The sequence below is a fragment of the Aegilops tauschii genome, chromosome 7 (assembly GCF_002575655.3).
Source record: "Aegilops tauschii subsp. strangulata cultivar AL8/78 chromosome 7, Aet v6.0, whole genome shotgun sequence".
NCBI classification, from domain to species: domain Eukaryota; kingdom Viridiplantae; phylum Streptophyta; class Magnoliopsida; order Poales; family Poaceae; genus Aegilops; species Aegilops tauschii.
This window is the reverse complement of record NC_053041.3, coordinates 598,517,067-598,580,838: the sequence shown is the minus strand read 5'-3', so window position 1 is coordinate 598,580,838 and position 63,772 is coordinate 598,517,067. Positions and strand designations below refer to the sequence as shown.

At 45.9% G+C, this 63,772-nt stretch overlaps 1 protein-coding gene and 1 pseudogene across 2 annotated transcripts; one reads left to right on the top strand and one right to left on the bottom strand.

Annotated features, from left to right (window-relative positions):
• Positions 1–6,281: 6,281 nt before the first annotated feature.
• LOC109765103 (V-type proton ATPase catalytic subunit A) lies at positions 6,282–13,045 on the bottom strand. 2 transcript variants are annotated; one of them, XR_012189814.1, is made up of 19 exons: positions 12,758–13,036; positions 12,126–12,252; positions 11,982–12,037; positions 11,838–11,894; positions 11,639–11,750; positions 11,496–11,533; positions 11,270–11,371; positions 11,133–11,189; positions 10,981–11,052; positions 10,718–10,819; positions 10,408–10,603; positions 9,702–9,808; positions 9,024–9,218; positions 8,837–8,923; positions 8,648–8,752; positions 8,227–8,324; positions 7,292–8,140; positions 6,873–7,138; positions 6,282–6,764 (listed from the first exon to the last, which is right to left on the bottom strand). XR_012189814.1 is itself a non-coding variant. In XM_020323886.4 (19 exons), exons 1-19 carry the CDS (start codon positions 12,992–12,994, stop codon positions 6,650–6,652), a joined length of 2,031 nt encoding a protein of 676 aa, XP_020179475.1. In that variant the 5' UTR covers positions 12,995–13,045; the 3' UTR covers positions 6,282–6,649. The 2 variants fall into 2 exon arrangements, 1 of the variants encoding a protein (XP_020179475.1); XM_020323886.4 differs by having other exon boundaries at positions 6,873–6,961; positions 8,062–8,140; positions 12,758–13,045.
• Positions 13,046–55,603: 42,558 nt separating this feature from the next.
• LOC109753204 (aspartyl protease family protein At5g10770-like) lies at positions 55,604–57,411 on the top strand (annotated as a pseudogene).
• The last annotated feature ends 6,361 nt before the right edge of the window (positions 57,412–63,772 follow it).

Below are 63,772 nucleotides of genomic sequence, written 5' to 3'. Positions count from 1 at the left end.
TTAAAGACAGCTATTTAAAACTTCAGGAAAGCAGAGGATCAAACATAACCCGGAAGCATATAAAGGAGCAGTTTAAATGGAGTTAAGCACTACACACGTGCACGATGGCACGACAAAATTAAGTGTTCATCCTACTCTATTACATGACTCCCCGAGTCCGAAAGGTGAGGCATCGTCTTTTAAGACATCATATGAGCCGCCTGCGAGATCAAGGGCGTTGTTGGCCTGAGGTTTCCGGGTCATCCCTCTCCGCTCCTCCGGATGTGTCCATGACCTGGAAGGTTGATGATTTCCAGTCAATGCCACTCAAGGCTTCAAATTGAGCCTCATCATCAATTAACCCGGCCGGGTCAACTTCAGGGGCGAAGGTATGCTTACGAGTCGGAGGAATCAGGCTGACTGCTTCAGAGCGTGGTGTTGGGATCCTCTGATTCTCCACGTCATAGCCCGGTTGATACTTGGTAAGGTCTGTATCATTACAATCAAGGTGGCCACCGGGCGCACGCTCTTCACACAGGCGGCGAAGTCTTTCTGGTCAAAGGGGGTGCCGTCTTCCTTCAAGCTGGGGTATCCAAGAGCGATGTCGGCCGGGTCTAGCTCCGGTAGAAACGCCTTGGCCCAGCTCAGAGCGGCTATAGCTCCGGCTCTTGCAGAAGCCCGTCTCAACTCTTGGAAGCGTTGAGGAAGTACGGCAAGCCGCCTGAGTACATCTGCCAGGTGAGTGGGAACCTCATTTGACAGAGCCACAACGGCTAAGGCACGTTGTGACCCGGTGTAAAGTTGCTCTACCAAGGTATAAACCGCCTTCAGCTTGGTCAGCACGTTCTGATTGAGATTGGAACTTCTGGGACCTGCATGACAAAGTCAGGTGAGCTGATGGCAATGGTGAGACTTATGGGAAATGAATGATGTAAACTAGTTAGAAACTTACAGAGTAACTTACCGAAGATTGCGGAGACCATCTGAGATACATGGCGTTTTAAGCCGGAAAGTTCGGCGGTTCTTTCAGTAAGAGCGGTCTCCGCTTGTTTGGCCCGGCTGAGCAAGGCAGTTTTTTCATCCGCCCAGGCTTTTCTTTCTGCTTCAAACTTTTTCTTCAGTTTCTCTTGTGCAGAGACACTGAATTCAAATTTGGAATTGGCCTTTTGGGTCTCACTTTCCTGAGTCTTCAGGCGGTTCTTTAGTTCAGAGATTTCCGATTTAAATTTCTTACAGGCGGCCTGTACAAATTCCGGGTTACAGTTAGGGTGATTATAATGCAACATTAAGTCCCAAGCACTTTGCAAGCAAAGACACTTGGCACTTGGGGGCTAATGTATGCTGAAAAGCTCTATTTACAGTGTCGGTTCATGAAGATAAGTCCCAAGCACTTTGCAGGCAAAGGTACTTGGCACTTGGGGGCTAATGTGTAAAGTTGCTCAACTACTTGATTAAAGTAAGGAAAGAACCGGGTCAACTATGCTGGCTAATGTGTAAAGTTGCTCAGCTACTTGATTAAAGTAAGGAAAGAACCGGGTTAACTATGCTGTTTAAGCCGGCCCTTGAGTATTACCAGGTAAGCCGGTTTTCTTGCAGTAATTATTAAGCCGGTATTAAGTCTACAACATATTTTATCATAAGTCATAGACTTGGGGGCTGGCATGGTAATGATAACTATGGAGTAAGCAAGAGAGTCATACCTCAGATTTTTGCTGGATTTGCTTCACCATATCAATTTCCAGGTCCCGGCTGTTGTGCACTTGATTAACATAGCCGGAGACAATATCTCCAATGCTCTGATTAGCATAGTCAGTGATGTCCAGCCTGGCCCTGCGGCGTTCCAGCAGTTCTTCCTTGGCAGAGCATCTAGCTAACACGGTGGGTCTTCCCGGTTCGACAAACTCTGTCCGGGTGATTACAACGTCCGGATCATCTGGATGAGCCGGGCTGGGGATCTCCGGGTTATCAGAGCCTTCCATCACTTGTTCATCAGATGGAGCAGTGGTGGTTTCAGGAGCTGGTGCAGACGGCGGCTCATGAGTAGAAGCCTCAGGTTCAATGAGGACCGGCTCTTCGGCCGGCTTATTTTTCTTCGCCCTCTTGCTGGGCTTTACTTGTACACTGAAAGTCAAAGAGTTAGTGCAAAAACATGAGTAAGATATGCACAAATTAAGCTGATCATCATTACCCGGGTGCAGTCTTGAAGGCCGGCAAGCTAGACTGCATTGAGTCGCCGGAGGAAGGTGAAGTTCCCTGGTAGTTTGAATCAGAAGAATTGAGTGGTTGACGAGTGACGCCCGCCAAAGGATGAAAAGGATATAAGTCGGAGATAACCTAAGTCCGGCGCTTCCTTGTTGCTTCGGGTAAGCCAGAGGAGAGGTCTGCGTCTTTGCTAGTCCGGGTCTACCTTCAGCTCTCATAAATCTGTCGCTTCAAAAGAAATTGAGGATCTTGATAAGCTAAAGGATGTGAAAATCTTACTTTCCGGGTTACTCTTCGAATTTTCCGTCTCGGCAAAGGCTCGGAGTCGGATGAAATTATAGTTACCTCTTTATTCACTTCGTGACTTGTTCCAGTATCCTCCTGCTGATAATCCGTGTCAATAAGATGGTTCAAAAAGGAGCCTAAAGAGTCAAGAACTACCTCTGACTCGGAGGTTTCTTCCAGACGAAGCAGGTCCGAGGCGCTAGGTTTACTCCCCTTCTTACGGGGAGCGGCTTTCCTGGCGGCTTTTTTAACTTTCCTGGCTTTCTTGGCAGCTTCGTGGTCATACTTGACCTTCCAGAATTTATCATTAGCCTGTAAAATACAACAAAGGTTAGTACGTTAGGACAAAATCGTTAAAATGGAAGGAGAAGCATTCAAGTCAATGGTTTACCGCTGGAGCCGGGTTAGTCTTGCAGAAAGGGCTTAAGCCCACTCTCCCGCAATCTGCCAGGCTCTCGTTCAGAAGCGACTTGGTTGTGTCATCAATGACGTCCTCAGGTAAGTCGTCTGGGCTGTGTCGTAGAGGATCATCTTTCTGGCCTGTGTAATCACACATCAAGCCGGGGCGGCGGCTTAAGGGAATCACCCGCCAGGCAACCCAGACCCGGACCAGATCAATACCATTCAAGCCGTTCCCCAAAAGAGCTTTGATTTTGTTGATGGTGGGTGTAAGTGGTTGACGTTCAGCTTGAGATAATTTGTCTGGCAAAGGGTGATTTGATTCCAGACGCAGGGCGCGAAAGCCGGGCAGAGGGTTCTCGTCAGCCGGAGAAGTGTCCTGGCAGTAGAACCATGTCTGGTTCCAATCTTTCGGGTGGCTTGGCGGCTCAGCATAAGGAAAGAGACAATCTCTCCGTCGTTGGATTGAAATTCCGCCAAGTTCCAAGCTAGGCCCGTTGGCACATTCATTCTGGCGGTTCAGGTAAAATAACTCCCTAAAGAGCAGCAAGCTGGGTTCTTCTCCGAGGTACACCTCACAGAACACTTGGAAGTTGCAGATGTTTGACATGGAATTGGGTCCGATGTCTTGAGGTCGCAGGTCAAAGAAGTGCAGGACATCTCTGAAGAACTTTGAGCCGGGAGGAGCAAAGCCCCGGTTCATGTGATCAGTAAAAATGACAACTTCCCCATCCCTGGGTTGAGGCCTTTCTTCTGACGGGTCAGGGGCACGATAGGACATGACCTCTTTCTTTGGCAGATAACCCGATTTCACGAAGTCAGCTAAGATGCTGTCGGTGACGTTGGATCTAACCCAGTTGCAGGTGATGGGTGCTTTGGGAGCCTTAGGAGGCATTATGAAAGATGGAAGCCTATGACAAAATAAAGTTTCCGGTTCAAATTTAAGCCGGAGGAAAATTTCAGTTCAGTATTCAAGATGGCGGCTTATGAAAGGGCCTAATGATATATGGTTAATTGTGTCAGGTTATTTAAGCCGCCGTGGATATCATGAGCAATTAAGTTGTTTATCTCTATTATGAATGATCCAGAAATTTCGCAAAGCATGGCTTCTTTTAAGCCGGCGATATGACCCGCCATGGTTAACAGAAGCAGTTTTTGACTAAGTGTTGCACAAACAAGTTTCACAGATTACAAGGATTATTTTGGATCAAACGATCGTCCAGAAAGGAAAAATTTCTAGACCTAAAAACTGATACGGAGAAGTTCATAAGCTCTAAATGAGGTCTTTTTGCGAGCAAAGGGGTCTGCTAATATTGAAAATGGGCGTGAAACGACTGCCGCCGGAGTTGTGCTTTACTCTTGGATCAAAGGGAGCCGTTGTGGAAGAACTGCGAAGGAATCGCGAGGAACCACGAAGAACACCGAAGAACTTGCGAACCCTAATGTGGATCTAGTATACGGGATGGCGAGGACTTACTGGTGCTGACGAGCAGCGGAGATGCGTCGCGGTTTTCTGGTCAAGACAGGTCGATGCAGCGGCCTTGGTTGGTGCAGGCGGGATGCGCGGCGGCGGCGGCGGAGCTCGGGCTCTGGGGTGTCGAGAGGAGGAAGACGATGGAAAGGGAGAGTGACGAAGACCTGAGGGCCGGGCCTATTTATAAGGGACGACTGATGAGTGGGCGCGAGAAACGAGGAGGCTGAAGACATGATTATCCAGCTGCAGAGGCGCCTCGATTTTCGGGATAGTTATTAAGATAAGGATCCGTTGAGATACGTTGGACGGAACGTGCATTAATGGCGGATGACGTCACGGCGGGTTACCAAGAATCCAGAAGATGACGTCATGGCGGGTTATAACCTTCGCGCAAACAGAAGCCGGAGATTTTCTCTTAAGGTATTGAAGATTGACATGAACCGGTTCAAATCAATCTGGGGCCTAATGTTGGGGATATAACTACTGGTGTCACCCGCCCAGGAGGGGCCGGGTTACATTGAGACGATCATCGCATGAAGCCCAGAGTCAAGCTCGAGGATGGCGGGTCAGTAATGGGCTCAAGGCCCAGAGGCGGCTCAAAGGCCCGTAGTGGTAAACCGCCGTAAGGCGTGACTTGTAGTGTAAGGCAAGAATAGTTAAGAGTCCGAGCCGGACGCTGTTTATAAGCCGGCCGAGACTCTGAGAACCGCTGGGCGTTAACCTCTCTATATAAAGGGACGACCCGGCGGCGGTTCAGGACAAGTAAGATCAGATCGATAGCCAGGTAGAGCGGTTTTAGCTCCTGGTCATCGAAACCCTAAGCAATACCACCTCAACTGGAAGTAGGCTTTTACCTTCAACGTAAGGGGCCGAATCAGTATAATCTTCGTGTCTTTTGTCCCGTTTAACCCATTTAAGCTTCCTAGCGGCGATGGCTCCACGACTAAGTCCTTGCTCGAGGACATCTGCCGTGACAATTCCACGGCAGAAGGAGTATTTGTTCGGGTTAACGCGTAGTTCGCGATATCAAAAGCCAGGTCAAACAAAAAAAGAACCACAAAATTATACACGTACTTCCTCCTCCGTCCCAAAATAAGTGCCAAATTTTTGGACGGAGGGAGTATTTCACAAAATTACCACAATTTAAAAGCTCCCGGCCTATGAATTCGGATAAAAAATTCCATGAGCAAAGGAAGAGTAAATTCCGGTGGTCCATGTGCAATATTTTTCCATTGCATGGCTGCCGGCAGGCTGACAGGAAGGATCCCATGTGCAAATCCCACGCACATTCTCATGTGGACCAGCTGCCAATGCGAGCCGTCCACGTAGAGTAGACCCCGGAAACAGAAACAAAAACAAAAACAGTGCTGGGTTCCTTCTTTCTAGGCTCACGCACGGCATCCATGATGGATGGGTGTGCACATGCAAGCAGAACATCCTCAGCGGAAAACCGACGAAAGTGGCTTCCGGCTGCTCCACTAGCGGGCAAGCGTCCAAGCAAGCAGGGGTGTGGCTAGAGACAAAGCCCGGTCAGGCTGGCCTGGTCGGTGGGTGGATCCTTCACCAATCACCATTCTTGCTGCTCCAAATCCATCCATCTCGGCTTTTTCCCAACAATGACACCATGCTTCCAAAATGGTCTCCCCCAGACGGGAGAAAAGACAGAGTAATAATCACCACCGTGCCGTTTCTACCACGCACCGTTTTTTTTGTTGACACAACAGATATAGATAGAGATTATTGATATACCATACCTTTGTAGATAAATGCTGTCTTTTTCCTACCTTCCCAACTTCTACTCACTACTAGGTATCAAAATACAAACGGTATAGAGATAGTATTTTTTTTTACGACACCACATGTCAAACATAATCCTTTTTGAAGATAAGGTTACTAATCGACAAAGCATAAAATAGGACTGCCGCAACCCAGAGCGGGAGAATAATGGCAAATACAGTAATAATAGATATAAATATAGACATTATTGATGTTCAAGTAGATGGACATCGTGCTTATTCCTCTATGAACATGTCCACCGGTGCTCAATCTTCTTATACAACAAATAATGGTACACATGGTGAAAAAATAATGGCGTGCATCCTGGCGCTGGAGACCAAACAATGTAAAAATCCTGGGGGAAAAACAAGTCTGCCTGTCTGTCGCAAAAAAAGAGGGAGGGGATCCTGAAACGTAATTCGCATCTACACAAACTCCGGTGAAGCAAAAGCAAATTGCTCGCAAGTCGTTCACAGCATTTGGTGCTCCTTATTGTTTACACGGTGGCCATACACAATGTTTCTTCTCTCCTTTTTACCTAGCCTCGTCTTCTAGGTTGCGGAACCCGGTGGTGAGGTCGTCGTACAACTTCTGGAATTTCGCGATTAGGACGTCTTCGCCTTCGGCGGGGTCTTCAAACTTTTGGGATCTGTTGGGTACAAAAACAAAGTGTCAATATTTTGTATTCTAACTAAATATTTTATTAAATAGATAGACACCAATAAGTATCAATTTGAATATAGACTGGAATACTTACACAAGGCGGTAAAATAGATCGCCCATGCGACTCTTTACGACAGCGTAGGTTATCTTATGTCCATCAGCATTGGCTGCTCGCTCCACAGCCTGCAAAACAAGCATACATATATTAAGGTTAAGAAGCAAATTCACATGTTTGCATATTTCCGTCATGATGATGGAACTACCTCCACCACTTCTACTAATACATGAAACTTGGTTCGAGTAAATGAAAATAGTTAACATACTAGATGGGTCTATATATCAGCTGTACTCCCTCCGTTCCTAAATATAAGTCTTTTTAGACATTTCAAATGGACTACAACATACGGATGCATGTACACATATTTTAGACTGTAGATTCACTCATTTTGCTCTGTATGTAGTCACTTATTGGAATCTCTAGAAAGACTTAATATTTGGGAACAGAGGGAGTACAATATAAGATGCATTCTTTTTCCATAAACATCCAAGTTTTTTTTTGGCTCGCTACCTTATTTCTCTTTTGTGCACTATATACCTTTATTGAATGAGTTTAGTTTTAAGTTCCAGCTCATTGCTAGGCTAGCCAATGCTAATATTATACTTGAGTAATTTACGATTAAACCTCATGCTTGTGTGATTACAAAAAAATATTTGAGTCCAAAGTTGCCTAACCATGGCCTTAGCATAAACGGTTCACTTAAGCCCAGGTCTGCTCATCAAGTTGTCATTGCTGTCACAGCGGCACAGCGCTGACACAGTGTTTAGCATGATGAGGGCACATCGAAGCTCAAATCGGTGAGGCGGGGAAGAAAAGTCAAACAGACTAGGGTTAGGTGAATGACTGAATGCTTTGTCGTTATTTAAACGGTAGTTAAACTGAAATCCCCTTTGACCTGGGCTTTTGTGCAACTGGCGTCTGCTGCTACACAATTGGGGTTAAATACAACTAGCAGTTTCCTTTTTAGGCATATATACTTGATATGACTGAAGTACTGAAATTAGATACTTCCATAAGAGTTAAGGACAGAATAAAACATTTCTGCAATAATCCCCTAGATTACAATTTAGCAAAATCAAACTTTAACCAAAGGGCAACCTTCCCAATGGAACAAAAGAAACATGTTGTTCAAAGATACATACTTCCAAGTTCAAACACCTATGCTGTTTGTGCAATCTAAGCTTTAGCATTTAGGCAGTAAAAAGGTCACAGAAAGTGTGATTACCTGATTCGCTAATGTATTGAAATGAATAATGTTGCGCATCATCCAGACAGATTTGTAGAATGGACAATACTTGTCATATCTGTTTGAACAAATATTCATGATCAGAGTTCAAATGGTTATGCAGTTAGAAGATATCCATAAAAATCAGAGTAGGGTATCACTCACGGGGTAAAAGCATTCTGTGCCAAATAATCTTCCCTCAGAAGCTTGGCTGTCTCCAACGTAATCTTGTCAGATTCTCCCAGTGCATCTTTACCAACAAGCTGACAAATTGGAAAATATTAGTCCCGTGATGATGTGCATGTGTCAGCAATTGAATTCCGCAAACCACAAAAGCACCAATCTATTCTCTCCATATATGGAACTCTTCAGAATATAAAATAACATTAAAGTACAGATTGAAGAGCAATTCATTGCCTACTAAAAGCATGATTAAGTGTAATATTTTTTTAAATAAATCAGGAAACAAAAGCACCAATGAGTTTCAACTGTTACTCATATGATAAATTCACAATAACAAAGTATGTCAACATATTTGGGAATGAATCCTCAGCAACAAAACGAGACACGAGGTAAACATGAATACCTGGACAATTTCGTTTAGATCATCCTCTCTCTGCAACACTTCACGAGCTTTTGTTCTCATGTCAATAAAGCCAGGGTCGAACTTTTCATAGTATCCTTCCAAAGCCTACAGTGCAGACGATGGTTCGTCAGTACAACAGAGAGCACTAACATTAATTACATTGAAATTCTGGGCAAGTTAGGGAATAACCGTGGAGTATTTTGAGTAAGAAATGAGCCAATTAACAGATGGGAAATGCTTTCTTTGAGCCAGCTTCTTATCCAGTCCCCAGAAGACCTGCAATTCAGAGCAGAAAATTAATACCCGATAGTAACAAAGCAATGGAAATTATGTAGGTACGACTACCTAAAGGTTCACAACCGAATAGTTTCCTTACCTGCACAATACTGAGGGTTGCAGAGGTAACAGGATCTGAAAAATCTCCTCCAGGAGGAGAGACGGCGCCAACAATTGTGACACTGCCTGTCCGGTCTGGACTGCCAAGACATTGCACCTTCCCAGCACGTTCATAGAAGGATGCCAACCGTGAAGCCAAATACGCAGGGTAACCACTATCCGCAGGCATTTCAGCCTATAGCATATTGAGCAACACCATTAGTTTAAAGATCACATTAATATGCCAGTAAACTGTAATCAACACATGTATGCAAGAGTAGCTTTTAACTCAATAATACGTTAGTAGTAGTTAAGTATGTCTTAGCAGTAAGTATTTCATGTATGATGAGTATTTCATGTATGATGTGATTTTACTTCTGTAGCAAAGAAATTGTTCTACCATTTGCAATAATGTTCTTTAAAATGACAAATACTGTCCACTACCACCGGATTATTTAATGTCAACAAGCTTAGTTAAGGGGGAAATAATAAAGAGTTCTAATCATAATCCTGGTTCAAGATAAAGGAGAAAAATTAAACCTTAAATCATGAATAGTAGTCAGGAACTTTAGAAATCAATAAGAACAAATTCAGGTTTTGCACCAGAGCATATATACAGCGGTGAACATAAGTCACAAAAATGGCAATAAATCTAGAAGCACGGAAGGAAGCATCATACCAAACGTCCTGAAATTTCACGCAATGCTTCGGCCCACCTGGACGTGGAATCAGCCATCATACTAACATTGTAGCCCATGTCACGGAAGTATTCAGCAATGGTAATTCCTGGAATAGAGGGAAAAACACATGATTATCTTGTTCATAGAGAAAAAATCAGCTGAAAAGCATGAAAATGATGGCTCTTTAGCAAATTAGCAGCAAACTGTACATGCTGGATCACTTAGGCCAATTCACTACAAGATGTAGATGTAGGCTACCAAGTTCCCATAATAAACCAAACTATATGTCTAAAACGAAGTAGTCAATAAATCACAGCAATCAATGCTTAAATAAGATGCATATATCCAAAATGTTCTACTAAAACTGATAACGCCTTAGAGATGTGCCCGCCTGTCTCTACCTATGGATGCTGCTTGTACACTTTTTATATGGTGTGTTTTCAAATTTGTACCATGAAGCCCCAGAAACACTAAAACTAGCCAGTATCTACAATCGTACATACAGTTAGATACAAACGGGGAAACCAAAAGCTTGCAATAATTCCACGCTATGATAAAATTTATAGAAGTACTCATTTTAGTATTGCAAAAGCAACATGATGCTGTTGAAAAAAGGATCTATGTAAGATAGAACGGCATGCCTGCAAGGCTGTAACAGTAGAATACTAGGATGCAAATAGAAAAACATCAACAATTGTATGTTACCTGTATAAATGGAGGCTTCACGAGCGGCGACGGGCATGTTGGAGGTGTTAGCCACAAGCGTTGTTCTTTTCATGACTGACTCTTCACGTCCATCAGGCAACGTCATTGTCAATTGGGGGAAGTCCATGAGGACCTCAGCCATCTCATTTCCTCTTTCTCCACAGCCCACATACACCACAGTGTCGGAATTGGAATACTGTACAAGGTAATTTGAGTCAGAAGAAATTAAAACATTGAGACATTTAAAGGCCAACATCCTGAGCTGAACTAAAATATCAGTTATGCAACAAGAGGTGAATAGCCACAAGACCTTTGAGAGCGCCTGACTAATGACAGTTTTTCCACAACCGAAAGCTCCAGGAATAGCACATGTTCCTCCAAGAACCGAGGGAAACAGTGCGTCAAGTACACGCTGAAACCAATTCACAATAGATGTGAGATGCATCAAGATTTGACGGAGTAGCACAGGAAACATCACTTCCAATATTTGGCGCATTTGACAAATAAATATTGACACGAATACAAATAAATTTTTATCGGGAGGACATTGTTTTGAGTAGCTAGTTCATATACCTGTCCTGTTAGAAGAGGCGTGTCAGCAGCAAGTTTTGACGCAACAGGCCGTGGTGTCCGCACAGGCCATGTCTGCAGAGCAGAAATATGATGATCGTTAAGAGATGTGAAATCATGACATATCCAAATTTTATGAAGGGAAAATGCTTTACGTGGAGCATAGTGAACTCCTTTTTGATGCCCTGAAACTCCAACTCCAGCACTGTGTCCTGCAAAAAGAGCAACAGGTCGTCAAATGAAGTTAAGTAGAAGAAATGAAGTAGCAGGTCTTAAAGTAACATTTACTAACCTGCAGACTGTACTGACCCGCAGGGGCAATGTAACTTATCTTTCCCATAGCACCAGGAGGGAGCGCAATATGGTGCTTCATCAATGTGTTCTCAAATACGGTCTGCGAGGCAGCAATGGATGCATATAGAAGTTAACAAGATGAATCCACGGATTGTACAACAAGAGGCAGGAATGCTAGATAGTAAGTTGTAAAAAAGGGGAAATTAGAGATCCTGCAAACTCACAGCATATAGATCTCCATTTGTGATATTATCTCCAACACCTGAAACAAAAGTCCAAATTATTGATCTTCATGTACTGGACAAAACTTAGTAGAGGCATGCTAACATCGGCCTTATCTTTTGTAGCATGTTATCACGTAAATTACCTAGCTTATTTGGCTGGAACTCCCACTGCTGATCTTTATCAAGAGCAGGGACTGAAACACCACGTGGAATGTAGACATCTCCGGACTTAATAGCAATAGTTTTCAGAGGGCGCTGCAATGAGACGATTATTTAGTCATACCATCAGAACGGAAGCTCACGGTAAGCATAATCAATGTGTGCTTGCTTCATTTATCTTACCTGGATTCCATCAAAGATGTTTCCAAGAATACCAGGTCCCAACTCACATGAAAGAGGCTGCATTAACCCAGCCATGGCGTGTTAAAATAGAGTAAAACAAAAGTTGGCTTTTGAAGTGCACATCAAAATCAGTTCGTGTTTCACCTTTTTCGTTCTCAACACGGGATCGTTGACCGTTAGCCCAGCTGTTTCCTCGTAAACTGCATACAGTAGAGACAGATGAAATTTTAGTTATGGACGTCTTTGGGGAGAAAATTCAATGTGAGGCAAAACCGCGCTGTGTTTTACCTTGGATTGTAGCTGAATCGCCCTCGAGACGGATGATTTCCCCGATGAGGCTGTCGTGGCCGACACGGACGAGCTCGTACATGGCGGCACCGCCCATGCCATCGGCCACGACCACGGGTCCAGAGACCTGAAAGAGCACAGCACAATGGTGAGACAATGCAACACGATCCAGTAAACAGTAAGAAGACAACCCCTTCACGTCACCCCAGATCACACTATCGATCGACACACCGACTAAAGCCCGAGGAAGAGCACTCGGTTGGAAGCACATCGGAGCACAATCTCGCGATCTAGACCGGCCCGACCACACTAGTTCCGTGCCAGCTAAGGATCCAATGGCGCCCCATTGACCCGGCAGCGCGACCAAGCATCACACGATCCAGACACCATCGGAGGCCCAAACTAGGCCGCCCAATTCGACAAATCTCCCCGCCAATCATCACACGGCCAGCGCGGAGACCAAATCCTCCGCCGCTGTCGAGGCGAGCGGGGCGCGCGCTCGGGAGATCCGGCGGCAGAGACGCCCGGATTTCCAAAACCGGCGCGAGCGCGTCCGCGGATCGGAGGAGATCCCGCGATCCAGCCGGGGGAGGAGCCGAGCGGAGGGGAGAAGGGGAAAAGAGGGCGCGGACCTTGCGGACGTAGCCGTACTCGCTCTCGCGCTCGCCCTCCTCGAAGGTGGTCATGCGGTCGCCGTGCGCCATGGCGGCCGGCGTGCGGGGGTCGTCGGCCGGGGCGGCGTCAGATGGGATCGCGCGGCGGTGGGGGGAGAAGGGGGAGGCGGTGTCGATCTGGGCTGGAGACGCTTCCTGGAGCCCCGAGGAGGTGGTGATGAAGGGGGACACGAACGATTTCCAGCCACGACTCATATTTTCATCCCCTCTTGATGAAGAGGCGAGGCGCGGCGCGGCGTGGGTCCCACCCCCCCTCCCCCCGCGTAGTAGTAGTAATTGTTTATTACCCGATCTTAAGACACGGCCCGGGGCACGCGTCCGCCGCCCATTGGCCCGGGCGCCCCAGCGGGGGTGGCATCAGATTTGGTCTCCAGCGGTAGAAATATTCGGATCTGCTACTTTCAGATCGAGATACAAATCTCCGATCTGGGTTTGGAATTTCGTTTGCCTTTGTTTCGAAAAATTCATGCCAAACTCTGTAAAAAAAAAGTTGAATTCATGCCAAACCTCCTTCCGGTTGCGCACTAATTTGGCTTGAATTATGTTTGTTTTGGTCGTTCTATATATGGAAGACAGGCCCCACATTGACCGCGCCTCTTCTCAACTCACAACCTAGGATGTTGCGAAATGTAGCCCGGGGTTAAACCCGTGAATCCCGTTGTTCGCGTCGAAGCGAATCGACACTTGCGTAGACGAAAGCACTAGAACTAGAAGTACTCTCTTGGTAACCCATGCATGTTGAATTATGAACCCAAGTATCGAGAGCACGAGCAGCATTGTCGTCAGAGGAGGGCATCAACATCAAATATCGTGAGCGACGACTATCAGTAGCAGCGTGGTGTCATGGAATACCCTGGCGCCCCGACCCTTCCACACGCGCAGAGCAGCGCAACCACGTCGATGGCAGGCATGCATGTCAATGAAGAGCTAAGACCAGGGAGAAGAACTTTTGAAACCACACGTAGGAGAATAAGAGCTGCCCGATGTTCTCCTCCTTGCCGTAGAAGAAACACGATGAGTCGAGGGCGCCGTTGACGTGGTCTAGAAACGTGCCACACAAAGTAGCCGCCGACGGATCCTTGAGGGAGAACTTGCGTCGGCAGGGGACGAGATTCCAAACCCGTGAATTGAAGTCAAATTATAATACAACCTGTTGCCATGAGTTATGTATGAGGATTCGAAATCACGACAACATCGTAGGAAACAGTAGCACGCGTGTTTTCAAATTCATGCCACTTTTCCATTTCAAATTATGCCCAGTTCCAACTTGCTCTTCGTGCTCGACTCGAGAAAAGGGGAAAAAAAGCTTGCTAGCCAGAGCCACTCCACACCCTAAATAGAAGAGAGCAAAATACTTGGCATGGATGCGAACATCTTGGTAGACAGACCCACTCCACACCCTAAATAGACTAGCCTACTCTCTCACCGAAAGGTCGTATCTTGCTCTCCGTGATTCTACATCAACTACTCGGGGGATTGATTGGTGGCGGTCTCCGTGAAAAAAAGATGGATTGATGGCGAGTGCAGCAGCGCCCTCCGGGCCGCTGCGTGAGACACGTGCCCCCTGGACGGGAGAGCCTCCACGGCAGGGAACGTTTTTTTTTTTTTTCCTTTTTGGCAAACAAGAGTGGAGCAACTTGCGTGCGTGACCAGCGGCGCGTGCTGCGTGCATACAGATCGGGATCAGCATCATCATCGGGGGGTGGTCGTGGTCGTGCCCGGTGAGTGGCTGGCAGTGCCCGCCTGGGTCGGGCTCGCTCGCCAGGATAAGAACGTGAACGGAATGGGCCCCCCCTACGACGCGATGGCACGAAGGAAAATGCTGCTATAGCTGGCAGGCCGGTTCCGGGGCTCGGCCGACGACCCGACGACGTCGTGCCGAGCGGTACCCTCGCGCGCGCATGCGTGCACCGCTTTGCTCCTACGAGTGTTTTTTTAATCTATTCATCTTTAATTATAACAGTACAACCAACACTAAAAGTAATAAAAATTGCATCCAAATCCGTAGACCACGTCGCGACGACTACAAATACTGAAGCGAACCGAAGACGCGCCACCGTCATCGCCCTTCCCTCACAGGTGGTGGGCAAAATTTGTTGTAATAGACAGTCGGAAAGTCGTTGTGCTAAGACCCCATAGGACAAGCGCACCAGAACAACACCCGCCGCCGATGAAGAGTAACGTAGATCGGAAGAATCCAATCAAAAGACACATGAACGTAGACGAACTACGACCAGATCCGAGCAAATCCACCAAGGACATACCCGCCCGAGACACACCTCCACATGCCCCACCAGCGATGCTAGACACACCACCGGGATGGGGCTAGGCGGGGAGAACCTTATTCCAACTTCAGGGAGCCGCCGCCTTGTAGTCTTCCTGAGCAAAAGACAAACCTTGACAAAACTCGAAGGAACAACAAAAAACGGAGCCCTCCCGCCGGCAAGGGCCGGGATCCACCGCACAGCCATTACCCTAAGGCCACCGAAGACGAAGTGGACCGGCCCCGACGCGGCAAACAGAGAAACCCTAGACTTTTCTTAAGGAAGGAGGCACAATTTAACGGTCTACTCTTCAGAGTTCACAATATGCCTACTATCATAAAAAGTGTCAAAAGTAATACTCCTATTAAATCATTTTATCATGGAAGTTCGTGAAAATAATGTTCTTATTTTTCGTTGGAAAAACCAACGTCGAAGTCAAGACCAGTCCCTTTCTCTTTCCATTTTTGAACACATCACAAATGTAAGCGCTCATATCTACGTGTATACAGTCATCCATATGAACGCAGACACGCAGACCCTGTCTCTATGAGCATCTTCGAGAGAATGAGCCGGCATATCACCTTGATATTTTACAAAGTCACCGTAGACGCCTCGTAGTCGACGGGAGCGTCTCCTCCCAATTGTCATCGATAAAGAAGCGACAACTGCGGCGGCTCGTTTTGGCCACATTGGGTCTTGGGATCTTGATGTAACTTTTATTATGTGTAAGATGCTTTATACTAGTATATTACCGGTAAACTTTAAAAATAGATCTATATCTTTTTTTTTCAAAAAGAAATATACTGATCGGGTGTCAACTCCATGAAACCTTCTTTCAAATCAAAAGAAAAAAAGTGACTATGGTTTCTTGGGCAGCCTTGCTAGAACCAAGAAAAGGACTGTGGTTTGGTTGGCCTCAGGACCGTCGAAATAAGTAGACCTTTGCAAAGCTGAATGTAATATGGTGGGAAAAAGTCCATTTTAAACCTTTAACTTGTAGAGGTTCAGCGCAAATCTTCAAGTCGAAATCCCTGTCGTTTGCACCCTGAAATATGCACTATCGGTCTAAATTAAACCCTGGCATCGTTTCAGCCATAAAAATGTTGACGTGGCAGATGTCAACGGGGACTCATCTGACTGATGGGCCAGGGAGCGGCGGTGTTGACCACAGCGTATACCCGTCCTCCACACTAGGCCGACCCATCGTTTTTTTTTCTGTTACACTGCTAAAAAAATGCGTGCAAACGGTGTGTACCTGTCCTCCGCGCTGGGTCAGCTAATTTTTTTCTGTTGCACTAATAAAAAAAATGCGTGCAAGCGGTGCGCTGGGCTGGCTCATTTGTTTTTTTTTGTGTTACACTGCTAAAAAAATGCGTGCAAGATGATTGAATTTCACAACCTCCTCTTTCAGTGCAAACCGCACAAACCAACCAGGGCACCTCACCTCTTGTGACTACTTTATTTTTTTCTTCTATTTTTCTTTATGTTGTTCCTGGAAGCTTTTTAGCTAGATGATTCTTACACAAATTTTCTTTTATTTTCTGTCTAATGCATGGACCATTTTTCAATATTTTTTCAAATCCATGAACCTTTTTACAAAACTCGTGGACCTTTTCGAATCCGTGAACTTTTTTTCAATCCACGAACTCTTTTTTAATTTTTCTTTTATTCAAAGTACTTTTCGAAATCTGTGATATTTTTTCAAAATTGGTGGTTTTTGAAAAAATAAATTCGTGATTTTTCCTCAAAATTTCGTGATGTATTTTTTTCAAATTCATGAATTTTTGAAGTTTTTTTTAAATTCATGAACTTTTTTTCATTTCCGTGAACTCTTCCAAATTTCTACAGAATATTTTCATTTCCGTGAACTATAAGAAGGGTCAAATAGGTCTATTGTCCTGAGAGTGCACAACTAGATGATGTCGAACTACTGGATATTGGCAACAACCATCGACGTGCACGTCTGGAGTTCGAATTTTGCTAGTTGCAAATTATAATAAGTTGTGTTTTTTTTTTCTTTTGCGTTTGCTGTCTCAGAGTAGGTTGCCAGGCCTCACGGAGTGCTCGAAGTGGACAGCGAACTAGGCCGGCCCAGTCATTTTCCGCGCATGCCTCGCAGCGCAACCAATCCCGGCCCGTTGTCAAAAAAAAAATGTCCCGGCCATCCTTTGCAATCCCCGTTTGGCAAACGCTAAAAAGAAGGAGAATTTGGCCATCCTGATTAGGGCCTCTCTCTTTCCCGCAGCAATGAACAAAAATAACTGTGCACGAATCAGGTTTCGAACACAGGTCACTAGACTTTAGCTACAGTGCGGTGACCAACTAAGCTAGGGCGTGATTGTTGTTATTGAAGAAAAAGTAACTATTTGACCCTTTCCTTTTACTGTGTCAGCAAAAATATCTCGATTTTTTTATCCATTCCCTTGTGCTGCACCATTTTTGGTTCTTTTTCACCTTAAAAAATCCAGATATTTTAACCCTTTCGAAAACTGAACTTACTACTTTCTCTTGAGCTTCTTTAAAGCATCACCAACGCTTATGCCGCGGTAAAGACTAGCGACCTTCTTGGGCCAAGTAATATACAAACATCAATCAAAGATGCACTACTAGAAAAATGCTAATTAGTGGTGCACTACAGGTGCGCCACTATCACCAGACAATAGTGGCGCACCTGGAAGTGCGCCATTAGTATGTCAAACAGTGCGCCATTACTATGCCTCTCAGGGGGCCATATTTACCTTGTGCTCTGGGTTACTAATGTCGCATTTCTAGTTAATGCGACACTAGTGTGTTTATTCCAGTGCGCCACTAAAGTGCAGTATGATGCGTCACTAGTATGAATATTAGGAATTATTATTTTTTCTGATATTTGCACAGGTTACAAAATATATTACTGTACAGAATATAGGCAACACACCATATAAACAGCAGATTTATCGAATACAATAGAAGATTAGTCTCCGAATTCAAAATACCGAACAAAGTTAGAACATTACAAGTCTCGAGACCGCGAGTAGCGAGTTTGTCTTCACATTACAAGTCGATATCGATCATCTAAACAACCATCACATAGAAGAGAGCTGCGGTCATCACGATGAGCATCATCGCGATGAAACTGGTCTTCATCCGGTTCCTCCTCCGCTCCCTCCTCTCTCCCGCTAGATAGCGCGCGTATCTAGCTTCCGCCTCCGCCCTAGTGGTGTACCCTTTGTAACTATTACCGCTGGAACGGTGAACCTGTCTCCGACACTCCTCCCAGTCGTCGTAGACTCCGGGAACCTTACCCTTGTACACGACATACGACGGCATCTCTATGCACTAGACAAACAAAACGTTAGTAGCAATTCACAGACAATACATAAGTAATATATAAGTATGCAACAAAAGGATCGGAAGAGAAAAGCAACACATTAATAGCACGATTCATGGTCCTACTAATAAATAGCATCGATTACATATAAGTTGAACGACTGTCCAAACCAAAGAGACATACAAGTTAATTAAAGTTTAATTACAACATGAGCTAATCGATATTTCAGAACTACATAGCATCACTACTTTCGACTTGACTCAGGGACCGGAGCGTGGATGAAGCCGCCGTCTTTCGTGATGGTCATGAATGTGCGTTCGTTGCCAGCCTGCATTTGTAGCGTTGTTTCTATTTCACTGTTGGACAGTTGATATTTGAGGTAGAACTGCCCCGAGGTACGAAGGACATCTTGATGGATGATTTCCGCAAACTCCGACTGGATGCGAAAGAATTCTTGTCTGAGGTCCGCGTCCTGCATTGCCGACAAGCGTGCGGCCCAATCTTTGAGACTATTTAGCAGCAGAAGGTGATTATGGTCTCATACGATCGCCCGCATGTGATGGAGGGCGTAGTAGGCATCCTTCTGACCACCGGGCGGCTGCTTGACGCAGGGGAACGTCGTTACGTGGGTGAACACATGCTTGCCGTACCTAAAAATTGGCCTCCTGAAGGTGCCTCCAGATTTGGCATAGCCGGGGAGAACATCATCAAGAACTTTCTTGATATTTGTGTAGTCTTTCTTCGACTGACGGTCCGAGTCGAAATACGTGGCCATGGAATAGTTCGGGCTTAAGAGGATGAGTGTGCAATGTGTGTCACTGCACAAAACACGGAATGTTAGAAAAAAAAGAACGATCAAAATCTAAGAAATCATATGTTACGGGGCGGTGAGGGGATGACTTACTCGTGATAGTAAGGCACGAGGAAGTTATCCTTATCTGGGTTCGCCAGAATGACGCCTTCGAGGTATGAACTCGTAACTTGCCGGTCCCCAGCGCTGCCCAAGATCTTGGCACGCATGTAGAAGGGGTCGACTATCATGATGTCCGGGGTCTTGTCTCTAATGATCCGCATCTCCATACTCAGCGAAAATAGCCGACGAAGGTGTAGTGCAGAGGATGAAGGTTAAACATAGCGAAGATGTCATCAAACCGCAGGACGATCATACCCCCGATGGCGCTATCCACAAAGCCCTTGCCCTCTGGCACCTTGGCCACGAAAACCGGGTATGCCACATCATTCTCGGAGAGACGCCGCTTCTCCAAAGAAAGAACACTGTCATGCAGACTCCGCATAGCACCGGTTGCAGCATTGAGCAGATTAGTCGGTAGCATCGGCCTACCCGCCACATGCACCCTCCTCGAGATATCCTTAGGTGAAGGTGGCCCGTCCTGAGCACGGATCGTACTCGGTGCCGACTGGCTCGCACCCTTGTTATTCTTTCTTTTCCGTCCCTTCTTCTTCTGCTGTAATGGGATCGAGTTCTGCTCAGAGACCGCCTTCTTGAGTGTGTTGGGGCTGATAATATTTCGCACCTCAGCTATCTGAGGCTCGGTGAAGGCGGCAGCTGGAGGCGTCTCCTGAGAACTGAACGCTAGACGACGCCTGTTGCAATTGGGTTTCTCCGCGGTACCAGCTAGATCGCGATCATCTTTTGCAGGGTTGGGTTCTTGAGAAGGAGGCCCCAAGAATTCGTCACCGTACCCATGTTCATTGAAGTACTTATTGACGTTGGTAAATGTACCGTCGTCGTCGTCGTCCGGATCCTGTGCCATATGCATGTCCGGATCCTGTGCCATATGCATGTACGGCATGTCCGGTAGCGTTGCGGCGGTCTTGCCATGGCTTGGCGCCGGCATGACTAGCGGTGTTGTCTGTGGGGTGGTGTTCCCCGCCCCCAAACGAATCTAGCTCTTCGGCCAAAGCAGGGGCTAGCTTAAGCAGGCGCTGAGGGTCATCACATCATCTTCGTCGGCCCCAGGGGGTCGAAACGGAGGTAACAAGTCGTCGCAGCCCCGCAGCACCCGAACCAGTTGAACCCTATACACGGTGGGTGGCATCGGATTAACGTGGAACACGCGGCTGCCCGGTTGAACGATTCTGGCCTTGGCGACATCGATCAACTCGCCGTCCACGAAGTGCAGGAGAGTGCATGGAACGTCGGCGGCGCCCTGCGAAAACATGTAGGGCGTCAGGGATGCCCAGTCAAAGGCAAAGAAATGAAGTCATCGACCGAGAGGCTTAATTAGTTACTGTGATGGCGTCGAGCTCGGCTAATGTCGAGGCACCGCCAACGGCGGGCGTGCAAGTGACGGAGGGGCCGCTTGCTGCCGAGGTGCCGGCCGGCGTATTCTTACCACACCCGGGTGCATTAAGTTGCAATGCCGCCGCCGCCGCGGGAGACACCAATGCCGCCTCCGCCGGAGACACCAATGGCGCCGCCGGCGCGTTGTGCGAGTTGCTGCCCGTGAAGCTGGGAATCGAGGGCGGTCCCTGTTGGCCGCCCGCAATCCACGCCTGCAGCCCCTCAATCAAGGTAGGCACAATGGCGGTGATCGTCGCTCCCAGTTGGTCTCGCACTTGCTCTTATACTATCTCCGGAATCCGCGCCGCTTTTGCCTTGAGTTCTTGAACCTCGCGCTCCTGGCTTTCCAAGCTGGTCTTTCTCTCCTTTCGCCCAGCGGTATAGTATTCTGACCATTTTGTGGACAAGCCTTTGCCGGCCACACGACCAGCTGACGACGGCTTACTGAGCTTATCCTTGTTTTTCATTACGTTCAACGCCCTATTTAAAGTGGTGTCCCAAGGGAAGCTCTTAGACGACCCCGCGCTACTGCTTTCAGTGTCCTGCAGAAGGAACGTGAACCATTTAGAAATTTGGCTTCATTAATTAGAATGCAACCATATGGAGCTAATTACGCGGGGGTGTATTCCTTACCAGAACAAGCTCAAGCGCCTTGGTCTTCGGATCCGTGGTAAGCTCCTTTGTTACCGGGTCAATCTTGTACCGGGCCCTGACATAGTTCCTGGTCTGCTTGTCACGGTATTTATCGAAGAGGGGCGGTAGGCCTTGCTCGGCACGCTCCGCGTCCTCCTTGTCCCATATAGGTTCCGCCACTCAGTAACCGCCGGGACCGAGTTTGTGGACCCCTAAGTTGAAGTCCCGCATATCTTTCCCCCACTGACTTGATTCCGCGGTTGCGTTGCTCTCGCACTTGATCTTGAACTCCAGGTAGTCAGCTTCGCCGATCGAAGGATTTGTCTCCTTGATCTTCTCATAACTATCACCTTTTTCAATCCTTCTCTTCACCGCGGCTCTCCAAGTAGCCAGGGCCGTGCTCATCTTCGTGAGGGCGGCACTGTTCACTTTATTCCCTAAGAGGCGTGTGTTTGCGAAGTCACCGGGGAACTTGTATCGTTCGTGCAGCTTCGTGAAGAGGAGGTTGCGCAAATTCCCTCGGTCACGATGCCTTAGGTTCTCGGTGTTGATCGAGACGGTGCTCCGGAGAATGCACCCGAGCTGTCCCGCGTACCCCTTGACTAATTCTTTGGGCACCGTTGGATGCCCACCGGAGGACACTTCAGTAAATTCCTCCTTGACGGTGCCGAGCACGTTCAGGCGCCGGTCCTTCCGTTGCCTCTTCGGTTGGCTGCCATCTGTGCGTGCGCTGCCATCATCAGTGGTGGCATCCTCGGCGGCACCATCAGTGGTGTCATCCCCGACGCCACTAGGGGTTGTGTAGTTGGGATCGGTGTCTTTCGCAGCGTCCTCATAGCGGTGAGGTTCTTCCTCCATCTTCTGGGACAGCTCCCAGAATGCCTTGCCGCCCGAACCGCCGGCCTCATCGTTGTGGGCCATGTTCGCTCTAAATAGGAAACAAGTTTGGTCAAAAAGTTGGTTATTGTCAAGGAACAAGATCTCTAAGTTGAACAAATAACCTAATTCTCGAGGAATGTCGCCAAAAAGTTGGTTATTGTCAAGGAACAATTGAGAGATGTTTGTGATATTGCCTAGGTGTTTTGGGATGGAACCTGTTAGTGTGTTGTTGCTAAGGTCCAAGTCCCTTCCCAACCCCCTTCTTCTTGTCTTCTCTCACTATCTCTCTCACACACATGGCAAGCAAGGGTGTCTGAGTGTGTGAAAAAATACTAAACTAATCCAAGGGCTGAAAATTGATCATCTGTTTCAGATTGCACTTTTCTTTCTTGGGGCTTCGGTGTGCGGTACAAAACTGAATTTTGGAAATCTACAAAAATTGTTAGGAATTGTCTTAGTCAAGAAGTGCTAGCAAATGGCTTAAATGTATCAGGTCCTACTCTAGTTTACTCCAGTTTAGGTTGCAGTAAAAATGCACCACTATGGAGTATCAGGTCCCTAGCAAAAATGCACCACAGAGCAAGCAATAATGCTACTCCAATTTTCACAGATTAAAGCAATACTGACTGCAAGCAATATTGCAAAATTACAGAGAACCAAAATTGCAAAATTCAGTACTCCATAACATTACTGAAACTTTACTGTGCTTGGAACTATACTGAAACTTTACTCCATATATATATGATCTTTTTTGTTTGAAAAGTTTCATTTAATTTTGTGTGGAGTAGTTTTAATTAAATTAGTTTTTAACTGCTTGAGATGAGAGAAATGAGAAGAAGAGAGAAGGGCTACTGCTTGCAAGCACAGCTGCTTGCAAGTCCTACAGTAAATGGTTTCAGTTAATTAACAAAAAATGCTTGCTGAGATAATTTTAATTAACACAAATGGTTTCAGTTAGCTTTAATGAACTGGAAAGGTTTAAGTTAATTAAAGGAAAATGTTTCAGTTTATCTTGATTAACAGAAAAATGTTACTCCAAAATTACTCCATGCTTTAGTGAATTTAGTGAATCAAGTCTGAAGAAGCTACAGAAGCTACAGGAGATCACTACAAATATCTACAGGATATCACTAGAAAAATCTGGAGAGAGAGAGAGAGTGAGAGAGAGAGGAAACTCGAAGATACTCCTAATGCAAGCACTCCATTTACAGTACTCCTAATGCTTGTACTGCAGTAAAACTACTCATAATGCTACAACAGTTAACAACAACTGAAATTACTGTAATGTCCAACAATTACAGTACACTGAATGTTATTGAAACTTCAGTTAACAAAAGTCATGCTAAATACACATACATGTAGTTTATCGAGTGATGGACAAAAAAACAGTTGATCCTACTTAATTAAGTACTAAGATACCCCGGCCCATGCATTAGTCGCAAGTACCCCATATGTCCTATTTTAGCAAAGTCATGCTAAAATTCACGGAAAATTTCAGCATGACCTTTGCTGAAAATAGGACATATGGAGTACCCAAATTTGCCGGAACGGAAGTTAATCGACATTCCGGCAAACTCAAGGGCCTCTCGGGGTACCTGCAAAATCATTATCCCACCCCCGCCCCGCTGCAACCCCACAACACCCCACAATATCATCACGACACGATGGTATTAGACAAAACCCCCCAATATCATCACGACACGATGGTCGGAGACAAAACCCAGCAATTCTAGCCATGAAACCCTACCCTGATTCTCCTTTCTTCCTCTTTTTTCACTTAAACCTGCAAACATGTAGGGAAAGCAATTAATACAAGGCACAAAAATGGCATGCTATGTAGCCTTAATGCTACAGAACATATGAAATACATGCCAGCAATATATATGATATAAACTCCAATAATTTTTGAATAAAAACAGTAGCTAAAAAAAGTAGCAAGCAAGCAATTCATTTGACTAACTATTTAAGTGTTCTGGACTCCAACAACCACTTTGCAGACAAGCAGGAAAGTGGTTCTTCATGGATAGCTGAAAGTGGTTCTTCCTTGAGGGATCTGTGATCTATGATGGTGCTGTCTTTTGCTTAATTGGCTTTGCTTAATCCTATGAGGAGCACTGGATTGAAGCAACGGCTCAGAACATGTCAACTGCCTGTGCAGGCATAAAGCATGTTGTTGGGATGGAGGTGGTGGAATCCACTTGTTATCTGGCTAAGAGGCAAATATATATGTTAAGATAGAGGATGTTGCAGATCTTCATGGCCACTTCATGCTGTCCTTTACCTAAAACATATATGTTAAGGAAAATATATACCTACAATTTATAGTTTAATTCCCAAAAAACTTATATATATGTTTTTGGGGTTGAAAAAAAATGCAAGACTTGTATAGTATATGTTCACAAATATGATAATTGGTATGATTTCAGAGATTGTGTACAGCTCATGAACTTGCTACAAGACAGAATGAATTTCCTAAAAGAATGGGCCTCTTAACAGATTTAGTGGACATAAGTTTCATCAAACAGAATACTCCACTCAGTTAGTCTAGAAGGTTCCAGTATGCTGCTACACCACTGATTAGTGCTGAAGTTGGCACTCTTTAAATTCAGAAAAGAAAAGGCACCACATAATATTGATGGACAGGGGAAAGCTTTGCAATTGCACCCACAAGTGTCAAGCACCAACTTAATAGCCACTCCTAATAAATCCTTCCCATGACAGTACGACGCTCACTCTCGGTTCGACACATAATATTATTCTCCCGCATTAGCTAAAATGGCTAAAACCGAATGCGATAGTCCTAGTGTTCTGTTGTGGTGGTGGCCTCTGTGTAGTGTGTGAGTAGATAGGCTCCCAAGTGCAAACAAAAAGAAACTGATAAAAAAAATGAGTGTTGTGTTCCCGGGGGTGAAGAACATGACAGGGCCAGCCGACGATTACTAACTCGATCAAAAAGTGATTATTGCCCATGGAAATGGCACCAAATCCCTGCGGATCGTTAACAAGGGAGGATGCAGACAGGGGACTTCAATCAATCGAGCATCAACAGCATAGCAGCGTAACCAGATGGAATGGAATCGGGTTGGAAGGGAGGCGAGGAGACCAACCTGCTGGCGCGGGAGTCGGGAGGAACGAACCAAGCCGCGCGCAGGGAAATCAGCGAACCTCCTCCTCCTCGAAGTTGTTGCCCCTCGATAGAAGAGAACCCTGCTGGCTCCTGCAACCACAGAGGCGAAGGAATCAACCACGCGTCCTCCCTCGATGGAGGCTAGTGGAGCGGGGCCAGGGGAGGGATCAAACCAACCTCCGCAGCGCAAGAACGGCAACCCTCCGGCGGCTCACCGAGCCATGGAAGAAGGTTGGATGGATGGATGGGTCCTTGGATTTCGATGCCTCCTCCTCCTAGTGCTCCGGCGGCGACTCCGGCGGCGGAGCGGGCGTGGGGGTCGTCGGGTGCGGGGGGTCGTCGGCGGCGGTGGAGAGCGGGCGCGGGGGGCGAGGGGGATCTGGCGAGGGGGGATAGCGAGATGGAGGGGGATCTGGCGCGGGGGGCGAGGGGGATCTGGTGAGGGAGGGATAGAGGGGGAAAGGTTAGCAATGGCGCACCATCTAGGGGTGCGCCATAAACACAGTGATAGTAATGGCGCACCTTCCCCTGGTGCGCCATTACTAACTTTATTATTATTATTTTTAGTTGCATCTAATAATTTTTTAGAAAATGATGATCAAATTTGAAAACATTTATGAATGTGAAAAAATATCATCAAATTGTTATTTGAAAATATTTATGAATATGAAAAAATATCATCAAATTTGTTATTTGAAAATATCATCAAATTTGTTATTTGAAAATATTTGAAAAAAGATCATAAAAATTGGTATACCAATGGCGCACCTGCTAGGGGTGCGCCATAAGTACCTTGCTAGCAATGGCGCACCTTCTCCTGGTGCGCCATTATTAACTTTTTTTTTTGATTTTTTATTGGATCTAATATTTTTTTTAGAAAATGACGATCAAATTTGAAAACATTTATGAATGTGAAAAATATCATCAAATTTATTATTTGAAAATATTTATGAATATGAAAAAATATCATCAAATTTGTTATTTGAAAATATCATCAAATTTGTTTTTTTTTGGATTTTTAATTGCATTAATTTGTGAATTGGTAAAACATTTATGAATATGAAAAAATATCATCAAATTTGAAAAAATATTCATGAATTCAAAACGTGCCCATGAAATTTAAAAATATTCATGAGTTCAAAAAATATTAACAAACTCAATACTTTTTGTAAGTTAGAAATTCAATACCAGAATAAACATAAATAAAAATTGGTATACCAGAATAAACATAAATAAATATTCATGAGGACTAGAAGAGAAGAAATATCATTTCAATATGTCGAAATACAATCGAGAAATGAAGACTACAATTTAAATACAATTGATCTTAGCTAGCTATCTTTTCACAATCTTCTTGCCCTTCTTTTTCGCAAATGGAGTTCTTCTGTTGAACGGACGTCCTTTAGGTAGGGTGGTCCTGCTTCTTCTTGTGGTGTATGGCACTTCATCGTCGTCGTCATGTTCCATCTTTGGGTCGCCGTACTTATCGAAGTCTTGCTCATTGGCGACTCCATCCATTCCGATGATCTTCCTTTTGCCTCTCCTCACGACAACACGACTGGGTTTTGACGGGTCGGTAATGAAGAAGCATTGGTCCACTTGGCAAGCCAGTACCCATGGCTCATTTTTCACAGTGACGTTTGCACCCGCGGTCTTGGATTTGGCTTCGGGTATAACCATGGTGGTGAAATACCGGTCTTCTTTTAGGACGCTCTTGGCCCATCTGACACGGAACATCGGGACCTTCTCTCCAGCGTAGCTCAGCTCCCAGATCTCCTCGATCCTTCCGTAGTATCTGTCCTTGTCGTTACCGGTGTAGGATTCCATCGTTACCCCGGAGTTCTGTTGGGAATCGTAGCATAATTTAAAATTTTCCTACGCTCACCAAGATGCATCTATGGAGTGTACTAGCAACGAGGGGAAAGGAGTGCATCTACATACCCTTGTAGATCGCGAGCGGAAGCGTTCCAATGAACGTGGATGACGGAGTCGTACTCGCCGTGATCCAAATCACCGATGACCGAGTGCCGAACGGACGGCACCTCCGCGTTCAACACACGTACGGTGCAGCAACGTCTCCTCCTTCTTGATCCAGCAAGGGGGGAGGAGAGGTTGATGGAGATCCAGCAGCACGACGACGTGGTGGTGGATGTAGCGGGTTTCCGGCAGGGCTTCGCCAAGCTTCTGTGAGAGAAAGAGAGGTGTTGCAGGGGGAGAGGGAGGCGCCCAAGGCTGTAGGTTGCTGCCCTCCCTCCCCCCTTTATATAGGCCCCTAGGGGGTGCACCGGCCCTGGGAGATGGGATCTCCAAGGGGGGGGGGGGGGGGCGGCGGCCAAGGGGGGAAGGGGTTGCCTTGCCCCCCAAGGCAAGGGGGAAGCTCCCCCATAGGGTTCCCAACCCTAGGCGCATGGGGGGAGGCCCAAGGGGGGCGCCCCAGCCCACTAAGGGCTGGTTCCCTTCCACTTTCAGCCCACGGGGCCCTCCGGGATAGGTGGCCCCACCCGGTGGACCCCCGGGACCCTTCCGGTGGTCCCGGTACAATACCGGTAACCCCCGAAACTTTCCCGGTGGCCGAAACTTGACTTCCTATATATAATTCTTCACCTCCGGACCATTCCGGAACCTCTCGTGACGTCCGGGATCTCATCCGGGACTCCGAACAACTTTCGGGTTTCCGCATACATATATCTCTACAAGCCTAGCATCACCGGACCTTAAGTGTGTAGACCCTACGGGTTCGGGAGACATGCGGACATGACCGAGACGCCTCTCCAGTCAATAACCAACAGCGGGATCTGGATACCCATGTTGGCTCCCACATGCTCCACGATGATCTCATCAGATGAACCACGGTGTCGAGGATTCAATCAATCCGTATGCAATTCCCTTTGTCAATCGGTATGTTACTTGCCCGAGATTCGATCGTCGGTATCCCAATACCTTGTTCAATCTCGTTACCGGCAAGTCTCTTTACTCGTACCGCAATGCATGATCCCGTGACTAACGCCTTAGTCACATTGAGCTCATTATGATGATGCATTACCGAGTGGGCCCAGAGATACCTCTCCGTCACACGGAGTGACAAATCCCAGTCTCGATCCGTGCCAACCCAACAGACACTTTCGGAGATACCCGTACTGCACCTTTATAGTCACCCAGTTACGTTGTGACGTTTGGCACACCCAAAGCACTCCTACGGTATCCGGGAGTTGCACGATCTCATGGTCTAAGGAAAAGATACTTGACATTGGAAAAGCTCTAGCAAACGAAACTACACGATCTTTTATGCTATGCTTAGGATTGGGTCTTGTCCATCACATCATTCTACTAATGATGTGATCCCGTTATCAATGACATCCAATGTCCATAGTCAGGAAACCATGACTATCTGTTGATCAACGAGCTAGTCAACTAGAGGCTTACTAGGGACACTTTGTGGTCTATGTATTCACACATGTATTACGATTTCCGGACAATACAATTATAGCATGAATAATAGACGATTATCATGAACAAAGAAATATAATAATAACCTTTTATTATTGCCTCTAGGGCATATTTCCAACAGTCTCCCACTTGCACTAGAGTCAATAATCTAGTTACATTGTGATGAATCGAACACCCATTGCGTCCTGGTGTTGATCATGTTTTGCCCTAGGGAGAAGTTTAGTCAACGGATCTGCTACATTCAGGTCCGTATGTACTTTATAAATATCTATGTCTCCATTTTGAACACTTTCACGAATGGAGTTGAAGCGACGCTTGATATGCCTGGTCTTCCTATGAAACCTGGGCTCCTTCGCAAGGGCAATAGCTCCAGTGTTGTCACAGAAGAGAGTCATTGGGCCCGACGCATTGGGAATCACCCCTAGGTCGGTAATGAACTCCTTCATCTAGACTGCTTCCTGTGCTGCCTCCGAGGCTGCCATGTACTCCGCTTCACATGTAGATCCCGCCACGACGCTTTGCTTGCAACTGCAACAGCTTACTACTCCTCCATTCAAAATACACACGTATCCAATCTGTGACTTCGAGTCATCCAGATCTGTGTCGAAGCTAGCATCGACGTAACCCTTTACGACGAGCTCTTCGTCACCTCCATAAACGAGAAACATATCCTTAGTCCTCTTCAGGTACTTCAGGATATTCTTGACCGCTGTCCAGTGTTCCTTGCCGGGATTCCTTTGGTACCTTCCTACCAAACTTACGGCAAGGTTTACATCAGGTCTGGTACACAGCATGGCATACATAATAGACCCTATGGCCGAGGCATAGGGGATGACACTCATCTCTTTTATATCTTCTGCCGTGGTCGGGCATTGAGCCGTGCTCAATTGCACACCTTGCAATACAGGCAAGAACCCCTTCTTGGACTGATCCATACTGAACTTCTTCAATATCTTGTCAAGGTATGTACTCTGTGAAAGACCAATGAGGCGTCTTGATCTATCTCTATATATCTTGATGCCTAATATATAAGCAGCTTCTCCAAGGTCCTTCATTGAAAAACACTTATTCAAATAGGCCTTTATACTTTCCAAGAATTCTATATCATTTCCCATCAGTAGTATGTCATCCACATATAATATGAGAAATGCTACAGAGCTCCCACTCACTTTCTTGTAAACACAGGCTTCTCCATAAGTCTGTGTAAACCCAAACGCTTTGATCATCTCATCAAAGCGAATGTTCCAACTCCGAGATGCTTGCACCAGCCCATAGATTGAGCGCTGGAGCTTGCATACTTTGTTAGCATTCTTAGGATCGACAAAACCTTCCGGCTGCATCATATACAACTCTTCCTTAAGGAAGCCATTAAGGAATGCCGTTTTGACGTCCATCTGCCATATCTCATAATCATAGTATGCGGCAATTGCTAACATGATTCGGACGGATTTAAGCTTCGCTACGGGTGAGAAAGTCTCATCGTAGTCAACCCCTTGAACTTGTCGATAACCCTTAGCGACAAGTCGAGCTTTGTAGATGGTCACATTACCATCCGCGTCCGTCTTCTTCTTAAAGATCCATTTGTTTTCTATGGCTCGCCGATCATCGGGCAAGTCAGTCAAAGTCCATACTTCGTTTTCATACATGGATCCTATCTCGGATTTCATGGCTTCTAGCCATTTGTCGGAATCCGGGCCCGCCATCGCTTCTTCATAGTTCGAAGGTTCACCGTTGTCTAACAACATGATTTCCAAGACAGGGTTGCCGTACCACTCTGGTGCGGAACGTGTCCTTGTGGACCTACGAAGTTCAGTAACTTGATCTGAAGTTTCATGATCATCATCATTAACTTCCTCCCCAGTCGGTGTAGGCACCACAGGAACATTTTCCCGCGCTGCGCTACTTTCCGGTTCGGAAGGGGTGACTATCACCTCATCAAGTTCCACTTTCCTCCCACTCAATTCTTTCGAGAGAAACTCCTTCTCTAGAAAGGACCCGTTCTTGGCAACGAAGATCTTGCCTTCGGATCTGAGGTAGAAGGTATACCCAATAGTTTCCTTAGGTATCCTATGAAGACGCATTTTTCCGATTTGGGTTCGAGCTTTTCAGGTTGAAGTTTCTTGACATAAGCATCGCATCCCCAAACTTTTAGAAACGACAGCTTAGGTTTCTTCCCAAACCATAATTCATACGGTGTCGTCTCAACGGATTTAGACGGTGCCCTATTTAAAGTGAATGCGGCAGTCTCTAAAGCATAACCCCAAAATGAGAGCGGTAAATCGGTAAGAGACATCATAGATCGCACCATATCCAATAGAGTGCGATTGCGACGTTCGGACACACCATTTCTCTGAGGTGTTCCAGGCGGCGTGAGTTGTGAAACTATTCCACATTTCCTTAAGTGTGTACCAAATTCGTGACTTAAATATTCTCCACCACGATCTGATCGTAAGAATTTTATTTTCCTGTCACGTTGATTCTCGACTTCACTCTGAAATTCCTTGAACTTTTCAAAGGTTTCAGACTTGTGTTTCATTAGGTAGACATACCCATATCTACTTAAGTCATCAGTGAGAGTGAGAACATAACGATATCCTCCGCGAGCCTCAACACTCATTGGACCACACACATCGGTATGTATGATTTCCAACAAGTTGGTTGCTCGCTCCATTGTTCCGGAGAACGGAGTCTTGGTCATCTTACCCATGAGGCATGGTTCGCACGTGTCAAATGATTCGTAATCAAGAGACTCCAAAAGTCCATCTGCATGGAGCTTCTTCATGCGCTTGACACCAATGTGACCAAGGCGGCAGTGCCACAAGTATGTGGGACTATCGTTATCAACTTTACATCTTTTGGTATTCACACTATGAACATGTGTAACATCACGTTCGAGATTCATCAAAAATAAACCATTGACCAGCGGGGCATGACCATAAAACATATCTCTCAAATAAATAGAACAACCATTATTCTCGGATTTAAATGAGTAGCCATCTCGAATTAAACGAGATCCAGATACAATGTTCATGCTCAAAGCTGGCACTAAATAACAATTATTGAGGTTTAAAACTAATCCCGTGGGTAGCTGCAGAGGTAGCGTGCCGACGGCGATCACATCGACCTTGGAACCATTCCCGACGCGCATCGTCACCTCGTCCTTTGCCAGTCTCCGTTTATTCCGTAGTTCCTGCTTTGAGTTACAAATAAGAGCAACCGCACCGGTATCAAATACCCAGGAGCTACTACGAGTACTGGTAAGGTACACATCAATTACTTGTATATCACATATACCTTGGGTGTTGCCGGCCTTCTTCTTGTCCGCTAAATATTTGGGGCAGTTCCGCTTCCAGTGACCACTTCCCTTGCAATAAAAGCACTCAGTCCCGGGCTTGGGTCCATTCTTTGACTTCTTCCCAGTAACTGGTTTACCGGGCGCGGCAACTCCCTTGCCGTCCTTCTTGAAGTTCTTCTTACCCTTGCCCTTCTTGAACTTGGTGGTTTTATTCACCATCAACACTTGATGTTCTTTTCTGATCTCCCCTTCCGCTGATTTCAGCATTGAATATACCTCGGGAATGGTCTTTTCCATCCCCTGCATATTGTAGTTCATCACAAAGCTCTTGTAGCTTGGTGGAAGCGACTGGAGGATTCTGTCAATGACCGCGTCATCCGGGAGATTAACTCCCAGCTGAGACAAGCGGTTGTGCAACCCAGACATTCTGAGTATGTGCTCACTAACAGAACTGTTCTCCTCCATTTTACAGCTGAAGAACTTGTCGGAGACATCATATCTCTCGACCCGGGCATGAGCTTGAAAAACCAGTTTCAGCTCCTCGAACATCTCATATGCTCCATGTTTCTCAAAACGTTTTTGGAGACCCGGCTCTAAGCTGTAAAGCATGCCGCACTGAACGAGGGAGTAATCATCAGCACGTGATTGCCAAGCGTTCATAACGTCTTGGTTCTGTGGGATTGGTGCATCACCTAGCGGTGCTTCTAAGACATAATCTTTCTTGGCTACTATAAGGATGAGCCTCAGGTTCCGGACCCAGTCCGTATAGTTGCTGCCATCATCTTTCAGCTTGGTTTTCTCTAGGAACGCGTTGAAATTGAGGACAACGTTGGCCATTTGATCTACAAGACATAGTGTAAAGATTTTAGACTAAGTTCATGATAATTGAGTTCATCTAATCAAATTATTTAATGAACTCCCACTCAGATAGACATCCCTCTAGTCATCTAAGTGAAGCATGATCCGAGTTTAACTAGGCCGTGTCCGATCATCACGTGAGACGGACTAGTCAAGATCGGTGAACATCTCCATGTTGATCGTATCTTCTATACGACTCATGCTCGACCTTTCGGTCCTCCGTGTTCCGAGGCCATGTCTGTACATGCTAGGCTCGTCAAGTCAACCTAAGTGTATTGCGTGTGTTCCGAGGCCATGTCTGTACATGCTAGGCTCGTCAACACCCGTTGTATTCGAACGTTAGAATCTATCACACCCGATCATCACGTGGTGCTTCGAAACAACGAACCTTCGCAACGGTGCACAGTTAGGGTGAACACTTTCTTGAAATTATTATAAGGGATCATCTTACTTACTACCGTCGTTCTAAGCAAATAAGATGCAAAAACATGATAAACATCACATGCAATCAAATAGTGACATGATATGGCCAATATCATTATGCTCCTTTGATCTCCATCTTCGGGGCACCATGATCATCTTCGTCACCGGCATGACACCATGATCTCCATCATCATGATCTCCATCATTGTGTCTTCATGAAGTCGTCACGCCAACGATTACTTCTACTTCTATGGCTAACGCGTTTAGCAACAAAGTAAAGTAATTTACATGGCGTTATTCAATGACACGCAGGTCATGCAAAATAATAAAGACAACTCCTATGGCTCCTGCCGGTTGTCATACTCATCGACATGCAAGTCGTGATTCCTATTACAAGAATATGATCAACCTCATACATCACATATATAATTCATCACATCTTCTGGCCATATCACATCACATAGCACTTGCTGCAAAAACAAGTTAGACGTCCTCTAATTGTTGTTGCAAGTTTTTATGTGGTTTGTAGGTTTCTAGCAAGAACGTTTTCTTACCTACGTATGACCACAACGTGATTTGCCAATTTCTATTTACCCTTCATAAGGACCCTTTTCATCGAATCCGTTCCGACTAAAGTAGGAGAGACAGACACCCGCTAGCCACCTTATGCAACTAGTGCATGTCAGTCGGTGGAACCTGTCTCACGTAAGTGTACGTGTAAGGTCGGTCCGGGCCGCTTCATCCTACAATGCCGCCGAAACAAGAAAAGACTAGTAGCGGCAAGAAGAATTGGCAAACTCAACGCCCACAACTGCTTTGTGTTCTACTCGTGCATAGTAACTACGCATAGACCTGGCTCATGATGCCACTGTTGGGAATCGTAGCATAATTTAAAATTTTCCTACGCTCACCAAGATGCACCTATGGAGTGTACTAGCAACGAGGGGAAAGGAGTGCATCTACATACCCTTGTAGATCGCGAGCGGAAGCGTTCCAATGAACGTGGATGACGGAGTCGTACTCGCCGTGATCCAAATCACCGATGACCGAGTGCCGAACGGACGGCACCTCCGCGTTCAACACACATACGGTGCAGCGACGTCTCCTCCTTCTTGATCAGCAAGGGGGGAGGAGAGGTTGATGGAGATCCAGCAGCACGACGGCGTGGTGGTGGATGTAGCGGGTCTCCGGCAGGGCTTCGCCAAGCTTCTGCGAGAGAGAGAGAGAGGTGTTGCAGGGGGAGAGGGAGGCGCCCAAGGCTGTAGGTTGCTGCCCTCCCTCCCCCCTTTATATAGGCCCCTGGGGGGTGCGCCGGCCCTGGGAGATGGGATCTCCAAGGGGGGGGCGGCCAAGGGGGGAAGGGGTTGCCTTGCCCCCCAAGGCAAGGGGGAAGCTCCCCCCTAGGGTTCCCAACCCTAGGCGCATGGGGGGAGGCCCAAGGGGGGCGCCCCAGCCCACTAAGGGCTGGTTCCCTTCCACTTTCAGCCCACGGGGCCCTCCGGGATAGGTGGCCCCACCCGGTGGACCCCCGGGACCCTTCCGTTGGTCCCGGTACAATACCGGTAACCCCCGAAACTTTCCCGGTGGCCGAAACTTGACTTCCTATATATAATTCTTCACCTCCGGACCATTCCGGAACCTCTCGTGATGTCCGGGATCTCATCCGGGACTCCGAACAACTTTCGGGTTTCCGCATACATATATCTCTACAACCCTAGCGTCACCGGACCTTAAGTGTGTAGACCCTACGGGTTCGGGAGACATGCAGACATGACCGAGACGCCTCTCCGGTCAATAACCAACAGCGGGATCTGGATACCCATGTTGGCTCCCACATGCTCCACGATGATCTCATCGGATGAACCACGGTGTCGAGGATTCAATCAATCTGTATGCAATTCCCTTTGTCAATCGGTATGTTACTTGCCCGAGATTCGATCGTCGGTATCCCAATACCTTGTTCAATCTCGTTACCGGCAAGTCTCTTTACTCGTACCGCAATGCATGATCCCGTGACTAACGCCTTAGTCACATTGAGCTCATTATGATGATGCATTACCGAGTGGGCCCAGAGATACCTCTCCGTCACACGGAGTGACAAATCCCAGTCTCGATCCGTGCCAACCCAACAGACACTTTCGGAGATACCCGTAGTGCACCTTTATAGTCACCCAGTTACGTTGTGACGTTTGGCACACCCAAAGCACTCCTACGGTATCCGGGAGTTGCACGATCTCATGGTCTAAGGAAAAGATACTTGACATTGGAAAAGCTCTAGCAAACGAAACTACACGATCTTTTATGCTATGCTTAGGATTGGGTCTTGTCCATCACATCATTCTCCTAATGATGTGATCCCGTTATCAATGACATCCAATGTCCATAGTCAGGAAACCATGACTATCTGTTGATCAACGAGCTAGTCAACTAGAGGCTTACTAGGGACACTTTGTGGTCTATGTATTCACACATGTATTACGATTTCCGGACAATACAATTATAGCATGAATAATAGACGATTATCATGAACAAAGAAATATAATAATAACCTTTTATTATTGCCTCTAGGGCATATTTCCAACAAGTTCTGATAACCATCGCTCTTCATGTCCTTGTCCTCGGTGTAGAATGTGTAGCCGTTGATATCGTACGCCTCATAGGTCATCAGGTTGTGCTCGGCGCCCTGTGAAAAGGCGAATATGAGTTTTTCTTCCGCAGAAGAATCCTCATGTACAGGGTACGACAGAAGCTTCTCCTTGATCCAACGCGTGAAACATGAGTTGTGCTCTTTGATTATATCTTCGTCCGTCCTCTGTTGGCCTCGGTCATTGTACGTCTTCTCAATAAAGGTTTTGTGCTCTAGCACCCAAGGATCGACCACGTCTATGTGTTGTAGCGCGACTAGGTTTGCTCTTTCAAAGTCGGCGAGTCGACCCTCGAAGTCGACATGCATTTCGCAGCGTCCATCACGGTGACCCCATCTAGCGAGCCTGCCGAGGTGCCTGTTGACGGGCAGACCAACGGGGTTCTCGATGCCTAGAGAATTCGTGTAGTAGGATATGCACTCTTCGGTCAGAAAGCCCCTGGCTATGCTTCCCTCTGGATGTGACATGTTGCGAACGCATCCTTTGATGACACCATTCATCCTTTCGAACGGCATCATGCTATGCAGGAACGTCGGCCCGAGTTAGATGATATCCTCCATGATACAGACCAGCAGATGCACCATAACATCGAAGAATGCGGGCGGGAAGTACATCTCAAGCTCGCATAGTATCACCACGATCTCTTCCTGTAGCCTGCTACCTCTTGAGCACTGCGTTGGTTTTCCCTTGAAGAGGAAAGGGTGATGCAGCAAAGTAGCGTAAGTATTTCCCTCAGTTTTTGAGAACCAAGGTATCAATCCAGTAGGAGGCCACGCACGAGTCCCTCGCACTTACACAAACAAATAAATCCTCGCAACCTACGCGATAAGGGGTTGTCAATCCCTACACGGTCACTTACGAGAGTGAGATCTGATAGATATGATAAGATAATATTTTTGGTATTTTTATGATAAAGATGCAAAGTAAAGAAAGCAAAAATAAAGACGACGCTAGAAATAACTTGTTGATGGGAGATTAATATGATGGAAAATAGACCCGGGGGCCATAGGTTTCACTAGTGGCTTCTCTCAAGAGCATAAGTATTACGGTGGGTGACAAATTACTGTTGAGCAATTGACAGAATTGAGCATAGTTATGAGAATATCTAGGTATGATCATGTATATAGGCATCACGTCTGAGACAAGTAGACCGACTCCTGCTTGCATCTACTACTATTACTCCACACATCGACCGCTATCCAGCATGCATCTAGAGTATTAAGTTCATAAGAACAGAGTAACGCTTTAAGCAAGATGACATGATGTAGAGGGATAAACTCATGAAATATGATATAAACCCCATCTTGTTATCCTCGATGACAACAATACAATACGTGCCTTGCTGCCCCTACTGTCACTGGGAAAGGACACCACAAGATTGAACCCAAAGCTAAGCACTTCTCCCATTGCAAGAAAGATCAATCTAGTAGGCCAAACCAAATTGATAATTTGAAGAGACTTGCAAAGATAACCAATCATACATAAAATAATTCAGAGAAGATTCAAATATTGTTCATAGATAAACTTGATCATAAACCCACAATTCATCGGTCTCAACAAACACACCGCAAAAGAAGATTACATCGAATAGATCTCCACGAGAGAGGGGGAGAACATTGTATTGAGATCCAAAAAGAGAGAAGAAGCCATCTAGCTAATAACTATGGACCCGAAGGTCTGAGGTAAACTACTCACACATCATCGGAGAGGCTATGGTGTTGATGTAGAAGCCCTCTGTGATCGATGCCCCCTCCGGCGGAGCTCCGGAACAGGCCCCAAGATGGGATCTCACGGGTACAGAAGGTTGCGACGGTGGAATTAGGTTTTTGGCTCCGTATCTGGTAGTTTGGGGGTACGTAGGTATATATAGGAGGAAGGAGTACGTCGGTGGAGCAACAGGGGGCCCACGAGGGTGGAGGGCGCGCCCGGGGGTAGGCGCGCCCCCTACCTCGTGCCCTCCTGGTTGATGTCTTGACATAGGGTCCAAGTCCTCTGGATCACGTTCGTTCCGAGAATCACGTTCCCGAAGGTTTTATTCCGTTTGGACTCCGTTTGATATTCTTTTTCTGTGAAACTCTGAAATAGGCAAAAAACAGCAATTCTGGGCTGGGCCTCCGGTTAATAGGTTAGTCCCAAAAATAATATAAAAGTGTATAATAAAGCCCAATAATGTCCAAAACAGAATATAATATAGCATGGAACAATCAAAAATTATAGATACTTTGGAGACGTATCATAGCCTTCTGAGTTGCCTCACGCCAACCGACTTCCGAGAGATGATGTCGAAAAAGTTGCATAGGCCATATAGCGTTTCACGGACGTGCGCGTCCATGATCCCACGGATTGCAACTGGAAGTATCTGCATCATCAGCACGTGACAGTCGTGAGACTTCATCCCGCTGAACTTCTGCTTCACTGAGTCTAGGTATCTGCTTATCTTCCCTGCGTAACTGTAAGGAAGTTTTACTCCTACGAGGCAGGTGAAAAACTGCTCGATCTCCTCCTGACTTAGAGTGGAGCACGCGGGAGGGTAGTCATTTCCGATCTTCTTGGCCTTTTTTGCCTTTGCGACGACTTTCCGTGTCCTGCTTCGCCTCATCATCATCATTAGCGTGAAGCTCCTCCCTGATGCCCATTGATTTCAAGTCTGCCTTGCTTTCGGCCCATCTTTGGTCCTCTCTGGCATGTTGAGCAGGGTACCAAGCAGACTCTCGCACACGTTCTTCGTGATATGCGTGACATCAAGGCTGTGAGGCACACGGAGGATCTTCCAATACGGCAAGTCCCAGAAAATAGACCTCGTTTTCCATACCTTCAGTAGCGGCTCTGGCGCCTTTCGCTTCTTTCCTGGCAGTGAGCAATCTTTCCAATTTTTCAATAGCTCGTCTATTTCCTCGCCGCTCCTCGTACGCGGGCGTCTTCGGGGTTCGGTTTCACCATCGAACAGATCCTTGCATTTTCTCCATGAGTCATCGTCTCGAAGCCACCTTCGATGTCCCATGAACACGGTTTTCGAAGAACCGGGATCTCTATCTAGCTGGCGATACGTTGTGTCATCCATGCACCTGACGCATCCAGAAAATCCGTGGACCACCTGCCCCGCGACATATCCATAACCGAGATAGTCGTGCACTGTCGTGAGCAGTGCGGCTCTCATAGGGAAATATTCTTTCTCTGCGGCGTCCCATGTATTGGCTGGCGTTTTCCACAGCGTGTCTAGCTCCTCTTTCAGCAGCCCCAGATACAGAGTGATGTCGTTCCCTGGTTGTTTTGGCCCTTCAATTAGCATACTCATGTGAATGTACTTCCTCTTCATGCACAACCAGGGGGAAGGTTGTACATCCACACAAACACAGGCCAGGTGCTATGTGTGCTTCTCTGGCTGCCAAACGGATTGACTCCATCGGTGCTCGCGCCCAGCATGATGTTCCTTGGATCGTCCCCAAATTCGGGGTGTTCGAATTTCAACGCTTGCCACTGCTCGCATCCTTAGGGTGACTCAGCATCTTGTCTTTTTATTTATCTTCGGATCATTTCCGTCATCTTCTCGCTTCTTCTCCTCCCTATCCGCGTGCCAACGCAGGAGCTTTGCTAGCTTAGGGTCTGTGAAATACTGCTGCAGACGAGGAGTGATCGGAAAGTACCACACCACTTTTCGAGGAGCTTTCTTCCTCTTCTTGTATCGAGTGACGCCGCACACCGGACATATGGTAGACTCCGCGTGCTCGTCCCGATAAATGATGCAATTGTTCATGCACACATGGTATTTCACGTGCGGTAAATCCATAGGACACACGATTTTCTTCGCCTCCTCGAAACTGGTCGGGCACTTGTTCCCCTTGGGAAGACGTTCGTGCCAGAATGACATGTTCTCGTCGAAGCATGCGTTGGTCATTTTGTGTTTTACCTTCATCTCCAGAGCCATGAGCATTACTTTCAGGCGGGTATCCTCGGGCCTGCATCCTTCATACAATGGAGTAACCGCGTCTATCTCCAGTTGATCCAGCTTGGCTTTCTCTCGGGCGGCAGCTCTTGCGTTATTCGTCTGCTTGAGAAGCAGCTCTTGAATATGAGGGTCCTGCACCCAGCCCATCGATGGTCCATCGTCGTCTGCTCTGGCATCTTCATCTTCATGATCATGCCCTTCGTCTGCTCCAGCATCTTCCTCATCATCATGTCCGGCATCTTCTACATGATGACTGTGTACTGCATCTACTTCGTGATCATGTCCTGGAGATTCTTCGTCTTCTCGCCCGCCCTTGCTGCGGTTGTCTTGCTGCCCTTCCTCATTTCTTGCCCGGCCCCCATGGACGACTTCATAATCATCTTCATCACCTTGCCACCGACAGCCATCCATGAAACCACGCAAGAGCAGGTGGTCCTACACCTGTACGGAATCCGGGTCCATAAGGCTCTTCAGCTTGCATCTTCGACACAGACATCTTATCTCCGTCTCGTTATTTTGAAGCATCTCGGCCTTCGTGGAGCTCAAAAACCTATTCACGATGCCTTCGATCATCGTGCGGACCATGGTCGCCTGCGGGGTAGAGCAAAACGATATTTTAGAACCAAGAATTTTTTTTGGCATGACTTTGCCTAAAAATAGGACCAAAAAGAATGCATAGTGCCAAATTCTCGCCGAAACGGAAATGAATCAACATTCCGGCAAAATATTGGCAACTATCGCATTTCAAATACCGGTACCTGCAAACACAAACATATGCAACACCACAAACATACGTAGATCTAGGCCATAAAAAGTGCATGTGCACGTTGTTGGAGGGAGAAAAACGTAGATATACAACATAAAGAAGCTTTCCCCTTACTTACCTATCAAAAAAAGAAATTTAACCACTTAATTTGGGTGAATCTATGGTGCAAATGAGGTGAGGAGGAGGAGGCAGCCGAGACAAGCTTGGAGGAGGAGGTGGAGAGAATGAAGCGGGGAAAGTGAGTGTGGTAGGTGGCTGTCCAAAATATCTATCTGCTCTGAGGTTACCAATGGCGCACCACCTAATAATGCGCCATTAGTAACCCTGGTTACTAATGGCGCACCTGTTACGTGGTGCGCCATTACTAGTTTTGCAAAAAAATAAAAATAATAATTGTTAGTAGTGGTGCACCGTGGTTGTGGTGCGCCATTACTAGTTTTGGAAAAAAAGTAAAAAAAAATGTTAGTAGTGGCGCACAGAGTGTGTGGTGCGCCATTACTAGTTAAAACTAGTAATGGCGCACTATGCCCTGATGCGCCATTACTAGTTTTGAAAAAAAGTAAAAAAAATATATTAGTAGTGGCGCACAGAGTGTGTGGTGCGCCATTACTAGTTTTAATGGCGCACTATGCCCTGGTGCACCATTACTAGTTTTGGAAAAATAAAAAAAATTGTTAGTAGTGGCGCACCGTGGGTGTGGTGCGCCATTAGTGATATGGACACTAATGGGATACCTACACATGGTGCGCCTTTAATGTCCATATTAGCTATAGCCCTTTTCCTAGTAGTGATGATAACTCACGAAAAAAAACCACAGTATTTTTTTGACCAAGTAAAAAAACTTAAAATATACCCATGAATTTCTGTGTAAATAGCATGGTAATTTGCGTACCATGGTAACTTTTGACTCCGGGATAAATTTTTCTTGAAAAATATACACCAGTAACATCTGGTTAAATAGCATGGTAATATACACACAACATAGATGATAAGTCACACACAAATAACAGAATTTTTTTGACCCAATGAAAAGTGTTAAAACATATACCCTGATAACCTCTATGAAAATAACCTGGTAATACACATACAACAGAGATGATAACTCACGCACAAACTCATGGTAACTTGTGACCCTGTGGATAAAAGTTTTTGAAAACATACTCCGGTAACTCTGTGTAAATAGTATGGTAATCTACACCCAACACAGCTGATAACTCACATACAAACACCGCGGTAACTTGTTTGATCCCGGGGATATTTTTTTTGAAAACATACCCTGGTAAAAGAAGAAATTTGTGCACCGGGACCCGATAACTTACGTATAAATGTCATGGTAACTTCGGCCGGGGGTGAAAAATTTATGAAAACATCTCCCCGGTAATTTATGTGTAAACAACACTGTAATTTCTGCATGGCAACCCTGATAACTTAGGCACAAACACCACGACAACTTTGATCTGAAGGAAAAAAGTTGTCAAATATATACCCCGGTAACTTTTGTATAAACATCATGGTAATAACGCATCATATACATGATAACTTAGGTACAAACACCATGATAACTTGGACCCTAAGAAAAAATTGTTGCAAAATATAACCTCGATAACGTTTGTGTGAATATCATGGTAATATAAGCACTGCATACCTGATACTTACGTACGTACATGCTCCTCCTCTTGGGTTTGAGTTTGAGTTTCAGTGACAGCGAGCGGGGCCAGCGCCGGAGCCGGAAGTGAGGCCTCCGGGAAGTCATCGGGGTAGCGGGGGCGGGCGGGCGGGGGAGCTGAGCCTGAGGCGCGGGCCTCCAGGTAGGAGGCGGAGGGCGTCAGATCCCGCGGGTAGGCTGCGCTGGTGCTGGTGCTGGCGGCGGCCAATCTCCTCTGCAATTTCTGCTAGATCGAACAGTAGTAGGAATTGGGTTAGGATTCAGTCTGCGTGTGTATGTGATTTGCAAATTACTGCTGACTGACGTACCTGGTCCTTGGATTTAGGGCTGAATGCCTTCTTGACGGCGCCCAGCCACTTGGGTTTCTTCCCCATCAATCAATCTATCAATCTTCCAAGATGATTCCTTTGCTTTGCTTCCACTCCAGTCCAGTCCAGTCGAGAGCAAGAGGAGAAGAAGGAATGGGGAGATCCGGTGAGGTGAGGCAACAACAAGGGCCACCGGATCTGATTGTTTGTTTGTTTGCTGCACCGTGACGGTAACAACAAGGAGGAGGAGGAGGTGAGCTGCGAGGTGGAAGAAGAAGGAGAAGAGAGGACAGAGACTGAGTCACTCTCACTCACAGCTTCCACCAACCCAGAGAGAGAGAGACAGCAACACGAGAAGATGTACTACTTCGTGTACCGTGTGTGTACACCACTCATAGCAAGTCATCATACATCAGCAGCAGCGTGCAATTCATCATATACCAGCAGCAGCTCATAGCAATTCATCATATAGCAACAGCAACAGCAGCTCATACACTACTGGAATTAGCTTATTTGCCGTCTGCCTGTTCTTTGCCGTCCGCTGGCGGACGGCAAAGGTCTTTGCCATCCGCTTACAGAAAACGGACGGCAAAGAACAAGCTGATGGCAAAGAAGGTCTTTGCCATCAGCCTGTTCTTTGCCGTCCGCTGGCTGACGGGAAAGAGAGAGCTGGCCCCACTAAACGAGCTAATTGGAAAAAACTTAACGGCCCCCCTATTTGCCGTCGCAGACGGCAAAGAGGAAACAAAGCGGACGGCAAAGGGTGGGCGGACGGCAAAAATGTGACCTAACTAACGGCCGAGCCCCACCCCACCCCTTCTCTCTGTTTCTCTCCCTCTCTCCTTCCCGACGACCACAGCAGCCGCCGCCGCCCCCGCCGCCCCCGCCGCCTGCCGCCGCCCCCACTACCCGCCGTCGCCCCCGCCACCTGCCGCCGCTTGCCCCGTCGACCCACCACCCCGCCGCCCCCACGCGCCGACGCCTCGTCGCCCCACGACCCCGCCGCCCCGGCGCCCCACCACGTCGCCGCCCGACCGCCCCGCCGCCCCCACCACCCCGGCGCCCTACCGCCCCCACCACCCGCCCACCACCCGACGCCACCGCGACCCCATTGCCCCCGCCTCCCTGCCGGCTCGGCGCCGGCGCTCACAGCCCCGGCTCCGCCGCTCACCGCCCCGGCGCCACCGTCGCCCCCGTCGCCGCCGCTCCGGTGAGTTATTTTTTTTCTTTTTTCTTTTTTTGCTGTTTAATTGTTAGTGTTAGATTCAGTTTAGTTTTAGTGCTAGAATGACTAGTTTTAGTTATAGTTTTACTTTAGTTTTAGTTTTAGTTTTCATTTTTAGTTTAGTTTATTTTAGATTAGTTTTAGTTTTAGTTATAGTTTTACTTTAGTTTTAGTTTTAGTTTAGTTTTTATTTTTATTTTAGTTTATTTTAGATTAGTTTTAGTTTTAGTTTTAGTTCAGAAGAAGAAGAAGAGTAGAAGGAGGAGGAGGAGGGAGGAAGAGGAGGAGGGAGAAGAAGAAAGAAAAGAAGAAGAAGAAAGAAGAAGAAGAAGAAGAAGAAGAAGAAGAAGAAGAAGAAGAAGAAGAAAGAAGAGGAGGAGGAGGAGGAGGAAGAGGAGGAGGGAGAAGAAGAAAGAAAAGAAGAAGAAGAAAGAAGAAGAAGAAGAAGAAGAAGAAGAAGAAGAAGAGGAGGAGGAGGAGGGAGGAAGAGGAGGAGGAGGAGGAGGAAGAGGAGAAGAGGAGGAGGAGGGAGGAAGAGGAGGGGGAGAAGAAGAGAAGAAGAAAAGGCTGTCACGTGCCCCGACCGCGACCCACACCCCGACCCCGACACCCCGACCCCGACACGCCACCCCGACACCCCGGCCCGACACCTCGACCCCGACCCCCGACCCCGACACCCTGACACAGCACCCCGACCCCGACACGACACCCCGACCCCGACACGCCATGCCGACACCCCGGCACGACACCCCGACCCCGACCCCCGACACCCTGACACCCCGACCCCGACCCCCGACCCCCAACACCCTGACACCACACCCCGACCCCAACACCCCGACAGCCAGACCCCCGACACCCAGACCCCGAAACAGCACCCCGACCCCGACACGCCACCCCGACACCCCGGCACGACACCCCGACCCCGACCCCCGACACCCTGACATCATATATTTTTCGATTTTGTTATGAGAAACATCATATATAATTGTGTTGATCGGGTAGATTTAAACATCATATATATTTTTTGATTTTGTTATGAAAAACATCATATATTATTATTCATGTCGGTATTTTTTTTATGTTGTACTAATTTCGTTTACTCTTTGTCATGGCAGGTGTTGAAAGATGGTGGGCGCTGGTCGGGAGCGCTCCGAGGCCCCTTCTTCGTCGGCGCGTGGTGGGAGGTCTTCCATTCCACACGCACCTCTCCGCTGAGCGTTGCTGGACAGTATGGCGACACCGCCGGGCCCTTCTTCGTCGACAGCGGTGCCCAGCAGGGGACGAGGTAAGGGAGGGAAGAAGAGAGGAGTTGGAGCACGTGGTCGCGGGAGAGGAGGTAGGGTGACTGCTAGGGCGCCTTCCTCGCCGCCACCCCTAGCTGTTTCACCCGAGCACGTGACTGCTAGGGTGGACTCGTCCGAGGAGGAGGCTACATGGACTCTGGTCCACGAGCCTTCGACCCACGAGCCTCGGGTCGACGGGCCTTCGGCCCACGAGACCCCGGAGGAGCACACGTCTGGATGGGGTACCTGGACGGATGAGCCCGAGGGGCCGAGTGGCCATGCTGATGATGGCGGGGAGCCGACTGATATTGAGGAGGAGGGGGCACCGTCTACCAGCGTGGTTGTACACGGCTCCCGTCCGTGCCGGCGACCCGCGAGCAGAGGTGGTTGATTTTCCCTGATGGGGAGAGGTAAGTGCATTTAATCTTTTTGTACCTTCTGCATTCACGTTTCTTCAAATATCTAATGCGTTGGCCTTGTCATGCTGTAGGGGTTGGGACCACCATCATAGTGTCCGCCGGCCCAACTCCGTCCTTGGAGTGCTTTGCCGGCAAAACTTCCCGGGGTTTGTCACGTTGCCTGGTCAGGGTCGGCTTCCAGAGCTTGGATTGAGCTGGGAGCACTACTTGTCTGCCCCGGCCCCGCTGGGTGAGATTATCGACGGTGTCTTGTGCGACACGAGGGCAGATGTGGTGATCAGAAAGTTCTGGGTAATTTCTCCTTTACACATTTAAAAATCTTCAACTAGCTAGTTATTAATTGTACTAATCAATATTGTCTCATTTGATTGCAGACATTCTACAGGTGTGAGGAGGGATACGAGGAGGAGGCGGCAAATGTTATCGAGAACGTCTGCAAGTGCCTACTACAGAACTTACGGCACGAGGCTCGGGTGCAGGCTGTTCGAGACTACTACGCCTTGCGTGGTATCAAGAAGCCCAAGCCGGCGTGCCGCGATAAGTTCCTGAGTAAGGAGCAGTACATGAAGGTAATTCTTAAGGCCTTGTACTTACTTCCTTCATTTAGTAATTCATAGCCGTAGCGCTCAAGTTTCTATTTGCTAACTTAGGCGCCTCCGAGATGGTGTGCGGATCAGATGGATTGTTGGGAGGTGTTGGTCAATGAGTGGTGCTCAAAAGAATGGCTAGCCGTCCACAACGCGGCCAAGGACAAACGTGCCCAAATGGAAGGTGTGCCACACCATCAAGGCAGCTCCAACTTATATCAGTTCGGGCAGAACTGGGTATGTGGTTTGCTTCATGATTCATGCAATTCATTCATCATGCTAGCTTGAGCCCTTTAATTACTAATTTACTTTGTTTCTCTCTTTCAGGCACGCTACAATAAGGCGGATAAGGTGCCAGAGGTGTACGACCTGTATGCCATGGCCCACACTACCTCTTTCAAGAAAGTCAAGGCATTCTCTCCGTCTGACCTCGATGATGCAAACAACTTCACCAACATCTCCTCCCACGACAAGCTCGTGAAATATAGAGATGAGGGGAAGGCGAGGAAAGGGGAGGACTTTAACCCGAGCTAGGGTCCCATTGATCCAGAGCTGGTGATGATATCTGGTGGCGGGAGGTCCCATGGCTCCATAGCCATTGGAGATGGACTTATCCGTTGTCCTAGCACTCTCCCGGAGATCAAGGCGCGCCAGTCGAGCTCCGCTCCTGAGATAAGGCCTCGTGAACGGCCAGTCCAACTCGCCATCAAGGTTAGTTATACGTACTCAGCTATCTTTCTCCATTACATTGTGTGTGCTTCCATCAATGATTACAAATGGTAACGAGGAGTGGTGTTGCAGGCTGCTATACAGAGTGAGAGAGATAGAACGGAGAATCTTCTGGCGGAGGCGGCGGAGAGGCAGCGGGAGTTGGAGGAAGGGACGACAAAGATGTTGGAGGAGGAGAGGGCACAGAATGACATGCAGGCAAGGGCCATGTACGAGCTCCTTGTGGTAAGTTTCTTCTGCAGATTAGCCAAAACATTCATGTAGTGTTTGTCTCATTACTAACTAGTATGACTGAGTCGTCAAAACCAAATGTGCAGTCTGTGTGCGAGAAGACCGGTCAGACCGCTCCGCCGATGACAATGATTGCTCCTGGGACCACGGTGAGTTTAATTTGAATGGACATTACTTGCTAGTCTTAACATTTGAGTGTCATCATGCTAACGAGACATTGGAAATGATCTTTGGTGCAGCGTAACTCCAGACAAGCATCGCACGATCCTTCTCCAGCTACAGGCACGATCCAGCCCGCTCCTACACCTCCATGATCATGGTAAGTTTCTCTAGTGTTTTGCTTAACAAATGCATAAAGACCTAGACTTAGCTTTATTTCCTCCAATATGCTTACCACAATGACCTAGACTTAGCATAATTAGCTTAGTTAGCTCATAAACAATCCATTTAACCCAAGTTAGCTCTAAAATGACCCATTTTACCTTAGTTAGCTCATAAATGATCAATTTTACCCAAGTTAGCTCTAAAATGACCCATTTTACCTAGACTAGCTCCAAAATGATCCATTTTACCTATGTTAGCTCTAAAATGACCCATTTTACCTAGGTTAGCTCCAAAATGACCCATCTTACCTAGGTTAGCTCCAAAATGATGCATTTTACCCAAGTTAGCTCTAAAATGACCCATTTTACCTAGATTAGCTCATAAACGATCCATTTCACCTAGGTTAGCTCACAAACGATCAATTTCACCTAAATTAGCTCATAAATGTCATATATTCTTCTTCTTCTTCATTTTCTTCTTCTTCTTCTTCTTCTTCTTGTAATCTTCTTCTTTTAACTTTCTTATTTCCCATTTTGCAGAATTCATTCGCTTCACGGAAGCTTGCATAGATGGAGTGCTTGTTTGGATGAACTATGTTTCTTTTGTATCGACGAACTATGCATGTATGGTAGGATGACACTATTGTAATATGTATGGTTGGATGCATGTATGTGGAACTTGCTATGTATGGTTGATGGAACTATGCATGTATGATGAAATTATATGTGTTGGATATCTCATATGTTTGCTGTGAACTTGCCATGTGAAAAATATATATGTATCATCTATTTGCTGTGAAAATGGTTGGGTATAAGAAAAAACAGAAAAAAGAGGCAATGCAGGCTCTTTGCCGTCTGCCACCGACGGCAACGGGCTCTTTGCCGTCCGCGGCGGACGGCAAAGAAGCCACGTGGCAACCACCTGTGCTTCCTGGCAGCTGACCCATTTGGTCAGTTTGCCTACAGTGGCAGACGACAAAGGCTTGATGCTCTTTGCCGTCAGCGGCGGACGGCAAAGGCTGCCGTTAGACGCCTAACGGACTAACAGCGAATTTATTGCCGTCGGCTTTGTTTGCCGTCCGCCACTGATGGCAAAGGCCCCTTTGCCGTCCGCTTCAAAAAGCAGACGGCAAAGAAGCTCTTTGCCGATGCCTACTTTGCCGGAGCCTTTTACCGTCCGCGGCAGACGGCAAAGGCCTTTGCCGTCCGCCATCCTTGCCTTTGTCGTCTGCCCTGGCAGACGGCAAAGTAGCTGATTCCAGTAGTGATAGCAATTCATCATATAGCAGCAGCAGGAGCAGCTCATAGCAATTCATCGTATAGCAGCACCGGGAGCAGCTTATAGCAACTCATCATATAGCAGCAACAGCTCATAGCAATTCATCATATAGCAGCAGCAGCTCATAGCAATTCATCATATAGCAGCAGCAGGAGCAGCTCATAGCAATGCATCATATAGCAGTAGCAGAAGATGCTCATAGCAATTCATCGTATAGTGGATCAGAATGAAAATTTGGCAAAAAATCAAAGGAGATCCTCACCTTGTTGGATGAGCTCATCCTTCAACAGCACCTCAAGGCCACGACCTGGGAGGAGGGGAGGGGGAATAAGGTGCCTTCTGCCACAGTGTGGCATCAGCCGTAGTTGTGCGGCGCCCGCTGGACTAGTGCGTTGGATGGACCACAGTGGAGCAGCTGCTGGAGACCATGAGAATAAGGGGCGGCGCCAGAGGGAGGAGCAGCCGGGAAGATTTGGCCCTACCCGCCTGCCATGTAGCCTAGCTGGACAGAGCATCGTCGAGGACCAGGCCAGATGGGACCAGTGGAAACGGCTCGCTAGATGAACCCTAGCGCTGCAGGCAAATGATCGAGGTAGAGGGAAAAGGGAGAGGAGATGCAAGAGGGCAGGGCAATGAACGCTTGCGTGTTTGTTTTTACTTGAGGTCAGGTGTGATGCGGGCGTGAGCAGTTGCATTTTGAGTGTAATATAGGCAGACAACAGAGTCATTTCACTATTCCCTTCCCTTCAATTTTTAGTGAGCTTCTACCCGAAACAACCCCCTCCAAAGCGAAATAAGTTAAGCCCAAGCCCATAACTCAAAAATGACTTGTTTATATCTTTTATGGCTTATTTTCACAATAAGCTCTGAAAAGGCGGAATAGAACTGGCCCTTAACCTGCAATTCAATTATGCGTGCAATGATGAATCACTCATGCCTGCTATAGTGTACATTTAGGCATCATCATACATGGCATAACCTAATACATGTGCATTCCATTGTAGAATCTAGAATATGCAATGTTTATGTTAGTTCATACGTTGCACATGATGTTTAAATGCCCCTTAAATCTGGTCAGTCAGGTGATGGTCTTTAAGCCTCCTTCTTTGCTTCTTTTCTTGATATGTAAGATTTGCTCATACATCTGTTCAATTGCTTGTTTGCATCAGCCAGCAATACTAGGACTGTTTGCTTTGATTACTTGTTGTTCTTGACCTAACACTCTAACAGAGCTTGTCAACGATTTAAACACTAAGGGCTGTTGTAGTGGGGGCTTGTCTAACTCATAGGTGACATAAAAGTTTGGTTGTACACTAAAGTAGACTCTCCAAGAGTACCTGGAGATCCAGTTCGAAGGTATGCCTAGTTTTTACATAGTGCACACATAGTAAATGCTCATTTCATTGTGTGCAAGTGCAAGAGATGTGGCGTGTTTCATTATGTGGTGTTGTTTTGTTATAATCTCATCCTTTTGTGTTGTTCACGGACTGGAAAGTATGCATATTTACCTTCCAAGCAGACGAGTAACTAGTTTGTGTCACCTTGCACAGGGGGTGCAATGAAGATAAGATTGAGGATTTCCAAATACAAGATGTTAGGAAGGAGCCTTGCAAGAGAAGTAGGAGCAGCGCTGAGCCTGTTCAACCAGTTAAGGTAAGTCACTGTATCCAACTCAATAGTTCAATTCCTTGTTTGTTTCAGGCATAGTTAATTTGCTTTTTTCAATTGCTTTATTTGTCCTCAGTTAATTAGATGCCCAAACATTGATGCCTGATGTTGGGTACTTGTATAACTATTAGTTGACATAATTAAAGGCCTTACCATTTAATTACTCTGGCGAAGTGTGCCTGAAGCTTTGAAGTCTATTAACCAACTATTACTGCATGAGGCTCACAATCTAGTTTATACTAGGCTAATGATTGCATAGTTTTGCTTGCTGTAGTAGGTTTGTATGAATCCCTCTGTTGTTCATTATGCTCTCTAAGACTTTAGTTGAGCTACATAATGACCAACTGCTTGCTTTCTTATACGCAACATGTTGTCTAAATTTGTAACTTGTCTGTGTTTTGGATTTGGCCCCAACATCATGCTCCTCTGATGAGCTAAGAGAGATTTCTGTATGCGGGCTGCACATACTACCATTTTTATAACTAGCAAAGTGGCCCGCTCGATGCGCGGGCTAGAACTTTAAAAAGTTTAATAATGATACATATTATTTAGTTTTTAAAGACAATTTGGGATCAAATATGATGATGTTATAAATATAAGACTTTGATAACATAGTTTGGTCTCAGTTGTCTTTGGTTTTATCATTTAAGACCATATATGGTATCCATTCACCATTTAAGAATGCAAAGTTACATTGTTAAGATTTTAGCCTTTTATCATAATAATATATTATCTGATTTCTCTAAAGAGAAATTAGAACCAAATGTCGTAACATTTACAAATACGAGTGTTTTACCAATATATAATATAATATGCACTAATCACATATGTTCTTATTTGTTGAAAGTTTATATTGTGGGGTGTATGTATGATCGTTTTGGATCAACCACCTATTCCTGGTTAGGAAAGTGATTGTTTAGCGCAAAAGATGGTGTCTTCATTATGCAATAGATATGTATGTTATGACTTCTGACTATATTTTTGCGCCAGAAAATCCATTGTTTTCTACTTTGTTTTTGGACTCAAATATAAATCTTCTACTATTCTGGTCTAGTAATAGATTTAATTTCTTGATGCCATATATCATATGAGCATTAGTCACAGATATATGTGTTCAACCTATTTTTCATGAAAATTAGTTTGCAACATTTTATAAATTCAAAAATTGTTCCGTATTAATCAGTGATACCAAGCGGGGAAACTTGGTATTCACCAATAAAGCCAAGGCCCAAATGTGATCCATCAAAGATGAAATAATAGACGGCACCGCAAATTGATCACATATTTGGAAAATTAGACGGCATTCAGTTAGATGGAAATTTGATGGATCGAAGGGCGTCCTGCTCGGAAAAAATAGAAGAGCTCCCAACATTGTTGAGCAAAGGTTCTATGTGCGAAGTCATGGTCACATACCTAAAGTATGGTTTTGCACCAACAATGATGTATTCAGGTCCGACACACAACAGAATTGAAATCAAATGATATACAGTACCAAGTACTTCCTCTGATTCTCTAAAGGATTCTTTTTTGCATATTCAGTGTTATACTTTTGGATCTTCGACGATAAATAATTTCTTGGTTAGGAACTTGAAAAGGGTATGAATAAATTTGTCCCAAAATATACTTCCATAATAGACATTTTTATGAATATACTACAATAAGAATTAGGTATTACAAATATGATAGACTAATAACTTGGTCAAAATTAATTTTTCTAAGCTATGTTGATGTCCAAAATGGAAGCTTTAAAAGATAGGAAGGGAGTAATAATTAATCTAGTAATGTAATGAAAAACAAAAGCTTGTAGTTGCACAAATCAATGCTCAGTCACCCATCGTCTATATCGTAGGTGCTACTAATCAAAACCTACATCAGCTTGTCTAGTCTCTCTCGTTGATTGATCTAGCAATGGTAGGGCCTCAGCGCATTTTTTTTTCCAACTGAATCAGTCCACGTACTTTTTTATATATTAACTGAAATAAGTGCACGTCCTGTTTTGTTATTTGATCAGCGCACAGGTTTGTAGCTAATTGCATGCATGCATATAGCAATGCTAGGGCCTCAGCGCATGTCCTGTTTTTTTTTATTTGATCAGCGCACAGGTTTTTAGTTCCAGCTAATTGCATCCTCTTTTTAATTGATCAGCGCACGTCCTACTTTTTAATACTGGATCAGCGCACATCTTTTTTTTTTTATCTTGAATGACCGCACGTCCTACTACTATTTTATTTGATCAGGGCATATTCTTTTGTCCTATTGCTTTATGTTAGGCTGAAGGAAGCAAAACGTTTTCTTCCACTACAATTATAATGGCATTGGTGGGTAATTTCGTCAATCTTATCTAATGGCTATAAAATTTTAGTCAATTAAATTAACAGTCTGATGTTTCTAATTTTCGTGGTAATTTCTAGCATTATCTTTAACCAGATTAACCTGTCAAGTACTTTTTATATATAAATAGATTTTTAAAATATCACCTGCTTATGCTTCATGACGTGTAACATTATTGTTGGTCCTGTTTTGCCATGTATAAAATAGTTTGTCCTGTTCGCTTCACTGTTGTAACTATATTTTTGCCCTAGTCATGTGTACTTACAGAAACATTTCAGGATGAAGTGACATCAACACAAAGATCTGCGAGCAGTGCGGCATGGCCGTTACTGAAAGATTATGGATTGGAATTGGAATGTGCTGATGTTCTCGAGCATCAACTAGAGGTGGCAAAACAACGTGTACATGATTCTCAACATGCAATCAACAAGTTGAGACTGGACTTGTAGGTATTAGATGCAGGAGTCAAAAAAATGAAACAAGACACTGAGATAACCACAAAGGAATTGAAAATTTTGCAGATTGAAATTTGTGCTATCTGAATCCGGCCAATCCTATTTTCTGAAGAGATTATAGTTCAAATGGTAAGTTCTGCCCATGCGTGTCCATGATGTATGAGCTTTATTTGTCCAGTGTATGTAATTTGCTGTTTGTGTACGCTTTATTATCATCACTGGTGCCGAACTATAATGCCCAGTGGTTATATTCGGCTGTAATTTTTTTATTGTTTAGTGTACGATTATTCTACGTTTCTATGCCTTAGTCTTTTTATTGTATAGTGTATGTTTTTTACAGGCAATAGTATAAAGTAGGATAATTCTTGAATATGCTATATCGTTGAAATGGGGGCCGACACGCCCATACATTTCTTGGACGCCATACAAACGAACAAACATGTGTAGTCAATGCGGGCCTTAATTGGGCTGGTCAAAATAATATTAAGTGGATAATGATGCGGCCCACCGTAACAACGGCTCTTAGCAAGCCGTTAACAGGCCAAAAGCTCGACAGGGCCGCATAAATGGAAATGGCCCGCGGGCCTCTAGCAGGCCAAAATACATGTCAATTTTGTCTCGGCCCTTTTACTTTACGGGCCAGTAAGAGGCCGAAAGTGCTATGGGCCAGAGGAGGCCCAATTTGAAAACTAGGCTTTTAACAGGCTGAAAGTCGCGTTGGGCTGAAATGATGCCCTGCGGAACGTGGGCCCATAATGGACCTAAAGTCAAAGGCCCACCTATTGTGCGGGCCGTTAACAGTCCGAGAGACAAAATGGGCTAGGAGTTGGCCCATTTACCGAATGGGCCGAGGACAAGCCTAAAGTCACAGCGGGCTAGAATTGGCCCAATTGCAGAATGGGCCGAAAAAATGCCGAAAGACGTTTCGGGTCGTTAACGGGCTGGAACTGACGATGGGCTGCTAACAGGTCGAAAGAAGCTCGAGCTGTAATTGGGCCCAAAGACGTAGCGGGCCGTTAACGGGCTTAAACTAACGATGGGCTGGAAATTGTCAAATCTAGAATGGGCCTTTGATAGGCCGATTCTGTGTAACTTGTATGCACCGTGCTTATAAATGGGCCTGACTCAAGTATGCTGCTAATGGGCCAACCCGCTTATTTTGATAGGTCCGGCCTTTTAACCTGAATGGGCCAATGTTGGGCCGAGATACGTGTCGACGTATCATAGGCGCGTTCTGCCCATTGGATGATAACTGTCCAAACGCCGAGCCGACACGTGGATCTGCCGGCCAATGAGAATTTTATACGTGGAAAATCCCCATTCGTCTGCGCTGTTAACGGGTTATCGGATCCAAACCGGAACCCGATAGCTTAACGGCGACCCGTTACGGTGGATGTCACGTGTTGGTCACCCTTGATGAAAGCACTTCTATGACGCGTGATTTATCGTCATGGAAGTGGACACTTCCGTGATGATAATTTTGGTAATGTCATGGAACACTTCTACGACAGCACATGTATGACTATCTTGATTCTGTCGTAAAATAGTCATGGATGTACATGCATGACAGAAAACGTGACCTACTGTGACAAACATGTATCATCACGGAAGTGTATTGTCTTTTGTAGTGGAAGACTCCGTGAAAAGCAATGGCACCCAGTTGACATCGATGATGCAGAGCACTTGCTTGGCGGCGGATGCCAGGGACTACCTACCGAGCAGCTCGGTGGCGTAGTAGTATTGGGCCTTGTAATGCTCCAGCATGGCGATGTCTGCACGGTTGGCGACTGCAACGGTGCCCCGCATCCCAGGCTCCGCCCTCCACCACATCCACTACCACGACCATCTTCGCCTCCGCCGGCCGTCCACTCATTGAGGGGTGCCGCCTTTGTGGCTTTTCTTTGAGGCAACAATGTTGTTGTGTCTCCGAGTTGATCTTGCGGATGATCATGATCACCGTATCCTCCACCACCGTCGTCTCAGGCAACTTCTCCTACAGGCCCATGCGTCGGCGACGACGAAAAATGGCGGGAATTGGGTGGAGAACGACGGGAAAGGACGAAGAGAGTGGGTGATTTCGTCACAGAAACTGTGCGGGCTAGCTTCAAAAGCGCGGGCTCCACCTTAGTTTTGAGTGGGCCTGAGGTGTCGGAGTCCTACGTGGCTCGTGTCCGTACTTTTGCAAAGCCCTTCTCGTTTGGTTCCGGTTTGCGGGTAAATTATGGTCCGGACTGCTCCACGGACCGACGAGGGTTGTCGTTGGATGGCTTGTGGGATCCGAGCAGCTGCGTTCGGACGGATACGGGGGTTTGGGGTTAGCGTTGGAAATTCCCTAACACAAGTACCTCCATTGATGTATTCTTTTTTTGCGATTAGATGTACTTTTTATTACTTGCATGGGTATTTATATCTAGTATAGTATGTACATATGCCAGACAATAGAATTCCTGATAATTTTGTCAAGAAAAATTGACGTTACCTAACCCTTCCACCCGTGCAATTGACGAAATCAAAACTGGCGGCAACTTCTCGTTAATTAGGAGAAGACCACAAGGCACGAGTCTCCTCTATATAAGGAGGGTTCGCATTCTGAAGCTGCAGCTGAGCCTGGGAGGCTGGGAAGCAAAGAAACAGCATCTATACGCCATGGCATCGGTTTTGAAGCTTGTGCTTCTCCTGCTGTGCGCCTACCACACCCTCGTTGCTCACGCAGTAGATGATCTTCGCAGCTACTACATGGTTCTGCCCGCTGGCTCTCTGAAATCTGCCACCGTCAACTGCACCGATCACAAAGGTGCAGTACTGTCCGTGCACTTGACATTCCAATGGATTAAGTACAACGAATACAATACGTATCATTTCCAAAAAAAACGAATACTATACGTATAGTACTATTGTGTGCACATTTCTAATCGTTTCCATTCCATGTCGATCTTGATTGTTTCAGCAGCGAGTTCACCATCCGGCGGCGGCGTCAGGGTGCCGTTGCACCACCGGCACGGCCCATGCCCCCCTGCCTCCTCCACGAAGGCGCCGACCTTGGAGGAGATGCTCTGGCGTGACCAGCTCCGAGCTAACCACATCAGGCGGAGGTTCTCTGGCGTCAAGGGTGGCGACCTGGAGCAATCGGACGTAACCGTGCCTACCACGCCGGGCCTCTCCCTGGGCACGTTGCAGTACGTGATCACTGTCCGCATCGGCTCGCCGGCCGTGAACCAGACCATGTTCATCGACACCGGCAGCGACGTGTCATGGGTGCAGTGCAAGCCGTGCTCGCAGTGCCACTCGCAGGCGGACCCGCTCTTTGACCCCAGATCGTCGAGCACCTACTCTCCGTTCTCCTGCACCTCGGTCGCCTGCGCGCAGCTCCGCCAGAGCCAGCAGGCGAACGGCTGCTCCAGCTCCCAGTGCCAGTACATTGTCAAGTACGGCGATGGCTCGAGTACCACCGGGACCTATAGCTCCGACATGCTCGCGCTGGGCTCCAACGCCGTGAGCAACTTCCAATTCGGGTGCAGCAAGTCTGAGTCGGGCCTCCTTCTCAACGACCAGACCGCTGGGCTCATCGGGCTCGGCGGCGGCGCTCAGTCGCTCGCCACACAGACCGCGGGGACCTTCGGCAAGGCCTTCTCGTACTGCCTCTCGCCGACTTCGGGCTCGTCCGGGTTCCTCACGCTCGGTGCAGCAACCTCGGGTTTCGCCGTCAAGACGCCGATGCTGAGGAGCAGGCAGCTCCCGACGTTCTATTTCGTGCAGCTTGAGGCCATCAGGGTGGGAGGCAAGCAGCTCAACATACCCACCTCCGTCTTTTCGGCCGGCTCGTTCATGGACTCCGGCACAATCATCACGCGCCTGCCGTGGACCGTGTACTCGGCGCTGTCGTCGGCGTTCAAGGCCGGCATGAAATAGTACCCTTTCGCAAAAAAAAGAGAAGTAGTACCCACCGGCACAGCCCAGGGGCATCCTCGACACGTGCTTCGACTTCAGCGGCCAGTCCACCGTCAACATACTGAGCGTCGCACTGGTGTTCTCTGGGGGCGCCGTCATCGACCTGGCCTTTAACGGGATCATTCTGGACAACTGCCTCGCCTTCGCGGGCAACCATGATGACAGCTCCCTCGGCACCATCGGCAACGTGCAGCAGCGGACGTTCGAGGTGCTCTACGACGTTGGTGGCGGCGTCGTCGCGTTCAAGGCAGGCGCATGCTGATCGCATATATATAACAATAAATAAATAAATAAAGAGAAGGTATTAGCATAACACGTACTGTATATCACAATAAATAAGGTACGCCCATACGTGTGGTGTGAGCCAAACCCGTCCACACGCCTTATAACACATAGACTGCGCTACGTCATCGCATGCATGCATGTGAAATCTTTTTGAATTTTCAGTTTTTAAAATGATTTATCTATTAAATGAAAAATCCGATTAAAGATTCGTTTTCACTATTAAATCTCTCGCGACGAGATCTTTGAAACTAGATCTCATATCAATATATTTCGATGATTTTTTTGTTAAAAGTTGTAATGTCTATTGCACATGAATTGCCATGATATTTACACTGAAGTTGCCACGATATGTTTCAGCTATTTTCTTCTACATTTAAAAGTAAATTTTGACATATTATAAAACGGGGAATTAAGAAACTAGACTTGGTATGAATCATAAACTAAAATTCTCATGATACATGCATTTAAAATTGCCATGGTTCATACAAAAAATAATTTTCATGGTCAAAGTACTGGAATTGCCATCATCAAAGAACTAAAATTGTCATACTCTACAAACTAAAATTGGCACATGACAACTTTAGTTTAGGCACTATGGCAACTACAGTGTAAACATCATGGCAACTTTTGAGCAAAAAAAAATTCGTCAAAACATATCAACATGGGATCTAGTTTTGAAGATCTCGTTAAGGCGAATTTAATGATGAAAACGTATTTTTAATTTGATTTTTTAATTAGAAGATAAAATATTTTAAGCCGAAAACCAAAAAGATTCCTGCTGATGTCATATGTTCATACGTAGCAAAATGAGTGGTGATGGAGGCATGTGGGCGATGTGCAAGATGCCACACGTGTGGGCGTTAGTTTTTTCGAACAATAAATGAAGCCATGTTGAATCAGCGAAAGATGTTAGTTCCATATTTTTGCGAGTTCTTTTCATCGAAAGTTAGGCAATGTTACTCGTTTCCCCAAAACTGAATAGTAAACTCGGTAATATAAAGAAACCCGACAAACGAGATTGATTGCCCAATGTCATGAAAACAACAACTCAACGATAAGATGAAACTCAGTAAAATATATCATTTGCCGAGCCTCGGGCAAATCAAACTCGGCGAACACCCGACGATGGGCTCGATGGCGCTCATCATGGGGTGCGCGCGGCGGCCACCTTAAGAGCATGGTTAATAATACAGCCAAGTCAGCTATAAGAAGTTGTCATGCCATTTACAGGTAACCTTTTAGCCGGCATGCACAATAGTAAATTTTAATATGTACTAGTTTATCAATATTTGGCTCATTTACATCCTCACAAAGCGTTTTAGGTCTCGTGTTGCAGCTAACCAAGAGACAGCTTCTCTTCTCTCTCCTCTTCTCTCTCCTACAACTAAACAAAGATATATTATTCTATTTCTTATAGCCTACTTCTGTCACCTTATTGTATTTGCTCTAAGTTTGCGAAGATGGTGGATATATTTGTATGGTTTAGCAGGATAAACAAGCTCGCCATGATTTCCGCATTGACGACGACGAAGAAGTAGCCCATGTTCGCCGACGATGGTCTCGGCACGCTTCTGATCAACATTCTCCTATGAGTGATGTACGATGCCGAGTCAGACGATCCCAGATAGAGCGCTTGGTGGGCCAAGCACTGGCCTCTCGTTCGGGCCCTAGCGGCTGATGTGATGGGGCGATGAAAGTGCCGGCCACCATCATTCTAGGCGACGACAACGACAATGAGATGATGGATGCCAACGTCAATGCAGACTGCTGCAGATGCTGGATAGCAACGACGGCACATGCGGTGAGGCGCGAGCGGCGGTAGCCTTGACGCGCATAGTTGTCATCGTCCAATGGCGTGGTCGAGGCGCCTGGGTCAAGCCATGAATTTTTTTAGTGAACTTCTTTCCTTTTATTCTAGTAATCAGAACATGATAATTACTAATTATACTCTAATTTTTTTTACAAACATGGACATTTTTAATTAAACTATGGAATTTTTTTGACATGGCAGTTTTTATATATGTCATGGTATTTTTAGTAATTAGACCATGGAAGCTCTGCCCTGTGAGGTCACGGTGGCGGCCTCCCGCGACAGTGGAGCAGCAATAGAGCGCATCAGATATCATAGTGAGGAGCTGCAGCAGAGGTGAGGGCGCCGGCGTTGGCGTGTTGAAGCAACGTCGACGGGGCGACACCGCTGTGCAGGTCATCCAATCTTCTCCTATTCCCGGTTCAATCATTTTGCACCAAATAGGCATCGAGACGGGATTATTGCCGCATCAGTTGTTCGTGCATCGTCAGAGATAGATGTGTTACAATTCATTTTTAAGCTTGCTTCACAAATCACAACTTGATTGTTTCTAGTTTCATCAGTTTGTTATCAAATAATTTGCCATGTTATATAGAGAGTTTTTTTTTAAAAAAATTTGGCCATGTGTGTCATCAATTTTTCAGTTTTCAGGAAATTTGCCGTGTGTCTTCAGCAAATTTTGATAATGTCTTACAGAAGAAACCTTTTTTTGTTTGATTTTGCTCCGTGTACCCCTCATTTTTATTCAAGTTTTGTTCATGTTAGCTTAAGTTGGCAAAATTGTTTATTAAGCAGGAACCATTTTTGCAAACATATGGGATCAGTAAAGTGTTGGTTTTGCCGAATGTTTTGGTGTTAACCACGGAAACTATAGGGTCTTAGTGACAGCAATTGATTGCTTTTTCTATTATGCATTTTTGCGATGGAATATTTTTCGATGTGCTGCGATGGCAACTAGTGCTTGTTGCCATGGTTACTTTAAGATGTTTTTTTCATCGATGAAAAGGCAAATTCCGACACCTATGATGTGTTTTGCCATGGTTTGAATTTCCTAATATATCGCCCCTAGTTTGAAATTTTCCATCATTTAGAGAACAAACGTTCTAATGTTTGCTATATGGCAAATATACTTTTCATTTTGCCATGTCACTTTCATGAATTTCCATCTACATAATATGGCAACTTTTTGTGAAAATGAATGGAGTAATCACATGGCAATTTGCATGGATTTTTGTTTTTTGTATGACATGACAAATTTAACTTAATTGCCATGGCAAACTCACTTTCACGTACACGGCGAATTTACACTACGGGCCATGGCAAATTTACCATTTGTTTTTTCCATGAAAATTTAATGAAATTTCATCTACATAATATGGCAATTTTTTTTGAAAATGAATGGACTAAACACAGGGCAATTTCTACGGATTTTCGTTTTCTCAAGGACATGGCAAATTTATTTCTAATTTTTGCCATGGCAAATATATAAGATAATTAAAGTGGCTAAGCAGCGGCCTCTGACATTCAATCCCAGTGCTGGGCGTGAGCTTCTCCTAGGCTGACACGTGTTGGCCTCATTTTCCCTATTTTCTTAATGTTTTACTTTTTCTGCTAACTAGATGACACCCCGCGCGTTGCTGCGGGAATGTTTGCTTCAAAAACATTTCATTAAACATGGAAATGCTTGTTAGCAATGATAGGGTTGAATGAACATAGCATAAGTGATAATTTCTAAATAACTTAATGGATTGTGGGATGCTAACAATAAAATGCAATATTGTTCAATAAAATCTCATCTGAGGCCAAGTTCATAGCAATGCAAGAGTATCCTATTAAGAGAATGAACTCTTGCCACTGCGGTGGCAGGTGTACAGATACTTTTAACAAAAATGATTGCTGATAAAGTACTGGGAATAAACTAAGTGTTCCATAGCCGGTTGACATACCCTACAGGCCAAAGGTAACACAACGAATATCATCTCTACAATATGAAAATGGAACTACATTGACTATATTTATAATAAATAAGACCTCAAGGCATTACTCCCTCCATTCCACTTTCTTAGGCATAGAAAACCAATCTCAGGGACGAACTACCAAGACCCGAGGAGAGAAAGATCGGTTGGATAGATAGCAGTAATTGGATCCAAATTGTGTCAAATCCTCGACTCCAACGCCTCGTTTGGCCTCAGAGATGTGCGCACTGCTCTCGGTCAGCCATTCCTGCATTCCAATGAAATTAACAGCAAGCATTCATATATTTTCTGTGGCCTGACTTGCTGCTGCAACATATTGGTGAAGGTAGCTAGGATACATTCTTTTGTAGTTGCTTTGTCTGCCTCATAGCCTGATAATGAGCAGCAAGCATACATTTATTTTATGTTCAGCATCAGAACAACCACAGAACATAACAATGGATGGGAAAAATACAACAAATTTTGCTCTGTCAATGTCGTCGAGACTGTCTTGCACTGTAAACGTACTTGGCTAGGTCCATGTGATGTGCGCTCAGCTGTTGTAGCTGCTGGCTGTAGTTGTAGATAAGCTGTTGTTGTAGTACAATTTAGCTTAGCATTTTGACTGTTTTGTGATATGAATGTAATCATGATTTTGGAAGCAATACCAAAAAGAAAAAAAGGTGTCTACTGATTTGGAGTGTCCATATCTAACCTGAAGGGTGTAATCTTCAGTTCTGTTTCTACCAGGGACAGGAAAATATTTTCTGAAGTTCCCTTGCTTAGTAATGTTGAATGTTGTCTTATGATTTGGAGTGTCAAATTCAGTTCTCTAAACTGGAAAGCTCCAGGGGAGAAATTCCTATGCCATTTAACACACACAAAAACAAACAGAAGGTCTGTACTCATCAATTGAAATGAGGTTAGTAGAGGCATTGTTGTAAAATTTCAGCAAAGAAAGGAAGCAAGGCATCATGATTATCAGAAACATGTATATGACTTGTCCAAAAACAAAAAAACACATATACCTTCACAGTTGCGTGTGTGTGTGTCTGTGTACGGAATAATCTTCAGTAACAAAGGAAAATAAGAATAATGTTCAGATTAGACTGCACCAAGTAACACATCACTTCGAAATTGCTTGAGCAATTTTGTTTACCAACCAGCATGCAATGTTTATAATCTGTCCATCGGAAGCATGAAATAAGAAAGTGACTTCAGTACACTTTTCAGGAAAGAAGCAAGATAATTTATTGCGCCTTGTGTATCTTTTAAGAAAAATAATTTGAGAGGGATAGAGAGGCTACTTACAGAACGCCAGGGCACATCAAAGCTAAAAATCATGGGGGACAGCTTGTTTCCTGTCAACCCAAGATATGGTAAAATGAAGATATCCACATGCATAAGTTTTCCTGGATGTTAAATGATAAATTTAGTAGCTTCATAACATTTTAGCACATCAAAATACGACACACGGCACTGAAAACACAACAAAGTTGTAATAAATCAAAGACACTTATTTTGGGATGGAGGGAGTATATTGGAGAAACATGACGACTTCTTTTCTACTGCGTCTATCCTATATGAGAAGAAATGGATCAGTTCCGTACATAGTAAAAGTGATTTGCTAATCTAAATTGCAAAAACCTGAGGGAAGTCCGTATCCAATTCCATGATACTCTTTCTGGTCAGGTAATCCAGTATCTGCCAACTACTATTCTCTCAACCACATCCTGAACACACCGCCCTTGTCCGATTTTAGAGTTTAAACTCTAGCATCAACATATTATCCCTATTAGAAATGGATATAATCAATTGTACAATAAACACACATAAAACAGAAAATAATATGGGAACCAATCATCCGTGATTTTTTCTCGGATGAGAAAAGTTGTGTTGAGAAGAAGAAATAAGAAGTACTATGAAACGTGAAAGCCTGATATTCCATATTAGCATTGTATGCCTTTTGCATATGCAAGTCGCAGCAAAGAACAATCTGGACAAACGGGATTAGCAAAAGATCTGTGTAACAACGAAATCAATCCGAGCAGCAGTAGTCCTATGAGGCAAATCATCGAGCACCTTCCGACCCAACCTGCAATCTGAGAAAATCATAAAAATAAGCTCAGAGATGGTAAAAATCAATGTGGCTAATATTAGGGGGAGTACAACTTCCAGAGTAGAGGACGGTCCAGAGTGGCTGACGATGGCAGCATAGACTGGTTTTTAAACGCGAATGCAGCAGCAGTTTTTCCGCATTTGTAGGGTAATGGAGGGCGATCTATAGAGGCCATGAATGCTGCAGTGCGGCCGTTTCAGTTTTTCATGGCCGGCAGAGCATACATCGTGGAGGCGAAAGGATAGCGGCGGCAATAGGGTGGTAGCGGGAAGGTCAATCAACAGGCGAGTTAATGCGCACCTGTGTCCGGGGAGCGTCAAAGGTGGCGGCGGCCATGACGGAGACTGGCCGGGAGCCCTGCCCGCCGTGACAGCGGCGGAGGTGACCTAGACCAGTAAATCGGCTGCGCGGGCGATTGCTTCCGGGCCTTAGAGCATGTCTAACAGAGCCCTCA

Excerpts from the sequence above, each read along its gene's own strand:
- LOC109765103 (XM_020323886.4), bottom strand. The coding sequence starts at position 12,994 with ATGAGTCGTGGCTGGAAATCGTTCGTGTCCCCCTTCATCACCACCTCC. Across the intron at positions 12,253-12,757 it reads AGTACGGCTACGTCCGCAAG|GTCTCTGGACCCGTGGTCGT; the intron begins GTCCGCGCCCTC and ends GTGCTCTTTCAG. Across the intron at positions 12,038-12,125 it reads CGATTCAGCTACAATCCAAG|TTTACGAGGAAACAGCTGGG; the intron begins GTAAAACACAGC and ends TACTGTATGCAG.